Raw genomic sequence first — 72,089 nt, 5'->3', positions numbered from 1 at the left:
CTGGCACCCACCCATGCTGTAGGTGCACACAGAGTTTAACCTACATCTGTCCACTTGTAAAGAACCCCAGTCAGACTGGGGCATGCAGTGTGGGCCGAAGCCCACCTGCATTAAGCATGACATTACTACCTCAGCTGTGTTGGGCAATGCAATGGGATATATTTATGTACCGCCGGTGGCTTCCTGGCACCCACCCATGCTGTAGGTGCACACGGAATTCCCATTGCGGAGTTGTACCTGCCTGTGACTATCATCACGTACAAACACATCCGCCCATGCGGCCTACACACATCCGCCCATGCGGCCCCATCCATGCATCCACACAGACTTTGTACGTGATGATGCGTGCATAAATCTGTGTGGATGCATGGATGGGGCCGCATGGGCGGAGGTGCTTGTACGTGATGATGCGTGCATAAGTCTGTGTGGATGCATGGATGGGGCCGCATGGGCGTTGGGATGAGGCCGCATGGGCGGATGTGTTTGTACGTGATGATGCGTGCATAACACATCCGGCCATGCGGCCTACACACATCCGCCCATGCGGCCCCATCCATGCATCCACACAGACTTATGCACGCATCATCACGTACAAACACATCCGCCCATGCGGCCTCATCCCAACGCCCATGCAGCCCCATCCATGCATCCACACAGACTTATGCACGCATCATCACGTACAAACACATCCGCCCATGCGGCCCCATCCATGCATCCACACAGACTTATGCACGCATCATCACGTACAAACACATCCGCCCATGCGGCCCCATCCATGCATCCACACAGACTTATGCACGCATCATCACGTACAAACACATCCGCCCATGCGGCCTACACACATCCGCCCATGCGGTCCCATCCATGCATCCACACACACTTATACATGCATCATCACATAGACACACATCCGCCCTTGCGGCCTCATCCCAACGCCCATGCGGCCTGCACACATCCATGCATGCATTCATTCATTCATGCAGCCTCATCCATCCATGCATCCGCACGCACTTATGCACACATTTCCAGCCATGCATTCATTCATGCACCCCAGAAACCTCACCCCCCCCAGCGCCCACAGCACCCCAGACACCTACCCCCCCCCCCCAGCGCCCACAGCACCCCAGACACCTACCCCACCCCCCAGCGCCCACAGCACCCCAGACACCTCACCCCCCCCCCAGCGCCCACAGCACCCCAGACACCTCACCCCCCCCCCCCAGCGCCCACAGCACTCCAGACACCTCACCCCCCCCAGCGCCCACAGCACCCCAGACACCTCACCCCCCCCCAGCGCCCACAGCACCCCAGACACCTCACCCCCCCCCCCCCAGCGCCCACAGCACCCCCAGCACCCCAGACACCTCACCCCCCCCCAGCGCCCACAGCACCCCAGACACCTCACCCCCCCAGCACCCACAGCACCCCAGACACCTCACCCCCCCAGCGCCCACAGCACCCCAGACACCTCACCCCCCAGCGCCCACAGCACCCCCAGCACCCCAGACACCTCACCCCCCCCAGCGCCCACAGCACCCCAGACACCTCACCCCCCCAGCGCCCACAGCACCCACAGCACCCCAGACACCTACCCCCCCCCCCAGTGCCCACAGCACCCCAGACACCTCACCCCCCACCCAGCGCCCACAGCACCCACAGCACCGCAGACACCTACCCCCCCCCCCCCCAGCGCCCACAGCACCCCAGACACCTCACCCCCCCCCCCCAGCGCCCACAGCACCCACAGCACCGCAGACACCTACCCCCCCCAGCGCCCACAGCACCCCAGACACCTCACCCCCCCCCCCCCCCCCCCCAGCGCTCACAGCACCACAGACACCTCACTTACCCAGGCGGCTGCACGGCTTGGATTGTGTTCGTCCCGGCTGGCGGCTGCTGGTCCCGTGTGGCTCCCGGCTGCTGGTCCCGTGTGGCTCCCGGCTGCTGATCGATCGTCCCGGCTGGCTGCTGGTCGGTTGTCCCGGCTGGCTGCTCCTGGATGGTCCCGTCTGGCTGCTGCTGATTCGGGGTGAAAGGCTAGACTGCTCCTTCACCCGTGTTCAAAAGGGACACCAGGAGCTGAATAGCCGCCCCTGCGCGTTCCCGTGCAGTGATAGCTCGTCTGCGCATGCGCAGACTAGCTGTATCGCGCGGGCACGCTGGAGAGGCCCGTTCACAGAGGGAAGATAAGAGACTGCGCAAGCGCGTCTAAAACGGACTGGTGAGGCAGAAATTAGACGGCACCATGGCGACGGGGACACAGAGACAGCGCGAGGACGGAGGTAAGTAATTGAATAACTTCTGTATGGCTCATATTTAATGCACAATGTATATTACAAAGTGCATTAATATGGCCATACAGAAGTGTATAACCCCACTTGCTTTCGCGGGACAACCCCTTTAAGGCTCGTCTCAGACATAGAAATTACCTAAGTCAGGATATTGCTGTTGCATTAGACACTATTTCTGCAATAGCTGTGAGTCTTCTCTGTTAACATAGCTTAGCCTTATTTAATTTGTCTGTTGACCCCTTATCTTAGAATCCTAGTTACTGGCACTACAAAGCATAGGTTTTAGTCTTCTATTTAAGGGTCAATAATCCAATACAAGGTAAGAAACATACACTTATTGCATTCTGAAACTTAACACTTTATATTCCATGACATTTCCCCCTTGTGTTTCTTATCTTGTCCCAGAACAACAGTAAACATTTGAAGTACTTCAGTCCATCCTAGCGATGTCTGCCAGCCTTTATCAATAACATTTCACTATTGTTCTGACCAATACAAGAATAATCATAGCCGGCTGAACATAAGAGCTGGGCTTACATACCATTTTGTGCTATCATAGTGGGTATCACCTGTTTAGCAGATTTTGCTAATATGCGGCGTATACAAGATACTACACAACAACCTACTACTACAAAAGTAATAACTATAATAGTCAAAGTGGTAAGAAGAGACGTGATCCAAGCACTCCATTGTCCAAAAATGTCCTCCAACCATGATGTAAATGGATTGGAAACACCGGAATGTTCTACAAGTTCAATAGATAGACTTAGTAGTCCATGCAAAGCTTTAGTCATTATCTGTCCAAAGCCGTCTTGTTGGGGATGTGGGTGCAGCATGAATCCCCATTCATCTTCCAGACTTCTCCTTTTTCTGTTATTGGCATGTCCAAAGCAAGACGGTTCTGGAAGGCCATAGAGGATGTTGGTCCTAGTTGTTCCACTAATCCTTGTATGGAATCTCTGGTGTTGTTTACAAATTGATTATAATTTATATAATTAATCCAATCAATATTTTTATTAGTTGTGCACCAAGGACAAAAGACAGATTAGATTCCTCCTGTAATCTGGTTTCTGGTTTTAAACTCATTCTGCATTCCCCTCGGTACCCCTATTTCATCAGTATAAATACCTGCATCACAAGATCCACCAGGGAGATTACATGGCATTCCACGCAGAGATTGTCTATGTCCTGGTGGGGGTGTGATTGTGTGTCCTGTCTACCCAGCTGCAAACAGCTGAAAGGGGAGGAGTACCTTTGTAGGTGCGCACTTACCTTTCCAAACTTTGAGCAGGGTTGCACACATCCTACCATCACCACAAATCCACCAGACATCCTGTAGTGGAGTTGACTGAACCTGTAATTGCTGAGGAAAGTATAGGCCTAGACAAGGGGCCGAACTAAACAGAATCTCATAAGGACTGAGACCTGAAAATGAAAGATCAAACCAGCAGCACCAAAGTCGTCCCACACTGGGCCAGGCAGAGGTATGCAAAAGCCAGGGGAAAAATCCAAACCAGATAGATCCCAGTTGATAGAATATCCAATAAATAAAATGCCTGGCAGCATAGACGGATGCAGATGGAAAACCGCTTTATTACTTCATCACCGTGACAGCAACGTTTCGGCTATCTTGGCCTTCCTCAAGACCTGTCTGTTTGGTGGGCGTGTGTCTTATTGACAAGAGAGCCAAGAAAAGACACTCAGGCCAAGGTTTATTCAATTCGGTCATTGCTTTTTCAAAACTTTTTTTTTCTGGTCCCATTCAGCTTCTCTACTCTCCCACTGATTTGAGGATGGTAGGATGTGTGGAATGCCTGCCATTTCAGTAAAGTGAGTACTACGGTCACTCTTAATGGTTTCTGGGACACCAAACCTACAGACCACTTCAGAAAGAAGCATTTTGGTTGTATTTTTGGCATTAGCCATAGACATGGGATAAGACTCCAGCCCGAGAAGAGATCAGTACATACAAGGACATGTTGAAACAGTCCAGATTGAGGAAGTTGTATGTAGTCTATCTGCAACCTCTAGAAGGGGTACAAGGACTTAGAGGTGTATTTAGAAGCTGTTTTGACAGTCCTACCTGGGTTGGACAGTGTGCAAGTCATACATCCCTGAGTATAAGAGGCAGCAACTACCGAGAAACCGGGCACATACCAATACCTGGAAACAAGATCACACATTGCAGTTTAGAGACATGCGTGAGGCCATGTGTTATGGAGGCTAGCACTGGAAACAAGGCTCTTGGAAGACAAGGCTTCCCGTGAAGTGTCCACATGCCACTGGAATCTGAAGTGGCTCCCTTTGCTTACCAACCCGACACTTCATGGGAAGATGCTTGTTTCTGAAAAGACAAAAGAAGATGTTGTGAGACATTAAGCGATGGTGACATGTTGTCTTCTTCTTTGCAGGTGGCCAGAACTGCTGGGTTTGAGGGGTAGCAGGGCTGCTTCTTTGACTGCTTGATCTGCCAAGGCATTACCCTTAGCTTCTGCAGACTTGGCTGAGGTATATGCCTTGACTTTAAGGATGACCACCTGTTTGTGTAAGAGAAGGGCAGGCATTAGTGGTTGAATTTGTGTCTGGTGTCTTACTGGCTGGCCCATGGACGTAAGGAAGGATTTAGCTTTCCAGATTGCACTGTGGTGATATGCAACGCCAAAGGCATATCTAGAGTCCGGGTAAATGTTACTGTTTTGTCTTGTGCCAGCATACAGACATGTGTAAGGGCCTGCAGTTGAGCCTCTTGGGATTATACATGTGCAGGTAATGACTGTTGATGAAGGACCGTGGTCTGTGTGGTGACCACATATGCAGTGTAAAACTGTCTATCACAGCATACCTGGAGCCATCAACAAACAACGTTAAGTCAGGACTGGGTAATGGAGTGTCCTTGACGGAGTCAAACCCACAAGTTTCCATCTGCATGAGCTGGGTGCAGTCATGAGGTTCTTCTTGAGTCACTTGGTCAAGGTCATCCTGTTCCAGTAACAGGGTTGCAGGATTCAAAGTCTGACAGCTGGTGATGGTGACATTGGCAGGCATCAGGAGGGCACTTTGGAGTCTCAGATGATAGGCTGCAGACAAGTGCTTGGGCTGAACCTGTATTAGAATGGCAGAGATGTCAGGTGGTGCTAACACTTGTACCTCATGATCCAGAACTAGGTCCGCCGGCTTGTCCAATATCCTGGAGACAGCCACTACTGCTCGTAGACAGGAAGGTGATCGTCGGACAATGGGGGTCTAACCTGCTGGAGTAGTAGGCTATGGGTCGCTGGTGTCCTCCATGCTGCTGTGTAAGGACTGCTGCTGCGTGTCCATTGTTCTTGTTCTAGTAGAGCCTGAAAGATTTGTTGTAGTTAGCGAGGCCCAAGGCTGGGGCTGCCAAGATGGCTGCTTTAAGCTGGTGAAAAGAATCGATGGCTTCTTCTGTAAGTTGAAATGGTTCCTTCTTGAGACAATCATACAGCGGCTACATCAGCTGTGAAGCAATCACAGTCCATGGTCTACAATATGAAACAAGTCCCAGAAAGGTATGTAATTTAGAGACAGAAGTGGGTACCTTAATGTCCATAACAGCAGATTTACGATGCTGGGTGAGATGACGAGCTCCTCATGTAAGACAATGTCCAAGAAAAGTCACAGATGAACAACAAAACTGGAGTTTCTTCCTTGACGCCTTACATCTGTTCTTTACCAGGAATTGAAGAAAAGAAATTAAAGCTTCTACGCATGTAGCTTTGTCTGGAACACAGAGCAAAAATCATCAACATATTGTAACAAAACAATAGCCTGTGATTCAGGTTGCCAGCCTTCCAACACTTGACCCATGAGCTGTGAGAACAGGGCAGGTGATAATTGAGCTCCCTGCAGAGTCACAACTCAGGTATATTGCTTGCCTATGTGTGAAAGCAAACAAATACCTACTGTCTTTTATACAGAGGGATAGAGAAATACATGGCAATGGGACTTCTGGTTTCAACCTAATCTGAACTGGTGGTACTGCTAGTCTGCCTATATCCGCTGTTCCCTCACTCCAAAGGCGGGCTGGAAGTTGTTGTAAGCATTGTTCCAGCTCCTCCTCTGACAACAAAGGTGTGCATACGGCTATAGGGGTTTCTGAGGACTTACAAAATGCAGCTAGTATACAGATTTCTTTTTCTGCTAACTGACCCATGATTTTAACCAACCCATCCTCCCTGAACTCTAAGAGGCATGGATTTTCTGCAGCAAATCCGCTCCTAGTAGGTTGAGAGGAGGGGTTTCACTAACCAACAATCGAGTAGTCAGAGAATAATTGGTTGTGAACTTCACTTCCATTTGTGAGGATATATATATGTATTGCCATATGTTTTTTTTAATGCTTTATACCTATATGCAAGTTCTATTCAATTCCAAATGAGAAAAAAAAACTTATATGTCGCCTTACATCAGATATGCCAAGAGGCCTTGCAAGACAAAATGTATCTTGAACAAAATGTATCTTAAACACAGCAAAGAAGAATCGGACGAAGGACGCGTGTACTTGGCCGTTTTCCCAGAAGCAAGATATCAAGATGTTCCACTATGTACATAATTTTCACTGTCCCAGGCCAGAAATCCGGACTTCCCATATATGGAGAATGCATGCTTGGCCGTTTTCTTAGAATTGAGTGGGTGATTCTTTGCACTGGAGTTAATTGAATACGTGATTTTCTGTACATAAGCCAGAGGCGCCGTAGCAAGATAACGGCTGTTTTCACTGTCTCAGGCCGGAAATCCGGACTTCCCATATATGGTTATGAGCCCATCACCCCTTGCTGGTGATGGGACAAAGGGTATAAGATCTCATGTAATCTCAATGTAATGATATCGTGTAATAAAGCACGACGGCAGAGAGCCATGTCCCGTGTGAGGAATGATACCAGACCTCTGTGTGGTGTTTTTTTCTTTACCGCCGGCAACGGGGCAAGTGGGGTGGGCCTGATTGGTGCTGTATTTAGAATTTTATTACCCTGACACATTGGTTTAGACAAAGTAGTATCTTTTGGTGTTCCATCTACTCCTACACATAAAAGACTTTGTTTACTGACATCACTCTCTTTGACACGTCTGCTGTGTATTACTCTAGTGGCTGCTCCAGTGTCTACCAGAAAGGGGAGAGGAGCTTCTAAACCTACAGTCAGAGACAATAGGTACTGGGCCCCTTCTGGATTTGCTAACTTGCAAAAGGCAGATATCGTCAATGAGCACAGACACCGGATTGCCTGTTTCCTAATGGTCAGAGGAGGAAGGTCTGGGTTTGGACTGTCCATTCTGAACCTTAGGATGTGCCCTACATTTTCTACGCATATGCCTTGTAGGCCACAGTTGTAGCAAGTGATAGGTTCCCGAGATTCATGATTGTCCTGGTTTACAAGTACCGTGGTACAGAAGCCTAGCTCCAAGCTGTGGACAATTCGGAGAATAACCTGAGCCTCTAGAGTATGCCATTCAGGACGGGCGGTTTCTAGTTTGTCTTTCAGGGTCTTTATAAGACCTCCCACAAAAGCTTGCGTAAGAAGTTGGGCATGTGCAGGGACATTAGGATTGTATCCTAAGTCCCTCCACGCTACCAGAATCCTGGACAAAAACTTTTCTGCTGATTCTGTCTTCTCCTGCCTAACATCATGCAGGCTAATTCTTAACTCTGTCATACACTTCAAAGCCCAGTCTTTCAGATGATGTAGTAAAGTAGCCCCCGAACCCAAAACCTTAGGGTCAGGTGGTGGATTAAACTCCTGCATCATCAAAGGGAAGAAGAAGGGATCAGCATTATGTCTGGCCACTTCTTCTAGATCTTTATAACAACAGTCATAAACTCCTGCTAACTGCAGGCAAGCTCTATAGAACCCCGTGGGTTGTTTCTCAGGATCTGGCATTTTTAGTGATACTAATATATCTTGGGGTTTTGTTGACCACAGTGGTGACAAACCCAATAGGGGCTACTGTTGGGATTTTAGGGTCGGCGTACATTTTTAGATATTGTCTTTTTCATTTTGTACCTACTGACACCATCATTTTCAATTCTTTCTTCTATCTTCCCTTTAGCAACCAGGCAGGCACATCTGCCCCAACCTTCAGCTGCCTCCAGGAGTTTAGCATCTTTAAAACTGCCTTTATATTCTATCATTGCATTTGACCATAGACAAGGACTAAGGGACCCATGTCTGGTGTCCTGTTTCATGATAGACATCAAAGCCTTACATTCTTTAGCTATCTCTTTACTTTCCATATTCTTTACTATGTTTTTGGCCAATATCCATTTTGACAAATCCGTGGTGGCTTTCTTAGACCATCCGTTACCCATGTTTCACTGGTAATCTATATGGGCTTTTAATAACCTTTTTCCTCCTTATTTGAGGAGAGGGTAACCCCATCTGAGGATATTATGTCGACTATGGCAAGAGATTTTTGTCACAAGTCAGACACTCTTCCTACAGACAACATACAGTACAAGTGTCCCCGTTGCGTGACTCTAAAAACTCAGGCTTCACAGTGCAGGACCCACCTAAACTATCGGTCTCTCATCAGGGATCCGGAACTCGTTACCAGTAGATTAAGGAACTTAGATCATAAAATAGCCACACTAGGACAATTATCCAAGCAATTGATACTATTATGGCCTTCAAACACATTGAGTTACACATTCATTCCAACCTAGACAACGAGACAGCTTATTTGGCAGGGTTCCTTGTCATATAAAATGGACCGAGTTTAGACCTTAAATGAACCACTTAATATAAATGAACACACTTACCCAACTTTGAGCAGACAGAATCACAGAGACACAATGAGGGATAAGAATAAAAGTTTCTTACCAGCTGGCATTGTAATGATTATTAGTCTGTGCATTGTTTCCATTCGCGAATAAGTCGGGTCAGAGGTTCTGGTCACTCGGTCCCTGTTCCGGGTGTCAGCTGTAATCGGACCACACCGGTACCGATCTGATGACCTTGTTGCCAGGTGCTAAATTGGTAGATATGGAAGCCCGTGATGAGGAGATGTTGCTAGCGATTATCTATCAATAGCATGAAATCACTCCATGTAATGCCCAGACACTTCTCCATGAGAACTCAATGAATTCTGTTTAATTACGAACATTGCCAACTCTTATACACCAAGAAAGAAGGCGTTACCATGCAACGGTTAGTGTTACATTGGTTACTGTTACATAGGTTACAAAGCTGATTGATCATAAGCCTTATTGACATCTACCAAATAGTCTCAAAGCTCTTAAGGCTCGTCTTAGACATGGAAATCACTGTAGTCAGGGTATTGTTATCACATTATACACTATTTTCTGCTCGTTTTGTGTGTCTTCTAAGTTAACATAGCTCAACCTTATTTACCTTTTCTGTTGACTGGTTATCTTAAAATCCTAGTTACCGGCACTACAAAGCATAGGTTTTAGTCTTCTATTTAAGGGCCAATAATCCAATACAAGATAACAAACATACACTTATTGCGTTCTGAAACTTAACACTTTATATGCCATAACAACATCGACCTGCATGGGTTCGGGAGCAGCTTCAGTCTTTGGGGGCGGACTCAATGTTGATTGACTGAAGAAGTACAGGGTGCTGATGCCTGAACCCCGCAGTCTCTCTTTTTGTCGCTTTGAGAGTCTCTGGTCAATCTGGATGCATAACTGGATGATATCTTCCATGTTATCGAGAGTCTCCACTCTGGAAAGTTCATCTTTTACCCACTCAGATAATCCTATGTGAAATTGTCCCAGTTGTGCGGCAGGATTCTACATGGTATCATTCACCCAGCAACAAAACTCTGCCATATATTCTGCAACGGAACACCATGCTTGTTGTAGACTATGTAACCTCCCTTCAGCCATGGCACAGTGGTTTGGATCATCAAAGATGTGCCCCATAGTGCCCGTGAAGGCATCGAGGCTGTCAAGGAGATAACTTTTGGTCTCTACATATGGTGAGGCACAGGCAAACGCCTTATCAGTGAGAAGGTAATGATAAAGAATACCTTTTTCTGGTCACTGGTAAACAGTATGGGCTGCATTTGAAAATAAATCTGGCATTGATTGAGAAAGCCTCTATACTGATGGCAATCCCAACCAAACTTTGTGGGCAGTGCCCTGTGGACATCAGAGCCTGAGTGATGCAAGTCCAGAAGTTTTTTCTGTAAACTGATGATTTCCTTCTGTTGATCTAGCACCAGTGTCTGTAATCCAGCAAACTTCTCTTGGTAAGAGGCGCAAAATTCCTGGAGCTCTGTAGATTGCTTCCGTAGAGTGGTCACTACGGGCTCCATGTTTGGGCTTGATTATTTTGTTATGCCTTACCAACGCTGTATTGAAGTCACAGGTGTAGTAGCTGTGCCGGTCACTGGAGAATAGTCTGGAGTCGTTATCGGGAAGATATGGTATGCAGTACAATGGGATGAGATGGAAGCATAGTCAAATTGAAGCCAGAGATCAGTAGCAGGAAGTAGCAATATAATCGCAGAGTAGCAAGAGGAAGAGGTGCTAGATCAAGGTGGTGGAGCTCAATAATCATGCACGGGATCTAAGGCATGGTCAGGCTTTTATAGGCGTTCCTAAATAGTGGCAGGGCAGAGCTAGAACAGGGAGACTGGAAGTGGATTTAGCAGGAGCAAGTAAACAGAGAACAAAGCTGGGGTTCAGTAAGCAACTATCCAAAATCCTGGATAGCCCAAGAGATAGAGCTGCTGACTGGAGCACAGGTGGTTCTGGGTTTGAGTCCTGACTCCGCCCTACCATCTGTTCTATTTCTTTGAGATTAAATTTTATATGTAATTAATAAAAGTTAACTTTTAAGGGAATCCACTCAGGGTTGTTGCTTTTGGCAAATATATTGGTTTTGTTATTAATTACAGTGGGACTCTGCTGGACCCTGTGCCTTTCCTTGAATACACAAGACTTTATCAGACCTGGGGTGTAGATATGGGGGATGCAGAGGTAGCAGTAGTTCCTTGGCTCTGGATCCCGAGGGAGCCCAAATGCTACTCTAACACATAAGAAGCCACCGGTAGGTATAGATCAGTATATGAGTGCCTATTCCCAGTCTATTTATTTGTCCAAAAGGCACTTGGATACCCAACAAAAGGGAAGGGCAATTAAACACTTCAAGCTCTAAATGCTAGAATGTATTTGTTTGTTTCATTGTTAAAGGGGTTGTCCCGCGCCGAAACGGGTTTTTTTTTTTTTCAAACCCCCCCCCCCCGTTCGGCGCGAGACAACCCCGATGCAGGGGTTAAAAAAGAACACCGGACAGCGCTTACCTGAATCCCCGCGCTCCGGTGACTTCTTACTTACCTGCTGAAGATGGCCGCCGGCATCTTCTCCCTCGGTGGACCGCAGGGCTTCTGTGCGGTCCATTGCCGATTCCAGGCTCCTGATTGTCTGGAATCGGCACGTGACGGGGCGGAGCTACACAGAGCCCCATTGAGAAGAGGAGAAGACCCGGACTGCGCAAGCGCGTCTAATTTGGCCATTAGACGCTGAAAATTAGACGGCAACCATGGAGACGAGGACGCCAGCAACGGAACAGGTAAGTGAATAACTTTTGATAACTTCTGTATGGCTCATAATTAATGCACAATGTACATTACAAAGTGCATTAATATGGCCATACAGAAGTGTATAGACCCACTTGCTGCCGCGGGACAACCCCTTTAAGTTGTTGACTAAAAGTTAAAAGCAGCAACATGGCAACTCATAACTATGTCTCCTATAGCCAGCGACTAAAGGTTCCTGCTATCTGATGGACCCAGTTCACTCCTAAGATGCAATCAAAGCCGGTGTGACCTGATCCCAGCCATGCAGGCCTGCTGTCACCCCCTTCAAGATATATGGACCAGGAGACTCTGATCACTCTAAAGGACCTGGGCTAGCTCTGCCAGTATTTACCTAGGACAATGCCAATTCTCCATGACACCTCACTACATGACCCCAGCCACAGCTTTTCATGTCTGCGAAGCCTGTATGTTGGCAGATGGAGCCACTAAACTTCTTGATTACAGAGCTGCAGTATATTGGGTCTGGGTTATCTATGTGTATGGTTACGACAGCCAGCACCGCATCCGGAGAGATGGAAGAACCTGAAAGAAAACCACTGCCCTAAGTGGGAAGAAGATCCAGTTTGTTCACAACCTCTACACCACAGTTTATAATAAGGAGGTTATGTAGGAAACACATGTAGGAGTAAAGCACCATCAGAATTTTCTATCAAGTTACAAGTGGTTAATAGAAATCTGGTGAGACCTTCTAATCTCCTACTGCTGTTGCTGAAATCTTCCCATTGAGTCGAAAAAAAGACCCAAGTCCATCAAGGTCAACATTTCAAAATCGCAGTTAATCAAGAGGAAGCCACAAACCTTCCGGCACAGACTAATTTGCTTTATTGTAGAAAAACTCACTTCTGACCTATACCAGTGATGCTATAGCTATCAGGGCCTAAACAGATGGACATGCTTTAGTTCCATTATACAGCTATGAAAATCACAGCCGTATAACGAGATGAAACGAAATCTTTGATTTTAATGGTTTTACTTTTACCTTGTTCATGTCTAACTACGCTCCGTAGCAGCGAGCACAGTTGTGTGTAAAGAAGCCCTAAGGATGAACATTTTACATTAACCTTCCTTTCCCCAGCAGTTTTGAAGGAGCTCTGTTCTTTCTGCAGGAGTAGATCATTACAGTTTTGGACAAACTGAGCTTGTTCTATTTTAAACCTCTATCGCTCAAGTTCTATCAGGGCTACCAACCTGCTTTTTGTGTAATTTTAAAGGTAAGATTCTTGTTGTGGATCAGCAGCAGATTTTATCCCTTCAATTGCGGATCGGCACCAAAATGTGCGTCAAAGTCAACAAAAAATGATTCACATTTGGGTGCAGATTTGCTGCTGATTTCCTGGTTAAACTGGTGACATGTAATGGAGAGTTTACTTTATTACTTTACATTTCACCTGACATTTAATTTTCCTCTGTGAATGCACTGGAGAAAAAAAATATTTCATAGAATTGTTTTCTCCTCATCAACCTCTACAATTTTTCCTACATTACTTATTAAATGCTGCCAACTACCAACCCATCTCAAATCTCCCCTTCATCTCCAAACTGGTCTACTCCTGCCTTATAAGCTATCTCTCCGAAAACCTTTTTTTTTTGACCCCCTACAGTCTGGCTTGTGCCCTCTACACTCGACAGAAACCACACTGACTAAAGTGTCAAACGACCTCCTGACAGCCTATTTCAAGGAGTCACAACTCCCTACTGATGCTCCTCAACCTCTCTGCAACGATTGACCATGTTGAACACAAACTCCTCCTCTATGCTTCGCTTCATTAGACTAAAGGACAGTGCCCTCTCCTGGGTCTCCTCCTACCTATCTGACCGCTCATTCAGCATATCCATACCCCAGGGATCGGTCTTTGACCCCCCCTCTTTTCCATTTACACAGCCCCTATTGGACAAACCATCAGGAGATTTGGCTTTCAGTGCCATCTCTACACTGACTACATCGAGTCATACACCTCTTCCCGTGACATCACAGTAATATTCATTCAGAACGCCACCTACTGTATGTCCACTGTCTCTAATACTATGTCCTCTCTCTACCTAAAACTGAACCTCTCAAAAACTGACCTACTGGTGTTTCTGCCCTCTACCAACCGACCTCATCCTGACATCTCCATCTCAGTGTGTGGCACCATAATTACCCTCTTCAATCCATCCAGAATGCGGCAGCAAGGCTCATCTTCCTGTCTAGCCGCTACTCAGACGCCTCCGCTCTGGCTGCCCATCATATACAGAATTCGATTTAAACTTATTACCTTCATCCACAAAGTGCCCACAGCACCGCAATGCCCTGCTTTGCTTCCCTCATCTCAATCTACCACCCAGCCCTCACCCTCCGCTCCGCCAACTAAATAAGATTAAGTGCCCCTTTAACTTAAACCTCTCATTCCCGCCTCTGAGACTTCTCCAGAGCAACACCAGTCCTCAATATCCAGAACTATCTGGGCAATCCCTGACTCACACAACTTCAGGCATGCTCTAAAAACGCACCTCTTCATGGAGGCATACCATATCCCCTAAACCAAACCCCCCTGTACTTCCCCTGATAACATGCTCCCTGACCTACTGACTGCAATCCCTGCTAGCCGCAACCAACTGTGCCCTGAAGTCATACCGATTCAGCCATTATACGGCTCAATATGACTATTGTCTATATGTATAGCATCCTTCACTCTCCACCCCGCCATACCTGCACATCTCCAGCCCCTTTACCTTCTGTATCACCCCATTATTTGTAGTATGTACACTCATTGGAGCAAGACCCTCGCCCCTACTGTCTCCATCAGCTGATTACTACATGTAACCAGGGTTTTGTTTCTGTTCCCCCTGTCTTGTAAGCGAAGCGCTATATAAATAACGGTTATTATTTTTGAAGGGCCAACACTTTCAGTATTAATCTTTTTACTATTTATATAGTTGAAGAACAGTTCAGGGTTAGTTTTACTCTCCTTGGAAATAAGTCTCTCTGTCTCCATCTTTGCTGCCTTTATCTGATGTTTACATAATTTATTTTTTTTCCTTATAGGTTTTTAGGGCTTCTTTGCTGCTTTCTTGTTTTAGTACCGTGTTTCCCCAAAAATAAGACAGTGTCTTATATTAATTTTTGTTCAAAAAGGTTTAACTTTTTTACATGTATAGCTGCCTGGACACTATTTAAATTGACTTTTTAAATTAACTGTTAGCAGGGCTTAATTTTGCAGTATGGCTTATATTTCAAGCATCCTCAAAAAGCCAGAAAAATCATTTTGCATCCTCAAAAAATTCTGGAAAATCATCCTATGTCTTATTTTCAGGGTATGTCTTATTTTCAGGGAAACAGGGTAGTTTAAACACTTTTGTTTTGCTGTTTATTGCCCCTTTACATATTTATTAAGCCATATTGATTTTCTCCTATTACTAAGTCTTTTATTCCTGTAAGGTATGAACTGCTCACGAGAGGAATTAGAATGTTTTAAACCTTTTCCTCTTATTGTCTGTACTCTTATTTCTGAGGGCATTGTCCCAGTTAGTAAGGTTAGGGCCATCACTAAGGTGATCGAACTTTGCCTTCCTAAAGTTTAGTATTTTTGTAGCTTCCCTATAAAAGTCTCTCTTGAAAGTGGAAATTATATTATGGTCACTATTTCCCAGGTACCCCGCAACCTGCACCCCTTTGTCATTTTGTCAGGTGTGATATTTAATATTATGTCCAAAGTGGCTGTCCCTCTACTTGGGTCATGCACAAGTTAGGTTAGGTAATTATTGACATAAACGTGTTACCTTTATGAGAACTGCAGCTTTCAGCTTCCCAGTTTTTATCCGGATAGTTAAAGTCCCCCATGATAATACCTCATTGTGATTTTCCGCTTCATCAATTTGCCTCAGTATAATAGATTTTTAGCAGCTTCTGTTATATTTGGTGGCCTATAGAAAACCCCTATGAGGATTTATTGTTGTTTTTCCCTCCATGTATTTCTACCCATAGAGACTCCATATGTTGATCTCCCGCTAATATATCTTCCTGTAGTGTGAGCTTTAAACAGGATTTTGCATAAAAACAAACCCCTCCACCTTTGCGTTTTTATAGTCCCTTCTGAACAGACTGAAACGCTGTAAGTTCACTGCCCAGTCACAGCTTTCATCCAACCAGGTCTCCATTACTCCTACTATGTCATAGTTATCCTAAGACATTAATACTTCCAGTTTGTCTAGCATTAGTCACCATACAGTTTAGAAGGGTTTGGTTTTTTTTAAATTGTGTGTATCTGTTATGGATTTAGTGGATCCACTGTGTCTCCCTGCCAAATGGAACCACCCGGCAGGGGAGGCAGCTCACACCTAGGTGACGGCAGGACAAGAGTGAGAACTTGGCGCAGGTATAGAAATGGGTCTTATCCTGATCTATATGGATGAGGCGTCCCTGTCCTGGAGGTGCTCCAGATGGTAGAGAGGTCCAGGCCGCCTTTCCTGACCCTGGCTCCTAGGTGTCCCTCCCTACCCGGTGGTAAGGAGATCCAGGGTCACTGCACCAAGCCACGCGGATATGCAGGAGTAAACAGAAACAGGAACCGGAAGCAGAGCTGAGAAGCAATATCATATATAAAGTATAGACAGACAGACAGAACCCAGAAGTATGCACACAGGAATCTGGGAAACACTAAGAGACAGTAAACTGGTTAGGTGCACCACAAACTGCATTCAGACACAGACTGAAACAGGAGCTTGCAAGCAATCACAGAAAGTGACATCAACAGCAGGCATGGTGGATGCAGACTGCAGGGTTTACATAGGAGCTTGATTATTAATAGTTACCAGCTGGGTGGAGGAGCTGGACACAGTAACCCTGTGACTGCTGGAAGAAACAGGATCAGGAGACCGGACGACGCCTTGGTCTCCGGGTCCTAACAGTATCCTTACTAACTATTCTGACAGTTCTAACTGTACCAACCCCTCCCGCCGCTCCGTCCTCATTTCCATTACTTAGTCCCAGGTCACTGTATACACTGTCTTCCCCTTTATCTCTGTGGTTACCCTCCCCCAGTCCCTAGTTTAAATACTCCTCCAATGTTCTAGCCAACTTCTTCCCCCGCACAACTGCCTCCTCCCCATCGAGATGCAGCCCATCCCTATGGTAGAACCTGCAGCCAACAGTAGTCAGCCCAGTTCCACAGGAACCCAAATCCCTCCTTCCTACACCAGTTTACCTCCCTAATCTCCCCCTGCCTTTCTGGTGTGGCACGTGGTGCAGGTAATACTTCAGAAATTGCTACTTTGGAGGTCCTTGCCCTAAGCTTATAGCCTAGTTCCCTGAAATCGTCTTTAAAGACCTTTCACCTACCTCTAACTGTGTCATTGGTGCCAATCTGTACCATGATCTCTGGGTCCTCACCAGTCCCTCCCAGTAATCTGTCAACCCGATCCACGATGTGTCGAACTCGAGTGCCAGGAAGAAAACACACCATTCGACAATCCTGGTCTTTCTGACAGATTGCCTTATCTGTCACCCTAATAATTAGGTCTCCCACTACCAGGGCCTGTCTAGCCCTTATAGGAATAGTCATCTCCATGGCGGTCAGATGGCATGCCGTGCTGCAGCAGTCCTAATCCTGTAACGGTAGCTCCCTCATCTGCCAACATTGCAAACTTGTTGGGGTGTGCCAGTTCCGGATTAGCCTCCCTGGATCTCTTCCCTCTACCCTTCTTCCCTCCCTGAATCCAAAGTCACTGATCCCAAGTCACACTGCAGCATTCTGTAGGGTGACCGTGGACACAGGGCGTACGTTGAGGAGCGGGGAGGGTAAGATGCTGGCTTGTCACGGTGGCACTTACCATGCTTTATCCCGGAGGGACGCACATAGCCTCAGTCAGGGCAGCGCTGGGCCTTTTCCAGACACCCCTTGGAGAGGGATGCCCAATAAACTGGAGAACAGGGGTAGCAGATGTCACGGGTGACGCCACTTTTCCATTACGCAACAGAAAGACAGTCAGCGGTAAATAAATGAGCCGCAGACAGAAATAATGTACCTCAGGTCCCTGGGAACAGTCAAAGCCTAGAAAAACGTTACTAGAATAACTTGGGAATGCAAAGCACAATTTACATAAACTTGTAGTACAGGTATAAGGCAGACTTGAGAGTACCTTCACCCAGTGATCCCAGACGTCAGGACGTCCGGGCATGACAAATAAACTTGCGTACCTCTATGCGGTGATCCCTCACTAAGGAAATATAAATAGATAGTACCTCTGCACTAGGCCTTGAAAGTCACGCCTCCTTCCTGCTCATGCTCTCTCTTCACTTGGGGCTCACTCTTCTTTCCTTTTTTTCCTCTATGGAACATGCACTCTCAGGGAAACTCCTCCATTCTTCACCACATGGGAGTTGATGGTACACCCATGTGGCTGGCACTTTCAATCAGGAACCAGAAGAATAGACCTCTTCCCGCTCTCACACACTCACATTTATAATCTCACTCATACCACATGACCAGACATAAATTGATACATTTCATGCATCTCCCAGGCTCTGCAAACACTTAGGCTGTGGTCACACACTGCTGAATCCCGCCGAAAATCTCGCAGTTTGGCTGCAACGAAAGAACGTGAGATTTTCACCGGGAAAGCGCTACTTCAAAACTCGCGGCACTCAGCCGTGGGTTTTGGAGCGGCTTAGCTGCATGCTTTTCCGTTGCGGCTGGCACTCCCATAGAAGAGAGTGCGGCCGCAATGGAAAAAAACAGAATGGACATGCTGCGGCCAGGGAATCCGTGCCACAGCGCCGGCTTCTGCCAGATTTGCCACAACAGATTGGCCGTCCTGCGTGGACGAGATTTTTGATAAATCTCGTCCACATGGCTGGCTAAACCCAGGATTAGCGGCCGTAGCTGTGCTATACACATAACAGAATGACTAGACAATTTTGCACAGCGCACCTACAAAAGACATGGGGCCAGGAATGGATATACTGGGCCACTACAACACCCTCTTGACACAACACACTTAGAAGACGGTCCAATTAGAGGACAGCCATTCACTAAGCTTGCATCCTCACTACTAATGGGCCAGTGTTTTTTGCTTGCCCCCATGCTAAAAGTTGCCAACCAGACCCTTTATGAATTATGCTAAGTTGGTAGATCTACAAGTCACCTCTGTTGCCTGAGGTGATGTTCCAACATTGTTTTACATAGAATTTCTTACTATGATGGGCAAAGGGGAGCACCGAAAAAATGTTACACGTGGTGCAATCTCACCTAAAGCCCTGTCCCAGTGCATAGGGTATTAGTAACCCCCTTGGGGACTTTAAAAACTTTCTGTCCTGAGTTCCTCCTAGTGGTGACTGCAAAAAAATGCAATGATTCTATGTGAAGAAGCAGTTGAGAGCTCCTTCTCACCATAGCAGTGGCTTGGTCTGGGCACATACAGAATTGGTTGAGTCGAGTAAAGCTCTGGTGGCCAGCAGATAATGAGTGTCCACCATCATCAGCATCTATTAGGTGCCCCGTTAAGTGTAATCTCTTTGACTTGACCCACTTCTGTGTCAGGAACATCTCTAGTGTCTTTGCTGATTTATAGAGTTGAGGGAACCACCATATACTGTTTCACCACAACGTGCCAGCTGTGGGTGGCACTCAGGGAGAGGAGAGACCATTACCTAGGGCAGTCGGCAGCCAATTCAAAGCTGCCAGGCTTTCCTCCTACCACTGAGAGACTTTAGTTGTGACTTGCCAGAACTGCACTCTGTCAGCCCGTGATTGGTCATGCCGGTGGTCTCTGGTAGTAGGGGAGGGGAGCATGCTGGTGTAACCAAGGTATGTCCTGGACGTAATTATATATGTGTAGCTGGTATAAGTGATACATCTCTCTGTATATCGTGATAGAGACCATGTAGTTATAACATGGATATATTCTGTATATAATTATATATATACAGCTGGTAGAAGTTACACATCCTGAACATAGTGATTTGGACCATGCTAGTATGATGTGGATATCTTCCGTATATAATTATATATGTACAGCTGGTATAATTTATACATCTCCTGTAAACAGTGATATGGACCATACAACACACAGTCCATAGTTTAGGGTTCACAAACCCGCAGTCACTGTCCCCGCCCGGGGTGTCTAGAGGGCGTATTCCTCTTCAGACTAGCAACGGGCCAAGAACTGGTCCACACTGGACCTCAGGCTCCCAGTTCTAATGCGGCATCCCTCGCCACCTCACTGGCTAGCGGCTAACATTCCCAGCCCTACTGGGCTATAGCTCTCCTTCCTGAATGTGACAGGATCTGAAGCTTTTATTTAATTTCCTGCCACACCCAAAAGTGTTTAAGTCTTTCTGTAGTACTAGAATGCCTGTCTCTATAGCCGTCTGCAGGCCATTCTGTGTACTACACTCCTACAATATATAATTTGTTTTGCAGCTGTATGCAGCATGGATTATGTATGGTTATGGGTACAGGTGGGGGTCTGAGCTGAACTTTTGAACCCGGGCCTCTGGGCCATTAGTTATACCCCTAAAAGAGACCTGTCAGGTTTTTTCGGAAGCTGAAGTTAAAACCAAGCATTTCAAGTCAATTGTTGTATACTATTGGATAGCAAACTGGGTGATCGATACTTGAATGTTGACTCATCTATGTAGATGACAGAAATGAGCAGCTCTGTTGGTGTCATAAGACAAAGACCTTCAGTACTCAACCCAGAGCAAGGCCAAACATTAAGACTTAGGAAAGACAAGGAAGAACAAAATATTTCTCAAGGAACAATGATCTCTTGTCCCTTCCAGGATATTAATTAAGATACTTTGGCGATTGTTCCTTGTTAAGTACCTACTATATATATGTGAGGGATATGACGGGTTTAATAAACAGCCTCAACCATCTACCAGCAGCTTCCATCCCTACGTGGTGAGCATCATACACAAGACAACATGTTGGCCGTCCTTCTCATCTTGGTGACTCTGCAGAACTTGGTGGCGGCTCAAAAGAGCTCTCCAAGCACCATATCAGTTCCGAATGGAGATAGAAGGGGTACCTGGGGCCCCATGGAGGTTTGTGACAAAGGAACACTGGTGCGAGGCTTCCAGCTTAAAGTGAGTAATGTATGGAAGATTGTGAAGTGGGGCTCATTCACAAGGATGTATGTGTATTCAGTTGTACAAACACGCAGGGATAGTACTGAACTGGGCAGATTACCTTTGTATTGAGTAGGTTTTGTGGCTTATATTCACGTGTGCAAAAAAGAAGGTCCCATAGATTCTCCTTCCTTCTTGCGTAAATACGCAGTGAATGTGCATGTATCCTGTGTATTCACTGCAAATTTATGCAATACCATTGGCTTTAATAGGCAATTTTGGTCTATATTATGGACCACGGTAGGACGTACTGTAATTTTTTTCTGATACACGTAATTGTGAAGAACACAGGGATTTAAGCTCTACGTATTAGATGTATAAAAAATACGCATGTAATACGTGGCGCAAATACTCACGTGAAAATGAGCCCTTACCCTGATGTAGTGCTGAGTACGTCATACAGATAGGAGCCAGAACTGGTCAGTCTGAGGTTGTTATATGAGGAATGCGCAGAGAGGTCAAATCAGGGCAAGAATACACGGGCATAGGCGCAACAACGCTCACCGGAGCGTAAATGCGAATGAACTAGGGTTTTTTTGTTTTCCAGGGCATTAAAACTCTGCGTCATATGGCACTAGTTTAGAAAATGAAACATTGAGAAGATAGTCCTGCCTGACCTTTCCCACACGTAATGTTAGGGGCTGAGAATACTGGTAATTAAAAACGAAACTATTAAAATCAATGGTTGCATCTCCTCCCGTTATGATTATCAGGGCCGCATAAAAGGACTAAATCACGGTCATGTAAGGAAGTCCTAAAGTAGGGACCTAATTATAGACTGAGCCAAGGCTGAATGTAAAGACAGGGGCTAGGGTAGATGTACAAACAGGTAATAAAGGAAGGGGAATAAGGTGGATGGACAGACAGTTAGTAATAAGATGTATAGGCAGGAGTCTGGGTGGGTGCATATTAAGGTACTGATATGATGCAGACAGGGACAAGGACTAAAGCATGGGCAAAGACCAGGACAGATGTACAGACAGTGAGGAGGACTACTGTATAGACAGGGGCTAGGATGGATGTATAGACAGTGAGGAGGACTACTGTATAGACAGGGGCTAGTATGGATGTACAGACAGTGAGGAGGACTACTGTATAGACAGGGCCTAGGACAGATGTACAGACAGTGAGTAGGACTACTGTATAGATAGGGGCTAGGACAGATGTACAGACAGTGAGGAGGACTACTGTATAGACAGGGGCTAGGATGGATGTATAGACAGTGAGTAGGACTACTGTATAGATAGGGGCTAGGACAGATGTACAGACAGGGAGTAAGACTACTGTATAGACAGGGGCTAGGACAGATGTAAAGACAGTGAGGAGGACTACTGTATAGATAGGGGCTAGGACAGATGTACAGACAGTGAGGAGGACTACTGTATAGACAGGGGCTAGGATGGATGTATAGACAGTGAGTAGGACTACTGTATAGATAGGGGCTAGGACAGATGTACAGACAGTGAGTAGGACTACTGTATAGACAGGGGCTAGGACAGATGTACAGGCAGTGAGTAGGACTACTGTATAGGTAAGGGCTAGGATGGATGTACAGACAGTGAGGAGGACTACTGTATAGGTAGGGGCTAGGATGGAGGTACAGACAGTGAGTAGGACTACTGTATAGATAGGGGCTAGGATGGAGGTACAGACAGTGAGTAGGACTACTGTATAGATAGGGGCTAGGATGGAGGTACAGACAGTGAGTAGGACTACTGTATAGATAGGGGCTAGGATGGAGGTACAGACAGTGAGTAGGACTACTGTATAGATAGGGGCTAGGATGGATGTACAGACAGTGAGTAGGACTACTGTATAGATAGGGGCTAGGATGGAGGTACAGACAGTGAGGAGGACTACTGTATAGGTAGGGGCTAGGATGGAGGTACAGACAGTGAGTAGGACTACTGTATAGATAGGGGCTAGGATGGAGGTACAGACAGTGAGTAGGACTACTGTATAGATAGGGGCTAGGATGGAGGTACAGACAGTGAGTAGGACTACTGTATAGGTAAGGGCTAGGATGGATGTACAGACAGTGAGGAGGACTACTGTATAGGTAGGGGCTAGGATGGAGGTACAGACAGTGAGTAGGACTACTGTATAGATAGGGGCTAGGATGGAGGTACAGACAGTGAGTAGGACTACTGTATAGATAGGGGCTAGGATGGAGGTACAGACAGTGAGTAGGACTACTGTATAGATAGGGGCTAGGATGGAGGTACAGACAGTGAGTAGGACTACTGTATAGATAGGGGCTAGGATGGATGTACAGACAGTGAGTAGGACTACTGTATAGATAGGGGCTCGGATGGATGTACAGACAGTGAGTAGGACTACTGTATAGACAGGGGCTAGGATGGATGTATAGACAGTGAGTAGGACTACTGTATAGATAGGGGCTAGGATGGATGTACAGACAGTGAGTAGGACTACTGTATAGGTAGGGGCTAGGATGGATGTACAGACAGTGAGGGGGACTACTGTATAGGTAGGGGCTAGGACGGATGTATAGACAGTGAGTAGGACTACTGTATAGATAGGGGCTAGGATGGAGGTACAGACAGTGAGTAGGACTACTGTATAGATAGGGGCTAGGATGGATGTACAGACAGGGAGTAGGACTACTGTATAGATAGGGGCTAGGATGGAGGTACAGACAGTGAGTAGGACTACTGTATAGATAGGGGCTAGGATGGAGGTACAGACAGTGAGTAGGACTACTGTATAGATAGGGGCTAGGATGGATGTACAGACAGTGAGTAGGACTACTGTATAGATAGGGGCTAGGATGGAGGTACAGACAGTGAGTAGGACTACTGTATAGATAGGGGCTCGGATGGATGTACAGACAGTGAGTAGGACTACTGTATAGACAGGGGCTAGGATGGATGTATAGACAGTGAGTAGGACTACTGTATAGATAGGGACTCGGACGAATGTATAGACAGTGAGTAGGACTACTATATAAGTAGGGGCTCGGACGGATGTATAGACAGTGAGTTGAACTACTGTATAGATAGGGGCTGGGAAGGATGTATAGGCAGTGAGTAGGACTACTGTATAGGTAGGGGCTAGGACAGATGTACAGACAGTGAGGAGGACTACTGTATAGATAGGGGCTGGGATGGATGTATAGACAGTGAGTAGGACTACTGTATAGGTAGGGGCTAGGATGGATGTACAGACAGTGAGTAGGACTACTGTATAGACAGGGGCTAGGATAGATGTATAGACAGTGAGTAGGACTACTGTATAGGTAGGGGCTAGGACAGATGTACAGACAGTGAGTAGGACTACTGTATAGATAGGGGCTAGAATGGATGTACAGACAGTGAGTAGGACTACTGTATAGGTAGGGGCTAGGACAGATGTACAGGCAGTGAGGGAACTACTGTATAGATAGGGGCTAGGATGGATGTACAGGCAGTGAGTAGGACTACTGTATAGACAGGGGCTTGGATGGATGTACAGGCAGTGAGTAGGACTACTGTATAGATAGGGGCTCGGATGGATGTACAGACAGTGAGTTGGACTACTGTATAGATAGGGGCTCGGATGGATGTACAGACAGTGAGTTGGACTGCTGTATACACAGGGGCTAGGACGGATGTATAGACAGTGAGTAGGACTACTGTAGAGATAGGGGCTAGGATGGATGTACAGGCAGTGAGTAGGACTACTGTATAGGTAGGGGCTAGGATGGATGTATAGACAGTGAGTAGGACTACTGTATAGATAGGGGCTAGGACAGATGTACAGACAGTGAGGAGGACTACTGTATAGGTAGGGGCTAAGACAGATGTACAGACAGTGAGTAGGACTACTGTATAGACAGGGGCTCAGACGGATGTACAGGCATTGAGTAGGTCTACTGTATAGATAGGGGCTAGGACGAATGTACAGACAGTGAGTAGGACTACTGTATAGACAGGGGCTAGGACGGATGTATAGACAGTGAGTAGGACTACTGTATAGGTAGGGGCTAGGACGGATGTATAGACAGTGAGTAGGACTACTGTATAGACAGGGGCTCAGACGGATGTACAGGCATTGAGTAGGACTACTGTATAGGTAGGGGCTCGGATGGATGTACAGACAGTGAGTAGGACTACTGTATAGGTAGGGGCTCGGATGGATGTACAGACAGTGAGTAGGACTACTGTATATGTAGGGGCTAGGATGGATGTATAGACAGTGAGTAGGACTACTGTATAGATAGGGGCTAGGACGCATGTATAGACAGGGAGTAGGACTACTGTATAGACAGGGGCTCAGATGGATGTACAGGCATTGAGTAGGTCTACTGTATAGATAGGGGCTAGGACGGATGTACAGACAGTGAGTAGGACTACTGTATAGATAGGGGCTAGGATGGATGTATAGACAGTGAGTAGGACTACTGTATAGATAGGGGCTCGGACGGATGTACAGACAGTGAGTAGGACTACTGTATAGACAGGGGCTAGGATGGATGTACAGACAGTGAGGAGTACTACTGTATAGACAAGGGCTAGGATGGATGTACAGGCAGTGAGGAGGACTACTGTATAGGTAGGGGCTAGAATGGATGTATAGACAGTGAGTAGGACTGCTGTATAGATAGGGGCTAGGACGAATGTACAGACAGTGAGTAGGACTACTGTATACATAGGGGCTAGAACGGATGTACAGGCAGTGAGGAGGACTACTGTATAGGTAGGGGCTAGAATGGATGTACAGACAGTGAGTAGGACTACTGTATAGATAGGGGCTTGGACGGACATACAGACAGTGAGTAGGACTACTGTATAGACAGGGGTTAGGATGGATGTATAGACAGTGAGTAGGACTACTGTATACACAGGGGCTCGGATGGATGTACAGACAGTGAGTAGGACTACTGTATAGACAGGGGTTAGGATGGATGTACAGACAGTGAGGAGGACTACTGTATAGACAGGGGCTAGGACGGATGTATAGACAGTGAGTAGGACTACTGTATAGATAGGGGCTCGATTGGATGTACAGGCATTGAGTAGGACTACTGTATAGATAGGGGCTCGGATGGATGTACAGACAGTGAGGAGGACTACTGTATAGATAGGGGCTAGAATGGATGTATAGACAGTGAGTAGGACTACTGTATAGATAGGGGCTAGGATGGATGTACAGACAGTGAGTAGGACTACTGTATAGATAGGGGCTAGGACGAATGTACAGGCAGTGAGGAGGACTACTGTATAGACAGGGGCTAGAATGGATGTACAGACAGTGAGTAGGACTACTGTATAGATAGGGGCTTGGACGGACATACAGACAGTGAGTAGGACTACTGTATAGATAGGGGCTTGGATGGATGTATAGACAGGGAGTAGGACTACTGTATAGGTAGGAGCTCAGACGGATATATAGACAGTGAGTAGGACTACTGTATAGATAGGGGCTTGGACGGACATACAGACAGTGAGTAGGACTACTGTATAGGTAGGAGCTCAGACGGATATATAGACAGTGAGTAGGACTACTGTATAGATAGGGGCTTGGACGGACATACAGACAGTGAGTAGGACTACTGTATAGGTAGGAGCTCAGACGGATATATAGACAGTGAGTAGGACTACTGTATAGACAGGGGCTCGGACGGACATACAGACAGATGCTACTGATGCTTCCCGGTTGCCATCTGAATTTTGCTTTTTTCTGGACAACTTGTGCAAAAAATTACCGATAACCAACCTTTTTTATGGACGGTGTGGGTTGTAATTGAAGTGTTTTAATAGCCGAGTATACAGATAGGATTTCATTACCCGCATGCACTGCAATCTGGGAAATGACGATAATTACAGCCATAATAACTAAAAAAATTTAGGCTTCCACTTTTTTAACCCTTTCCAATCCACTGTTTGACGTCTGAAGACATTCTGATTGAAGGCTGTAAAGCTCCGATGTCAGAAGAAGTCCAGTAGGGTTTTCTTACTGTATGTTACTAGCCGCTCTGTTGTCGGGGGCCTCTCCGGCATGTCCGATACCAAGTTATTGGCTATAGCCAGCAGATGGCGCCATTGTATAATGTCAGAAAGAGAAAGTCCCCTAGGAAACCCTGAATCGAAAATTGGATTGCAAAGGGTTAAAAGCTCCCTATTTTTACGGATTTCCCAGGAATTTCTGTCCGGCTGAGGACCCTGCGATGCGCTGCCAGGGACCGATGTGATAATGGGTGGCAGTTATATTCCTATTATACCAGGTCTGACACTCTTCTTCTTAGGTGGAGCCTGAACAAGGACCTCTAGATGACACGGCTCTGTGTGGAATCAAATTGGTGTGCACATATCCAGGATCGAAGGACGTGGTGAAGTACATTACATCCTCTGTTGGGGAGTAAGTAGCAGAGCGATCATCATTCAGTCCCCAGCATGTCCTTTAACCCCTTAACGCCTTTTTTTTTATTTTCAATTTTTCCTCCCGGCTTTCAAAAACTCCCAGCTCTTTTTTCTTTATCCATCGACGTCGCTGTCTGCGGGTTGTTTTCTGCGGGACGACTTGTATTTGTTAATGGCGCTATGTAATATATCATGTAATGTACGGAAAAACTCTTTAAAAATTCAAATCCTTTTTTTTAATGACGCCCTGTATTTTTTATTGGTACTAATTTGGGGAACATATGGGTTTTTTGATCACTTTTTTTTGGATATATTGGCTCCGTTTTCTTTCTTTTTTTTTACAAAGTTGGCCATGCAGATGCAAAGTGTGTTCAGTTTCTTGCAGGGGTCGCTACAGATGTAGTGATACAAAATAGGTGGGTTTTAGGCCAGCTTCCCATGGGCGTATCTGCGAGCGCAGAAGGTGCACATGCTGTATGCAGAGAATAGAACCCATTGATACTCGTGGGTTTGTTCACATTTCCGTATGTTGCTTGTGCAGTATAAGAACATATTCTATCTAACTGCGCATTGACGCACCAAAGGTACCCATGAAAGCCAATTGGGGGGGCACAATATGCAAGGAGATGCTTGTAACCCTGCGTAATTCCATTGGCAAAAATACAAATACACCAACATGCACAAAAAAAAAGCCTTGTTTAGAGCACAAAAATTGTGCTTAGGTGTGCGCAATTGTGCATACCCTCGGGAAGCCGGCCTTATACATTTTTTTTTTTTTGAGAATTTTTTAAAAGTTTTTTTCTTACTGTTTTTATTTAATTTGAAAAATAGTTTTTATGTTCCTAGAGGCACATTGTATGAACCTGCGACGCTATGATCACCTTGGTAATACATTGCAGTACATTTGGCCGTTAAAGGGGTTGTGCAGTTCTAAACTCCTTAGGATAGGCCATCAATAATAGATTTGTAGTGGTCTGCTGCCCAAGACCCCTGCTGATCACCTTTTTGTCTTGCCAGTATGCTCATGCACTAAGCTGATTTTTGAAAGAAGCAGACAGCTCCGTTCCCACTGCAGTGGCCAGGCTTGGCATTACACTCTTTCATTTCAATGGGAACTTGGCCTGCAATACCTAGCCTGGCCACTGCAGTAAGAATGGAGCTGTCTACTGTCTGCAAAAATCAGCGCAATACATGAAACTTTTCACCAGGTCAAGAACAGCTGAACATCGGGGATCCTGATCTACTATAGATAGCCTATCCCAAGGATAGGCCATTAATAGTTTGCAACTGAACAACTCCTTTAACCTTTTCAAGACCATGGATCACTAACGCTCCTGTACGCAGGTCACATTTTGCAGTTCTGGTATTCCCTCTTGCAAAACGACTTTATTTTTCAGGTGACATGTGGACAGGAGGGCTTGGTGTATTTTTCAATAGCACCATTTAACCTACCATGTAATGTAGAGGAAGAACTTAAAGAAATTCTAAGTGGGGAGAAATGAAAAAATAACAATGGTGCCATCTTGTGGCAGTCTTGTTGTTACAGCATTTAAAGTGCAGTAAAATTGAGGTTCCCTTTATTCTGCGGTCAGTAAGATTACAGCGACACCAAAATAAAGGGGAAAAAAATAAAATCCCGTTAACCCCTTAGTGACGTAGCCAAATTTTGAAAATCTGACATGTGTCACTTAACGTAGCATAACTCCGTAAAGGCTTTACATATCCCAGTGATTCTGACATTGTTTTTTCGCCACATGTTGTACTTCATTTAGGTGGTGAAAATAGACGGATAGTATTTATGAATATTTATTAAAAGTGCCAATATTGGGAAAATTTTGAAAAAATTGTCATTTTTTCACATTTTCAACTGTAATTGCGCAAATATGTGCAAACATACTGTACAAATTTTTGCTAAGATTTATATTTCCACCCGTTTACTTTATTTTGGGTGCACATTTGAAAAACTTTCGTGTTTTTTTAACCATTTAGATGACGTACAAATTTAACATTACTTTTCAGCGTTTTGAAGAATACTTTGTTTTCCTGCACCAAGCCAAGATTGGAAAGGCTCATGAGTGTCAGAATAATAGATACCCCCACAAATGACCCCATTTTAAAAACTACACCCCTTAATGTATTCACTGAGGGGGGTCAGGAGGATTTTGATCCCACAGTTTTTTTTTTCAGGAATGAATTCAATTTAGAGGAGAAAAAGTAAAATTTCATATTTTTGCAAATCTGTCATTTTAAGACATATTTTTTTCCAATAGTTTAAATGAAAACGAGGATTTACACCCCAAAATGGATCCCCCTGTTTGTCCTGTTATCAGAAACATACCCATTGTGGCCCTATTGTTATATCTGAGTCCACAACAGGGCCCAAAATGAAAGGAGTAGTCGGTGGCTTTCAGAACATAGATTTTGCTTCAAGTCCTTTTAGGCCCCATAGCACACTTGTAGAGTTCTTGAGCGGCCAAAACCATAGAGAACCCCCACAAATGACCCCATTTTGAAAACTAGACCCCTTAACGAATTTATCTAGGGGTGTACTGACTATTTTGACCCCACAGTTTTTAAATGAATTTAAGCAAAGCAAAAGGAAAAAATTGTGATTTTCGTTTTTTTGGCAACTCTGTCATTTTAAAAACTGCTTTTTTTGTACAGCACACATGTGAATGAAGACTTGCACCCCAGAATGGATACCCCTGTTTGTGCTGTTTTCAGAAACATACCCATTGTGGCCCTAATCTTATGTCCGTATGCACAACGGGGCCCAAAATGAAAGGAGCAGCCGGTGGCTTTTAGAATATAAATTTTGCTTGAAGTCCTTTTAGTCCCCATTGCCCACTTGTAGAGCCATTGAGCGGCCAAAATGAGAGAGAACCCCCACAAATGATCCCATTTTGAAAACTAGACCCCTTAACGCATTCATCTAGGGGTGTACCGTGCATTTTAACCCTACAATTTTTGAATAGATCTAAGCAAAGCAGTAGGTAAATATTATGATTTTCATTTTTTGGCAGTTGTATCAATTTAAAAACAGGTTTTTCTGTACAACACACAAATAAATGAAGACTTTCACCCTAAAATGTTCTGTGTTCAGAAACATACCCATTTTGGCCCTAATCTACTTAAAGGACACATCGCAAGGCCTACAATGAAAGGAATAGCCGTTGGATTTCAGGGCACAACTGAATTAATTCCAGGCCCCATTGCCCACTTGTAGAGCCATTGAGCGGCCAAAACGATAAGTAACCCCCTCAAATGACCCCATTTTGAAAACTAGACCCCTTAACAAATTCGTCTAGGGGCAAACTGGGCATTTTGACCCCACAGTATTTAAATGAATCTAAGCAAAACAGAAGGAAAAAATTACGATTTTCAATTTTTTGGGCAATTTTTTTAAATTCAAAAAACGTTTTTTTGTACAGCGTACATAGGAATGAAGTCGTTCACCCCAAAATGGATACCCCCTTCGTTCCGTGTTCAGAAACATACCCATTGTGGCCCTAATTTACTTACAGGACCCATGGCAAGGCCTATAATGGAGGGAACACCCGTTGGATTTTAGGGCACAACTGAATAAATTCCAGGCCCCATTGCTTATTTGTACGGAATAAAAATTGACCCCCTAAAAATATCCCCCCCCCGCCCACACACTCAGCACCCTTTTCCGCGTTCCCTAAATCTTAGATAAAAGTAATAATGTGAACTGTGTGGTATTTCCGAAGACAGGGGTAATTACGGAGGCTGGTTGGAATGGGCCAATGGGGTCATAAAACCGGGTATCCCCCCTCCTCTTATCAGTGGTGGGTATGGGGTGTAAAAAGTGGCGTTCCGTGAGTCTCCGTAATCTTGCCGATGTGCGGCGGTCTCACACAGAAGGCGCTCAACAAGCTGCTCCTGGAACTGCAGGAAGGCGAACGTTCCCGGGGCTTCTTGTAAATTACGTATTACAGGTAGCGGTCTGAATAACGCCGGGCTCACGCAGCCGTAGGTGGAATTCGCTTGCGGAGGCCCGCAGCGGATCCCATCTGTGAGCCCGGCTGTGACCCTGCGTACGGCCGCGTAATGTACTGCGCATAACTGCCTACTCACACAGGCGGTCATGTGCAGTAGTTTTTTTTTTTTTTGTTTGTATTTCCCGCACCGTCACTTAGCGATGACGCGGGTACCCGCAGCCCGTATACAATGTAGTTGCGTATGGGCAGCGGGTATATCCGCGACCATGGAGCACAATGGGCTCTATGCTGCGGATATCCGCAGTAAAATAGAACCTCCTGCGTTCTCTTTTCTGCGAGTGGATTATGAAATTCCAACCCGCTAATGTGAGCGGAATTGTGTAATCCAATGCGATTGATCTGCGTAATACCGCGGATCAGACGCATGCGGAATCCGTAATTCCTATCCGGTCATGTGAGACTGACCTATTTTAGATCGCTACTTTTTTTTCGTGACCGGCGACCGCTCAACGAGGCCACCTGTCATTGCTCCAGCAAGGAGATTTTAGGTTTCCTGGGCTCCCCGACTCCTGCGCATGTGTCCGGCATTTCGCCGGCAATCGCATGTGCAGAAATCGGGAAGGTTCACGGAGGAGGATTGCGTCGGGGTTCAAATACGGAGGCCTCCGGTAAAAAGTTTCATCTCCTTTCACCGATCGCATTTTTTTTTACTTTTACGTGACCGCCGTTATCCATTGGATAACGGCGAACACGTGATCAGGAACTGCTCACCACGGCCCCCCATGAAATCTCCATGCTCTTGGCTAAGTTTTGTAGCCAGGAGCAGGGAGATTTTAAATTATCCTGGCAATCTACAGCTTTTGCGCATGCGTCCGCCATTTTGGCGACGGGCGTGTGCGCAGAAGCTGGGGTAACGTCCGCGGATAAATCCGGAGGCCTTATGTATGAACTTTCATCCTCCCTCACGGATATGATCCGTGGGGGAAGATGAAACGTAAGCTTTTTAAACTTTTTAAAACTCTTTTTTTTCACTTTTTTTCATTTTTTTTTACTTTACATGATCACTGTTATCCATTGGATAACAGTGATCATGTCCCCGGTATAATCTCCAGGCTCCTGGCTACACATGGCAGCCAGGAGCAGAGGGATTTTGAATTTCCCAGGGCCCGAGCCCCTCTGTGCACGCGCCCGATGATTGACGTCGGGGGCGCATGCGCAGAAGGGGACTTCGGGTCCCGGGACACCAGGACATCGGGGAGGACCGAGGTGAGTATTTTCACCTCCCCTCATGGATCCGATCCATGAGGGGAGGTGAAACGTAACTTTTTTAAAAAACTTTTGTGCACTTTTCACCACGGTCCCCGCTGACATCTCCTGCCTCCCGGCTACCTACAGGAGCCGGGAGCCAGGAGATTTTAAATTTCCAGCGGACAGCGGGGAGCAGTACGGCGGACGGGGGTGAAAAATCTCAGCTGCCCCCATGGATCCGATCCATGAGGGCAGCTGAATCTTTAACTTTTTAAAAACTTTCTTTAACTTTTATGCGATCGGCGCTATCGATTGGATAGCGCTGATCGCATTGCTGGAGGGGACTGCCCGCAGCCCGGGATGACAGCTCCATGCTGTCGGCTACCTGCGGGCACCGACAGCATGGAGCTGTCATGTCCAGAGCCTGAGGGGCATTAATCCTAAGAGGACGCATAATTCTACGTCCTCTAGGATTAAAGCCCACTCAGGCAGGACGTAGTTTCCCGATGGGGCCGTCACTAAGGGGTTAAACAAGTTGTTCTTCCGGTGTTGATCCTGCTTGTTCCAACTAACCTGCTGTGTAATCAAATATTTTTGAACCTAAACAAGTTGCGTTCTGTCGCCGCCTCTTTATCCCCATAATTGTTTTCTTTTCCATCGATGGGGTTGTGGGAGGACTTGTTTTTTGCAGGGCCCCCTCCTTCTCTCCTTCTCTTGTTGATCTCTCCCTTCTCTCTTTCTCTCTCTCCTTCTCTCTCTTCCTTTGTTATCTCTCCCTCTATCTTTCCTGCTATTGTCTCTCTCCCCCCTTTCTCTCCCTCGCCCTCTCCTTTCCGGTCTCCCTTTCTTCTCTCCTCCCCGCAGCCCCCTAGGAGCTTCTCACAAGGGTGTCATGGCGCCATTGTTGGGAATCGCTGCTGTGTTGTCCAGAGTGGACAAATCAGGATCTCAGTAGTAAAATCTAATTGTACGCCCGGCATCACCTCATAAAACGCTGCCCGTATGTGTGATGGCGACAAGACTTTTTTTATTCTTTGCTTTCTCCGTAGGTTTGGCGATTGGGGACCTATTATCTGGTGTAGTTCAGGATATTTCACACGCTTCTCCTTAAAGGTTGAGTCTGCGGGTACAGACGATGACACGGCCGTCAATGAGATCAAATTCGGGGACACTAACAACGATGAGATAAAGGGTGAGGGCGGGCCCTGGGGGAAATACGGACCCTACAGCAACGAGTGCAGCGCAGGAATTGTCGGAATGCGAGTCAAACTCCAGGAGTCTCGAGGCCTTTTCCATGATGACGTCGGTGTCACAGATGTGGAGTGTAAATGTCTTGTCTGAAGAGTCTGTCAACCAAACCTGAAATCACTCACAAAATGGAATCATTATCCTGGTGATCATCTTATTATATCGTTATATTCTTGCAAATCCGCTTCATGTGTAGAATCAGGGTGACGAGTTATGATGTTTGGTGATGAGGGGTGGTGAATGATGATGAGGTATGATGTTTGGTGATGGCGGGCAGTATATGATGATGAGGTGTAATGTTTGGTGATGGGGGTGGTGAATGATGATGAGGTATGATGTTTGGTAATGAATGATGATGAGGTATGATGTTTGGTGGTGGTGAATGATGATGAGGTATGATGTTTGGTAATGGCGGGCGGTGAATGACGATGAGGTATGATGTTTGGTGATGAGGGGTGGTGAATGATGATGAGGTATGATGTTTGGTGATGAGGGGTGATGAATGATGATGAGGTATGATGTTTGGTGATGGCGGGCAGTATATGATGATGAGGTGTAATGTTTGGTGATGAGGGGTGATGAATGATGATGAGGTATGATGTTTGGTGATGGCGGGCAGTATATGATGATGAGGTGTAATGTTTGGTGATGAGGGGTGATGAATGATGATGAGGTATGATGTTTGGTGATGGCGGGCAGTATATGATGATGAGGTGTAATGTTTGGTGATGAGGGGTGATGAATGATGATGAGGTATAATCTTTGGTGATGAGGGGTGGTGAATGATGATGAGGTATGAAGTTTGGTGATGGCAGGCAGTATATGATGATGAGGTGTAATGTTTGGTGATGAGGGGTGATGAATGATGATGAAATACGATGTTTGGTGATGGGGGGTGGTGCATGATGATGAGGTATGATGTTTGGTGATGGCGGGCAGTATATGATGATGAGGTATAATCTTTGGTGATGAGGGGTGGTGAATGATGATGAGGTATGAAGTTTGGTGATGGCAGGCAGTATATGATGGTGAGGTGTGATGTTTGGTGATGGCGGGCAGTATATGATGGTGAGGTATAATCTTTGGTGATGAGGGGTGGTGAATGATGATGAGGTATGAAGTTTGGTGATGGCAGGCAGTATATGATGGTGAGGTGTGATGTTTGGTGATGGCGGGCAGTATATGATGGTGAGGTGTGAGGTTTGGTGATGGTGGTGGGTGATGGTTGGTCTTTAAGGCATTTCTTGTTGATTTGCACACTTCTGCAGATCCTTCTTTCTCCCATGCTCATTGATTTATTCGCTCCATGTAATAAACATGATATTTGCCTTTGTATTAATTCTCAGCAAATTAAAGTCTAAAACCACTTCCTAATAGTGGACAATAAATGTCACATATTAGCCGAAGTTCAGAGCCTCGTTCTTTGGTTTCGCCAGTCTTCTGCCATCACATTTTCATGGTATATTTGGTGTTTCGTCTGTCTTTTTGCCCTTCCCAATGAGGGTACTACTGCCCCCCCCCCCCCCCCCCCCACCACCACCACCACCCGCGGCTCACAGCTCTCCAGAGTGATTGAGAAACTGACTGTTTACACTGATTATTGCTTCTTCTCATGTGGCCGACGTCCAATGGGCACAGCTGTAAGGGGTATACAAGTAGCAGTTGTACCTGGGCTCTGGTGATTTAGGGGGTCTGAAGGCCCCTCTGTCACATAAGACATCACCAGTATTATAAATGACACGATAGTTGGGAGATCTGTTACAGATTTTGTATTGAGGCCCTTCAAATTACCCTCAGATGATGCCTATTGTGAAAGTAATCTACCTTTTTGGTATTCTGGCTGAGGCCATGTGTGTATCAACACCACTCTGTACAAGCAGATTTAGTTTTTGTCCTGTATCTACTAATGTCATGATAGAAGGATCAGTCTTGTGCATAATCTGGTGGCCAATCTTAGTCCAATGTGTACAGCCGGCTTTATACTTTGGGAAAATCTTGGTTTTGAAAGGTTTCATGCAGGGAGCTGGTTTCTGCAAAAACAGACAGCGCCATTCCCAGTTCAGTGGCCAGGCTTGGTATTACACACAAGGATCCCACTTACTGCAAAAGCACCTTTACGTGCAATACCAAGCCTGGCCACTGCAATGGGAACGGAGCTGTCTGCTTCCTGCAGAAATCAGTTTAGTCCACAAATACACCAGCCAGGTGAACAGCTGATTGGCAGGGATCCTGAGTGGCAGACCACCTCTAATCTACAGAAGCAGTTTTTAACCACTTCTACTCACTTTTTTTATAGGCTACATAGCACTCAACGAGCGCCTGTAGCAGTGCCGTTTCCTCTATAGGACCCAGTGATCATGTGATTTCCGGTGACTCCCAACATGTTAAGCCTGCAGGGTAGCCTGGAGCAGGGAGATTTTAAATTTACCGGACAATTCTTGACTTTTGCACATGCGTCCGCCATTTTGCTGATAGGTGCATGCAACAAAGCTGAGGAATGTCCGCGGATAAAGATCCGATCAGGGGACAAATCTGGGAACCTTAGGGAAGATGAAACTTTAACTTTTTTAACTTTTTTTTTTACACGTTTTAACTTTACATGATCGCTGTAATCCAACGGATAACAGTGATCATGTGACCAGGAACCACATACAGCGGTCACCCATGACATCTCCCTGCACTCGGCTATCTCTAAAAGCCGGGTGCAGGGAGAATTTAAATTTGCCGGGCTCTCCGGCTGTCTGCGCACATTAGCGCATGCGCAGAGGCCCGCGGCAGGTCCAGACCGCATCACAAAGGATGGGGGTGAGTATTTTTAGCTGCTCTCATGGATCCGATTCATGAGGGCAGCTAAAACTTTTACTTTTTTTTAACTTTTCCATGATTGCCGGTGTCAATTGGATACTGGCGATCACGGGCCCGGGGATCACTCACCGCGGTCCCTGTTGACATCTCCTACCTTCAGGAGCCAGGAGATTTTAAATGTCCTGCACCGTTCTGGGCTTCTGTGCATGCATTGTAGCTTTTCCTTTGGCGCGCATGCATAGGCGGAGGGTCTGTTCTGGACCAGATCAACGCAGAACATCATGGAGGATGGTGGTGAGTAGTTTCAGCCCCTCTCATGGATGCGATTCGCGAGGCAAGCTGAAAATCAAACTTTTTTTAGCTTTTTATTAGAGATGAGGCAGCACCAAAATGCTCGGGTGCTCGTTACTCGAGTCGAACTTTCAGTGATGCTCGAGAGTTCGTTTTGGGTAACAAACCCCATTGAAGTCAATGGGCGACCCGAGCATTTTTGTATATCGGCGATGCTCGCTAAGGTTTTCATTGGTGAAAATCTGCAAAACCCAAGAAAGTGCTGGAAATGACACGGATAGGGCAGGCGAGGGGCAACATGCTGGGCTGCATTTCAGGTTCCCAGGTCCCACTATTAAGCCACAATAGAGGCAAGAGTGAGACCCCCCCCCCCTGCACTGTCAGCATAAAGATCGTTCTCCTCTGCCACAGCTGTAACAGCTGTGGCAGAGAAGAACGATGTTTGCCTATTGAATTCAATGGAGCGGCAATACAGCAGGTTCCACTGAAAGCAATGGAGCCGGCGAGCGCGGGATGAATTTTCGGGAAGGGCTTAAAAATATAAGCCCTTCCCTGAAATTCATCCGGAAGTGTGTAAAAACAAAAAAATATATATACTCACCCGAATTCATGAATGGGTGTGAGTGAGAGGTGCTTCCGATTGGTCAGGCTGTGACCAATCAGAGGCAGCTCATTCAGCAGGCGGGGATTTTAAATCCCCAGCTGCTGAATACTACTCAGAGCAGTTCAGGAGAACTGCTGCCGTCCGCGGCTGAACTCCGTCTGCCGGGACCGGGTGAGTATATTTTTTTTTGTTGTTTTTACACATTTCTGGATGAATTTCAGGGAAGGGCTTATATTTTTAAGCCCTTCCCGAAAATTCATCCCGCGCACGCCGGAAGCCCAGTGCTTTCAATGGAGCCGGCTGTATTGCCGGCTCCATTGAATTCAATGGTCAGTGCTCGTTTAATCGAGACGAGTACTGCGTGGTGCTCGTCTCGAGTAACGAGCATCTCGAGCACCCTAATACTCGAACGAGCATCAAGCTCGGACGAGTATGCTCGCTCATCTCTACTTTTTATCTACTTTTATGTGATTGGGGTTATCCATTGGATAGCGCCAATCTCATTACTGAGAGGTTAAAATGTCTCACATTGACTTATAGGACTGCTACCTTCCAATTGGTGATGCTGTGGAGGCATTGTTCCATCATCCCTTTTGCATATTCCCCAGAGGAGCATGCATGGCCTTATAAATCTCCTCACACTTTCTTGGTGTATACAAGCACTTCTGTATGGCCCTTACAAAGTACTTTGGTATATACTTTGTGCTTTGTAAATGAGCCATACAGAAGTTCATGCTTACCTACAGGAGTGACCCTTCCCCCCGTGTTGACGATCCCATCGTCGCTGTCTTCAGTCTTTTCCTCTTGTCCAGCATGCGCAGTAGCGCTCATCGGGCCGTGAACGTGCATTTTTTTCTTCGCGCATGCGTAGTAGCGGTCGTTGGGCCATGAACGCGTGTCTGTTTCTTCACGCATGCGCAGTGCATTCACTTTCAGGTTTTAGCTTCCAGAGTGCCTGCGAACTGTAAGGAACAGAAACAGCCCCTAGAGCCGGCGACTGTGCAGAACTGAAGGTTAAGTGGGGTGGGGGGTACATTTACTAGTGCTGCCACAACGGATGGATGGACAGACAGATGGACGAGGGGGGTCACTACTACTACTTGGGCAATTATTGAGGGTCACTATTACTGCTGGAGCTACTATTGGGAAGCACTATTGCTGCTGGGGCTACTATTGGAGGGGACTGATGCTACTGGGGCAAATATTGGGGGTCACTATTACTGCTGGGGCTACTACTAGGGGCCCTGTTGCTGCTGGGGATGCTATTGGGGGGCACTGTTGCTGTTGGGCTTGCTAGTGGGGGGGGGGCGCTGTTGCAGATGGGCTTTCTAGTGGGGGGGAACTGTTGCTGCTGGGGATGCTATTGGGGGGCACTGTTGCTGCTATGGATGCTATTGGGAGGGCACTGTCGCTGCTGGAGATGCTATTGTGGGGCACTGTTGCTGCTGGAGATGCTATTTAGGGGGCGCAATTGCTGCTGGGGCTACTAGTGGGAGGGCACTGACGCTGCTGGGGCTACTATCGGGGGGCACTATTGCTGCTGGAGCTACTATTGGGGAGACACTGATGCTGCTGGAGATGCTTTTAGAGGGGCACTGTTGCTGCTGTGGTGCTATTGGGGGGCACTGTTGCTGCTGGAGATGCTATTGGGGAGCAGTGTTGCTGCTGGGGATGCTATTAGGCGTGCACTGTTGCTGCTGGGGGTGCTATTGGGGGCCCACTGTTGCTGCTGGGGATGCTATTGGGGGCCCACTGTTGCTGCTGGGGATGCTATTGGGGGGAGACTGTTGAGGCTGGGGATGCTATTGAGGGTGCACTGTTGCTGCTGGGGATGCTATTTGATGGGCGCTATTGCTGCTGGGGCTACTATTAAGGGGGGCACTGTTGCTGCTGGGGCTACTATTGGGGGGTACTATTGCTGCTGGGGCTAATATTGGGAGGGCACTGATGCTGCTGGGGATGCTATTAGGGGGGCACTGTTGCTGCTGTGGATGCTATTAAGGGGCACTGTTTCTGCTAGGGATGCTATTAGGGGGGCACTGTTGCTGCTGAGGATGCTACTGTGAGGGGTCACCGTTGCTGCTGGGGATGCTATTGGGGGGGCACTGTTACTGCTTGGGGGTTTCTATTGGGGGGGCACTGTTGCTGCTGGGGATGCTATTGGGGGACACCGTTGCTGGTGATGCTTTTGGGGGGAGCTGTTGCTGCTGGGGATGCCATTGGGGGGCACTGTTGCTGCTGGGGATGTTATTGGGGATGCAGTTGCTGCTGGGGATGCTATTGCGGGGCACTGTTGCTGCTGGGGATGCTATTGGGGAGCACTGTTGGTTTGGGTGCGGTTTTTCGGTGTGGTTTTGGGATGCAGTTTCGGGTGCGGTCGGAAATGTGGTGCTAAAGTTGAATGGGCAAAATTGCTATGAATGGGTAACGCTGTCCATTCATAGCAATTTTGACCATTCAGTTCAATGGAGGTGGACGGGGCCAGGAGACACTGCTTTTCAGTTCAGTGTGTCCTGTAGTCATCGGGAGCACGCACAGAGAGAGGAGAAGCGCAGGGCATTGTGGGATATCAGCACAACGGCGCCATCTTTGAAAGCTGCTTTCAACATCAGATTACAAAGTAAGAGACAGACATTCCAGTTGATCTGCCTGCCGGCTTGATCCCCTGTACCTGCCGGCTTGATCCCCTGTACCTGCCGGCTTGATCCCCTGTACCTACCAACTTGATCCCCTGTACCTGCCGGCTTGATCCCCTGTACCTACCGGCTTGATCCCCTGTACCTGCCGGCTTGATCCCCTGTACCTACCAACTTGATCCCCTGTACCTGCCGGCTTGATCCCCTGTACCTGCCGGCTTGATCCCCTGTACCTACCGGCTTGATCCCCATGTACCTGCCGGCTTGATCCCCTGTATGCTGTGTTTGGATGCTTAGTGAAAGGGAAGCATTATTATAAAAAAATGTCACCCTGCGCGGCCGGACAACCCCTTAAGGAGAAACCATAGCCTTCCTTTTCTGCAGAAAGAGCCCCCAGACACCTGACATATGCGGGAAGCTGGGAGGGTAAAGTGATGGCTTGTCACAGCGGCACTTACCAAACTCCTTTCCCAGAGGGACAGATGCAGCCAAGGCCAGAAAAATGGGGGTTGTAGTTGTCACACATGACGCCACCGTTCCTACACCCCGGAATGACCTTTGGCAGAGAATAAGGCCTCCTTCCCACGAACGGATTTCCGCCGCGTAATTCGCGGCGAAAATCCGCTGCGTTGCCCGCAGCTATTAGGTTCTATTGAACCTAATAGCACAATGCTCACGATGCGTAATTCCAGCGCGGAATTACGCACCGCGATTTCTCCCGTCCTCACCCGCAGCATGCTCTATTTTCTGCGGGTGAGGACGGGCTGTACGCGCTGACGGCTTCCATTGCAGTCAATGGAAGCCGTCCGTTCACGCTATCTCCCGCTGTAACCAGCGGGAGATAGCGTGAAAAAACGCTTTCCCGCCCACCGCCGCGCGTCATATGACGCCAAATGACGCGGCCGGCCACGTCACGTGACACGGCCGGTGACGCGGCGGTGGTGGGCGGTGACGGGCGGTGACGCGGCAGTGGTGGGCGGGGAAGCGATTTCACGCTATCTCCCGCAGGTAAGTATAGGGGCTCTGGGGGGCGCCGTGACGGGCTTCACTGCGTAATATTACGCGGCGGACCCCGTCACGCTCGTGGGAAGGAGGCCTAAATGTAGGCAGAGAGTCTTTGAGTACCACGGGTCCATAGGAACTGTTAGAGCCCGGCATAAACTTTTACTTGAAAACTTGAACAGATTACACAAGGCCGTTCACTTTAAGACTTTACAGTGCAGGCAAATTACTTTCAAACGTAGTAAAGATTATTTCTCTTGCAGTACCTCCACCCCGACTCAGAGATGCGTGGGTCTGACAGTTAAGGGTGTACCTCTATGCGGTGATCCTGGCTCTGGATGACCACATAGGAAAATTAGACAGAGAGGTAGTACCTGTGCACTGGCCTTGCTGAAGAATTACTTACAATTGCTCTCACTCTGTTGGGGGCTCACTCCTCTCACATCCAGAACACAAGCAACACGGGAAATCTCCCCTCCGCTTTCATCTTCACCACAAGGAAGTAAAGCTGCCTTCATGTGGCAAGATGGAAGACCTCTTCCTGCTCTCAATCACTCCCATTTATCCCTTCTCTCATACCACATGACATGACAGACTGATACATTTACATGCAGACTATAATTTTATTAAAGTTAACCTCTCAAGCGCTGCCGCTGTACAACACACACACTAGATATGACAGAACAAGCTTTGCACAGTCATCTACATAGGACAAACATGTATGACATTTATGGAGGGGACCAGGATGGTGTTCTGGGCCACTACATTTGTCCTACAGTGTAGGGGGTGAAGGCATTTGTTAGCAGATTCCTTAGAAATGGATAAGATCCACCAGCAATCTAATTGACATGGGGAAAGCTTGACTGGACCCTAAGCTGTCTAGCTGGGGATAATCAGGTTCCCATTTTAACCCATCCTATCCTTTGTTTCCACATGGTGTCCAGCAAGAGACTTCTGAACTTCTGGACTTCTGAAGGAGACTGTCTGCAGGATTATGCACTTCTCCTTGTTTTCTGGGTTGAAAACAGAGAATGCAATGTAAGACAACTTCCGATATGTAGAGAACGCAGGTCACCTGAAATGCAATTCTCTTCCTTGGAGTACAAAGATGAATATGAAACAACTGTGGAACTCTTTGTTAGAGACTTTTTATACAAAGAATCTTATAAAAATCATCACACTCATTATTCCATTGTACAGTAAGCAGACAGAAGCATTGGGACGCACGTAGATGGTGATGAGGTTTGAATTTATTCACATTTCTCAATTAGCAGTTGGGCCTCCTTTGGCCTCAATAACTGCAGTAACCCTCGTAAGCTGCTTTTCATCAAATTCCCATGGATGTGTGGATGGATTTGCCTCCATTTTTTGAGGAGACCTTCAGATAATAGGAGTGTTGGTCCTGGATGGAACAGCATTCTAGATCATCCCAAAGATACTCCATGGGATTGAGATGCGGACTTTGGGCCGGCTAATGAAGTCTGTAAACATCCTGCTCCTCAAACCGAGCCTCCACACTGCGTGTTGTATGACATGGTGATCGGTCATGTTGGTGGAGACATGGAGTCGTACCAAAGTATTGCCACAGGATAAATATATTTGTATTGTGGATAAATATAGTGGAGCTCTTCATAACTACTGTTTTAGGTCGCTTGAAGCTGACATTTCTCTTATTATTAAGCCATATTGGGCCATGTTTTGCCCGTGAGCACACCACATAACTTTGACCAAAACCATGGAGTGTGTAAACATCTGAGGAGGAGACATTTTTATACACCAGTTTATTGGTGAAGTATCAGTTCAGTTGAAACTAATTCGGCCCAAACCAAAGTTTTATGCCAAAGATTGGGAAATCAGTTGAACCCAACTTTAGAAAAGTTCACTCAACATTACTCTTGACTCTCTCAAAGAAATATAGACAATGCAGGTCCCAGAATAGTCTGAGAAGGTGATGCCCAAAATTCGAGGTGAATTGGTAGCTGTTTTTACCTGCAGCTCAAGGGAGGGGGAAGGTCATATAGATCAAATATACTGATTCCCCTTCATACCTCACAGGGCAATGTGGACAGGTAGAAAAGTAGAGTAAAGCCCAGGAGGGAGGTACAAAACGCACCACTGAAAAGCAGAAAATGCAGCAAAGGGTTACAAACTGTTCAAGAAGAACCCTTATAATGTAGGAGCCTGATGAACGCCATTAACATCTTAATTATATTGTAGATCCTGCTTTTTTCCATCACCTTTCAGGAAATCAAACATGAATCATTTCTCCCGGGAGAATAGACAAAGGCCCTCAGTGATACAAGGGTTTGGCGCGCTGTATGCCTCACGTTGGACTTAAATGACACCTTTCTACTCAAGGTGTCGAAATATGTACAAGGCAATCTTATAGGGATGTTTTCACATCTGTCTGAGACTATATGAAGTGGACAGATGGGAGGAACAGGCAAGTGAGATTACAGCTCATTAAGGGCTCACACCCACTGGCGATCTGTCTTCCCTGTGATGCTAGAGTGAGTGAAAACGCATAATAATAAAACCAATGATTTTCACTGGTTTGATTCGCATTTGCAATGTTTTCAATATAATCTCGCATCACAAAGTAGAATGAGCGATATCGCCCATCATTCTCAATGGGGCCAGCGGCAGCAGCGCTAGCCCCATTGAAAACAATAGGGAGAACATCCTGCTCCCCTGTCAGAGCTGTCACAGCTGTGGGAGAAGTCAGTGATGCTTTCCCATTTTTTTCAATGGGGACAGCACTGCTGCGACCCCCATTGAAAGCAGTGAGTTTGCAGCGATGATTTTTCGGGGAAGGGCTTAAAATATAAGCCCTTCCCTGAAATTCATAGCAAGCTGTAAAAAAAAGTGAAAAAAATATTGCCTATTCTTTTTTGCGATGCGAGATTACATTAAAAACATCGCAAATGAGAAGGAAACCATTGAAAATCATTGGTTTCATTATCATGCGTTTTCACTCACTCTCACATCGCAGGGAAGTCGGATGGATATCCATATCTTGAAACTTTCAGCAATTATCTACAGAAATCCATTTATATTCATTTGGATTTAGCAAATCACAATGAGAATGACCATCTTGACACCGAGGTGAGAATAGCCTTGGGGGCTGTCTGAGCAGTGTGAGAGTGATTGGAATGAACCCAGGGGAGCCACAAACCTTTATGCTGCCAGAGAGAAAGTGTGAAATGGTGGGGCGCCCCCACAAAAAACCCTAATTTTACAGAAATTGTATCATCTATAATAGGCTGTGCTGCAGTCCTGTGACTGCAGTATAGGGTGGTTTCACATGGGTGAGTACGATATCGCCCTCGCCAACGTGTGATTTCCCCATGGATCTGAGATATTTTTATATCAAAATCACCTCACTTCACTTTAGGGAAGTAGTGATCCTCTGCCGTGGCTTTCAGCTGGAGTGGAGGATTGTGGATTGTCTCCCATTGTTTTCAATTGGGGGACCTCGCAGCACACTCGCGTGCACCTAGCACATGGTGCGATGCTGCCTCTGGCCCCATTGAGAGCAATGAGTGATGCAATGCGAGGGCACACCCAAAGTTAGGATGTATATAGAGCAGCTGTGCTTCAGGTCCGGTCACAATCCAGGAGGGCTGGAGAGTCGTCCAGGAGAATATGCCCACTAGTATTAAGGGGGCACATATGCATAGATTCCAAAGATCTATAGGAACTCCACTGCACACGTCCATCCCGTAGATGACGTCATGGCTTCAGGCACCGGCGTCTGAAGTGGCACGGGGAAACTGCTGATGAGTAAGTCTGTTAACCCTTGTGTATATGTGTATATATATTACAGAAAGGTCCCCTGACCATAAGCTGATCACAAAGTGTTTCCCTTCCATGACCCCCAGTGATCAGATCAGATATAATCCTTCAGGACACCTGGCAGTAAATGTTTAATTTTCCTACAGCACCACCACAGGAGAGATGAAGTACTACATTCATAGCAATGAGTTTGCATAGTACAGGACAGGGCGGGTCCTCCAGAGCAAGGCACTCTTTTTGTAGCAGCTCTTCGTTCTGGCCTGAAGAAGGGACCTCAGAATTCCTTAATAGGATATATAAAAATGGTTTTTCGAAACTAAACAACCCCTTTAAGTAATCTTGGGTCATTTTTTTGGATCTACCATTATTTTCCTCAACGGCACATAAAGTAATGTGAGGAGACCAGAGGGATCAGATATGACACTAGAGGATTTCAGAGGTCTCTAGCGGATAAAGTATAGGGTAGAACCCAACAAGCATCGGTGTGTATACACAGTGGGGGATGTGGTTTAGATTTCTTGAAGAAAAAAAAAATCGTACCAAATGTTGCCACCAGGGGAGTATGTGGCGCTGTACACGAATAGTACGGCACATATAATGCAGCTGGTAAAACAATTCTGTCCCTGTGTTATTCAGATTGGTACGGTACAACTGCAGCGCTAGCTCTATCACACCATCCCAAACCGCAACAGGTGTTCTTAGCCATTAATTGTGATATACTCCTATATCTTCCCCCTTCAACAGCGCCACATCCTCCCCTGGTGTTCACATTTATTTTTGTCTTTTTTTCTTCAAGAAATCTAAACTCCACTGATATACACACCAACATTTATTGGGTTCTGCGATTTTTCGGTTAGAGACCTCTGAGCAGCTAAGTGAAGTATACAGTATTTTGTACAAGTAATCGCAAGTTCAAATCTTGTACTGCGAAGAAAAAAGAAACGTAAAGCTCAATAAAATTCTTAAAAATTAAAAAATGTAAAAATATTAAATTGCTTCAAAAAACCCTTTAAGATTCAAAATAAACATAAAATCACCCCACAAAAAAACATCTCCTCACACCGACACTCCATTGATGCACGGATAGACGTTACGGGCTTCAGAATGTGACAACAAGCATTTACTGATAGATTTATAAATAGAGATGAGCGAACGTACTCGTAATGAGTACTTACGCACCCGAGTACCGCCATTTTCGAGTACTTCAGTACTCGGGCGTAAAGATTCGGGGGGCGCCGGGGGGCGGGGAGAGGCGCGGCGGTGCGGGGGGTAGCAGCGGGGAACAGGGGGGAGCCCTCTCTCTCTCCCTCTCCCCCCCACTCCCCACTGCTACCCCCCGTGCCGCCACGGCGCCCCCCGAATCTTTACGCGCGAGTACCGCTGTACTCGAAAATGGCGGTGCTCGGGTGCGTAAGTACTCGTAACGAGTACGTTCGCTCATCTCTATTTATAAACCAAAAAGAGTTTTTCAAACAGTTAAACCGGAGAAAAACTCATCTACCATATTTTTCGTTTTATAAGATGGACTTTTCTTCCCCCCAAAGTGGTGGGGGAAAGTCAGTGTGTCTTATAAAGCGAACGTGCCGAAATTTGTCGCCATCGGCATTTGTTCGCCCGATCACGAATTTTAATGCACGATCGCGCTAACTATAACAACGTCACGCAAACAAACTCGCGATCGTGCAAACAAATGTGCGATAATTTAGCAGTTCTCTTTCTTCCCCACTGCTGCCTATACGTAGGGCTGACGGGTGGAGGCGGGGAAGCAGCAGCAGTTTCCACCGGCGCTCACCACCAATCAGCTTCTTCCTTTCCTCCTGCCGCACACAAGCACTGCTGTGACAAGGAACTCCGGTGTTCCAGAACTCTGCTGCTCCTTCTGCTCCGTCGCCCCATACTATCCCCTGCACTGTTCCTGGGTGAGTTCAAAATATTTTCCCCCTATTTTCTTCCCCTAAAATGGGGGTGCGTCTTATAAAGCGAAAAATACGGTGTATATATAATATATATTAATAAGCTTTTTATAAAATTCCTCCCGCCCACAGAAGAAGTTATCCTTCTGCTGCAGAACCCTGCATGCAGTTCCATCTCAGGCATATATGTAAATGATTAGAGTTGTGGTGTGATTAGAGTGTGATTGTTCTCAGTGAGAGAAACCAGGTAATCCTGTAGATATGAGACCTTGTAATGGCTACCAAAAATACATGATGTTACAGCGAGCTTTTGGGTCTTCTATTGATCCTTCATCAGGCTAAAATGAAACTGGTTTGGATGGGGAACATATATAATATACAAATGCCGAGAGGACCCCACTATTGATTGAAATACAAATGTTCACACACAGAAATTTGAGACTGTTTTACATTTAAAATGTAAAACAAAAGGCAAACTGAGCTGAGACATAAATACTTAAACAGTTCACTGGGCTCAGGAATGTGCCAGTTTTATGATGTGTCTTATCTTTGCTTCAACCTGCACATGGAAGGCGATGCAGCCCCACCTATTGGATGGCAACATTATTACAAGTCAAGTTCTGAATTTTTATGAAGTTTAAAAAAAAAATGATTGGGAAGAGGACATTTCTCTTGATCTCCTTCAGACCTTACATATTTTCCACTTATGCAGGAATCCTGGGCTGAGGTTCATTCCATTCTTGAGCGTATCAAACATGACCATTAATTTGTACTCCCAAATTCTTCTGTGATGCTGTAACTTGAAATTGCCCTTCAGCATGATAACTCCTATCTGTCCATGCTGTGTCCCTGACCACAAAAATGTTTTGCCACAGGTAATTCAGTCTTTCCCTCTCTAATTGACTGGCGATGAGATCTCATCCTGGCTGTCAGTTTTTGTCCTGTTCCCCCGACATAAAGCCCCCCAACAGGACATTTACTGCACATGATCAGGTACACAACATCAGACGTGGAACATGTAAATGTCCCCGGGATCTTATAGTCCTGCTGTGTGTTGGGGATCCGTATCCTGTCCACAGTCCGTATATGTGAGCAGGTCTTACAGCTCCTTACATTACAGGGGTAAGTTCCTTTTTGTGTGTCAGAGGACAATGCACCCCTGATTATAAAGTTCCTCAGACTTAGAGGTTGCCTGCAACACAGAAGGGGAGGGTCCAGGAATATGGTGTTCAGGTGGTCATCCTTATGTAGGGTATGATGGAGTTTCTTTGCAGTCTTCCTTAGTACCTCCCTGTATTGGAGTAGTTGATTCCTGGGTATCCTGGTGACTCTGGTGATTTGGTCATCAATTGAGGTGGGATGGTAGCCCTGATTTAAAAATGTCTTTTTGAGATTGACTCAAAAGCTCGCTATAATATCATATATTATTGTTAGCCATTAACCCCTTCCTGCTCCATGACGTACCGGTACGTCATAGGAGCCTGGTACTTCGCGCAAAATGACGTACCGGTACGTTATTGGGATAGCGTGAGATCATGACTGACCTCGCGCTATCCCGCAGCGGGAGACGGCTGTCAGTCACAGCCGGCGTCCCGCTGTTAACCCCTTCCCTGCCGCTCCCTCTGTGTCTCCGGACGGCTCTCGCGATGTTATCACGAGAGCCCGGCCTGTCACCATGGCAACAGGACGCCAGACACTGGCGTCCTGTATTGCCTATGCCTATGATCGCTGTATAAGCGATAAGGCATGGCAGAGCAGTAGCTCTGCCATGCCTTATGACAGCGATCATAGGCACAGTGCTGCAAGTCCCTCAGAGGGACTCAAATAGTGTAAAAAAAAAGAAAATAAAAATGTAAAAAAAAAGAAAAATGTAAAAACAAAATGTAAAAAAAACCCTTTTTCATGATTTTTCTAATATTAGCATAAAAAAAGGTTAAAAAAATTAAAACCCCACATATTGGGTATTGACGTGTACAAAAAGTTGAACACGCTTTTTATTTTGTACAACAAAAAGCGTAAAAAAACCCGCTAAAAAACAGAGGCAAAATGCTAATTTTTAGCATTTTGCCTCACAAAAAATGCAATAAAAGTGATCAAAAAAGCCGTACATTCCCCAAAATGGTACCAATAAAAACTACAGCTCATCTCGCAAAAAATAAGCCCCCACAGAGCTCTGTACATAAAAAAATTAAAAAGTTACAGGACTTTGAATGCAGCTATAGAGAAAAAAAAAGATTTCCAAAAAAAGGCTTTTTATTGCAAAAAAGTGTAAAAACCTAAAAAAAAATAAGAATTTTGGTATCGTTGTAACCGTACCGACCCGCAGAAAAAATTTAGTGTGTCATGTATGCTGCATGATTAACACTGTAAAAAAAAATAAAAAATCTGTCAGAATTGATGCGTTTTCTCTCCCTGTTATCATAAAAAAAATAATAAAAGTTTTACAATATAGTCAATGCACCCAAAAGTGGCACTGATAAAAACTACAGCTCGCCACACAAAAAACAAGCCCTTATACGGCCCCGTCGACGGAAAAATAAAAAAAGTTATGGCTTTTGAAAAATGGAGATGGAAAAATACCAAAAATCGCTTGATCCTCTACGCCAAAATAGGCCATGTCATTAAGGGGTTAAAAGGTCTCATATCTACAAGATTACTTGGTTTCTCTCACTGAGAACAATAACCCTTTGCTCAACTGGCTAACACGGTACCAAACCTTTTTTTCATTTTACCTAATGGTGTGATTAGATAAATGGTCTTGTCACCGGAGGCCCTAAGAGTGGTTCCCCCCTTGGCCTATAAAAGGCTCTCAGAGGCTCCTTGTGGGCAGTGACCTCTTCTTACGCTTGTGTAGAGCTTGTTGACCCCTAGACGCCTCTACGACGCAGAGAAGAGATTTCGCCCCGTTAACAGAGGGTGAGAGGGGCGCATTATTGGGATGTGAAAAGCTGGTTGGTTGTATCAATGAATTGTCCACCAATGGGACATTCTGACCAGACTTTTAGGAGGTGTTGGGACCAGTGGATGTGTGAGGGCACACAAGGTGACCAGGCTTGGGACCTCCCCCGACAGACCACCAGTAGAGAGGAGCGTCTGACCAGACTGTTAGGAGGTGTTGGGACCAATGGATGTGTTAGGGCACACAAAGTGACTGGGCTTGGGAATCCCCCCGACAGACCACCAGTAGAGAGGAGCGTCTGACCAGACTGTTAGGAGGTATTGGGACCAGTGGATGTGTGAGGGCATACAAGGCGACTGGGCTCAGGACGTCCTCGACAGACCACCAATAGAGAGGAGCGTCTGACCAGATTGTTAGGAAATGTTGGGACCAGTGGATGGGGCACACAAGGTGACCGGGCTCAGGACCCCTCGACAGACCACCATTAGAGAGGAGCGTCTGACCAGACTTTTAAGAGGTGTTGGGACCAGTGGATGAGGCACACCAGGTGACCGGGCTCAGGACCCCTCGACAGACCACCATTAGAGAGGAGCGTCTGACCAGACTTTTAAGAGGTGTTGGGACCAGTGGATGGGGCACACCAGGTGACCGGGCTCAGGACCCCTCAACAGACCACCAGTAGAGAGGAGCATCCGACAAGCACCAGCAGCTCCAACTGTTCCGTTGTTCGCCATCCAGAGACAGGGGTGCCATTGTTACTTCCCTGTGTCTGTCAAAACCATTTCCAAACGCTTGGCTGAAGAACATATAGTCTCACGGCCCTTATTACGTGTACAGTCTTTGACGAGAGGTTTATAACTGGTTGTGGCGCAGTGTAATGAGTCCTTGTACCAACCTGACTAGGTTAACTGAAAAACAGGAAATGTTATTACTCTTGAACAGAGACAATGAAAATAAAAACTAAAACCTAGAAAATGTTGGGTAGCTACCACCTGTCACAGCCTGACATCAGTGCTGAGGGTTTGTTACAACTGTATCCAGCCTAGATAATCCTCTAAACTAAACAAACTGTAAGCACAGATCTGTTCCTCTGACGGCTACATTGTGCCTCTGCTGATACTTTGTAGTCCGGACTCCAATCTGTTGGGCTCAAAGGATTATGTAGACTAGAAGTAATTGTAAACCCTACATGGAGGGAAGTATTCGGCCCCTCTGACATCTGCTCCCTTCAGCTAATGAGCACTACAGCTCCATTTCAGGGAAGCTGCTCCATCCCGAGTACTGCCTGCAGGGCCCGAGACACGATGTGGGCTGTAGTCTCACAACTGCCAAGCCACCACAATTTCCTACAGAGAGTCAGATGGGGGGTTTTATGTCACCAGGAGAACAGAGGAATAAGTAAGACCCCCTCCTGTCCAGATGACATCACTGAAATCTGATCTCCTTAATATTGGAATTACAGCACCAAGAAGGAAAAGTCTTGGAATAATAGAAACCGCAGGGTGGATAGATATATTAATAATATGCAAAAAATATTTAAAACTTCTTGAATTCTTCCGCATGGAGTATGAGCGCCAACTGCAAAATTTCACGCACTTACACGCCTTGGCACGCTATAAGTGAGGTTATTAATGGTTATCTGAGGAATGTTCTGCCACACTGAATGCACTTGGGCGCGCAAATCATCAAGATGCGCAAATACTGGCTCCCTTTGCAATTGCTAACCAATGGCATCCTAGATGTGCTTGATCAGAGAACAGTCCGGGGGCGCTGTGGGCCGTGGTAGCCTGTTTAGGCTACACAGGCTGCTCAAAGATCATGAGCAAGAGGAGGCCTGGTGTTGTGTTTAAAAATGGCTCTTGGGATGCTACGGAGAAATAGCGGTACTGCTGGTTCCACAACCAAATCCACATAACAATGAGTTGTTAGTGTGCCCGGAATGAGGACTAGAAGGGTCCGACCACCGTACGTTATGCTACCACACATCATAATCCCGGGAGTAGGACCGCTGGGACCTTTCTTTGTGAGGGCTTCTCCATGGCGTTGCCCATGTGGTCTCCAGACCAATCTCTGGCTATCACTGCATCCGACACAAAAGCAGGATCATCATTGAAGAGGACAGACCTCCATTCCAGCCTTCATTGCCATCTTTCTCTTCACCATGATAACCTTTGAGATTGGTGGAGTGAGGTCAATGAAGCACCCGTCGCTGGACGTCCGGCTTGTAGCCCAATGTCATGCAAGCTCCTTCTGTTAGGTGGTGTAGACACTGTTGGATGCCCGAGGCTTGGGGTGTGTCGTCGAATTTCATTCACAGTACAGAATGGATCACTACGCGCCATTCTTCTAATCTGACGATCCTTCCGTGCTGGGGTCGCCTCTCTGCACCTCTTGCTGTCATTCCAGTTTGTTGTTCTCCCAATTACTGGGATACACAATGTTGAACAGCGCTGACATCTCGGCCTAGGCATGTAGCCATGTGCCGGAGGGATAAACCAAGGTCTCTCAGTCCAAGGATTCTGTCCTCTCTGCTGCAAGTGGCGATAACCGGCACGCTGACGAACAGGAGGCGTCACGAAATCAGACCACAAGACTTTATCCCATTTTTGAGGCTTCATTTGGCTGACAAAACTTGCTTCCAATCTGGCTTTTATGCCATTGTAGCTCCTCCCACATGCCAGCTAGTTGCTTGAAATGTGATAATTTGCATATCTTAGTGACACCTTCTACTTCCTCGATTTACATAACCTTATGGCTTGTCCTTCTTCGTGTAGCAGTTTCAATATTGAGGAGTGTAGATATCTTAATTGGTAAGGTAGCCAGACATCCCAATATATGTGGGGCAGTCCCATTTTGGGGCCCTGTGTCCCGCTTTTCCACAGGACCCCAGCATGACAGCCACTAAAATGGGACGCGGGGGTTACCATTAAAGTGATTACCAGATGGGGTGCCATGGCTCCCTGGCTGGTAATCACTCTGCTGCACCGCTGCCGGATGCACACACTGTGTGCATCTGGGATCTTCCTCCTCTGTCCTCTTCTCCTTAGTTCTGCAGGAAGAGAGTAGAAGGGAGGAGGCGCTGCTGCAGACACATACACTTCCATCCACAGCAGCGCTGAGAAGAGGAGCAGCGGCGCTCTGAAGACTAGAAGAGGTAAGTATATGGGGGGGGCTCTATTACTACTGAGGCCACTGTGGGGGTAAGCATTACTACTGGGGCCGCTGTGAAAGTCACTATTACCACTGAGGCCACTGTGAGGGTCACTATTAGTACTGGGGCCGATATAGGAGACACTTTTACTACTGGGGCCACTGTGGGGGTCACTATTACTACTGGAGATGATATAAGAGACAATATTACTATTGGGGCCACTATTACTACTGCGGCTATTGTGGGGGTCACTATTACTACTGAGGCGAATATAGGAGACATTATTACTACTGAGGCCAATATAGAAGACACTTTTACTACTGAGGCCATTGGGGAGGTCACTATTACTACTGAGGCCACTGTAAAGGTCACTATAAGTAATGGGGACAATATAAAGGACAATATTAGTACTGGGTCCACTGTGAGGGTCACAATTACTAATAAGGCCAATACAGGAGACACTATTACTACTGGTCCCACTGTGGGGGTCACTATTACTACTGGGGACAATATAAGGGACAATATTACTACTGTGGCCACTATTACTGCTAGGGAAGATATAAGGGATACTATTACTACTGAGGCCACTGTGGTGGACATTATTACTACTGGGGCCACTGTGAGGGTCACTATTAGTACGGGGGCCAATATAGGAGACACTATTACTACTAAGGTAAATACAGGAGACACTATTACTACTGAGGCCAATATGGGAGACACTATTACTACTACTGGAGCTACTGTGAGGGTCACTATTAGTAATGGCGACAATATAAGGGACAATATTACTACTGGAGTAATAAGTTTGGAGAGGCAGTCTAATTCTTTCTGTAAAGATGCTATCAAAGGAGGGAAGTTCTCTTTTTCTAAATCAGCAAGGGGAGTGGTTAAGGTCACTCTCAAGTATGGTAGGCCCTTCTTCTGGCAGTTGAAAGGGAATTCCAATAGGATGTTGGTTTTCAGATTTCTGGGTACGTTTAGGCCTAACATTTGAGTTTTTCCCACACTGAGTTCATAATAAAATACTTTTGGTCAAGTTTCTGTTGGGTAGTCCTCAGTGATTCCAAAGCCCTTGACAGTGTCAGAATTATGCCATCAGGGAATAAGCCTATCTTGTGCTGCCGTGAGCCTAAAGGGATACCTTTAATTTCCATGTCGGATCTATTATTTCCCCTAGCGGTTCTATGGTTCGTACAAACAGCAGCAGGGAGAGCGGGCACCCTTGTAGTGTTTCATTGGTTATGATGAAGTGTTTTGACATGGTACCGTCAACCAGCACCCTCACAGAAGGGCTTGAATACTTTGCCCAGATGGCACGTATCGCTCCCTGTCCAAACCCAAAGCACTTGAGAGTTTCAAAGGCAAAGCCCCAGTGGATCCTATCGAAGGCCCTTTCAGCGTCAAGGGCTAGCATTGCTGAAGGCAATTTGGAGGATTCCACTGAGTGCATGAGGTTTAGGATTCTTCTCGTGCCATCCGAGGCCTGCCTGCTCGTTACGAAGCCTATCTGGTCGGAGTGAACGATATCAGGAATTATTTTTAAGAGTCTGGCCAACACCTTGTCATAAATTTTTATGTCTGTGTTTAGTAATTAAATTGGCCTAAAGTTAGCGGGTTCGTTAGGTTCTTTTCCCGGTTAGGTAACGCTACTATCGTAGCCTGAAGCATTTCCTTAGGGAAGTTCCCCTGATTTAATGCCATGTTAAAAGATTTAATCATATATTGGGATAGTGTTTTCACGAAATTCTTATTTGGCTGAGAAGCCATCCGGGAAAGGGACTTTTTGATTTTTGAGGGAGCAAATAGTCTCCACTACTTCAGAGTATGTTATTTGCTTGTCCATAGTTTCAGCTTGAAGGGCTGAGATCTTTGGAAGATTTCATATTTGAAGAAAGTCGGTTATGTTTGTGCTGTTAGGTTGAACCGTTTGGGCGTCATCTGGAGTCTGCTATTAGGTTCAGGTGGGACAGTTTAATTTTTTTATCTTTTGATGTCCATATATAAGAAACCCCAACCTTAGTGGTTTTTTTCTCAATTACATTAGCCATCCATCGAGAGGGTTTGTTCAGTGAATACATCGATGCACGTTGTGTTTTCACTGCTCTATCACAATCTCCCAATGTGACCTCACAAACTCTTGTCTCAATCTAAAGATATTATTATGTGATGTTTCAGAGGGGGATCTTTGTGCTTCCCTCTCTAGAGATTGAGTCCGGGAGAGGAGGGCATCTACTCTAGTTGATTTCTCTCTTTAATATTTGGTGCCCAGTTTTATGAGTATGCCTCTCATGAATGCTTTATATGCCCACCATAGAATGAGTGGGTCAGTTTCTTGAATGTTGTTCACCTTGAAGTATTCATTTAATGCCAAATGTATCTCTTCTCTGTATTTTGGTATCTCCATCAGACATGTATTGTTTTTCCATTGTCTGTATGACTTTCGACTATTCTCCAAGGATAGAGCGTCTCTCAGGGGGCATGGTCCGACCATATCGCAGTTGTAATTGACGACTCCACCTCACAAGATAGCGTCTCTCTATCAACGAGACATAGATCTATTCAGGAGAGTGTCTTGTGCCTCGGAGAATAGTAAGAGGATAGTAAGAGAGCTCCCTCGCTGATGCGTTGAGACATCGAAATGTGTTGTACAATGCCTCCCCTTGTAACCAGGCTCCCAAAGTAGTGCTCCCCCTTAATTTTGGACCCGTAGTGTCTATTGATCTGTCAGGGACTATGTTGAAGTTTCCGCATACTACTAATGCTTCTCAGGTGTCTCACTTTAGTTATAGTTTTGTTAAGGAAATGAACTTGTCTAGAATTTGGGGCGGAAATATTAACTAGCGTCATTTTTGTATTTTTGAGGGAACCAATTAAAATTATAAATCTACCTTTAGGGTCTAGTATTTGGGATTGTATATTAAATGCAGCTCTTTCTTTAAAGGCAATCATCACTTCTGCTTGTTTTTTAGGTGTGCAGGCTATTTGTGGGAATTTTTGATGTGACATTCTCTTACAATCCGATTCAATTAGGTGAGTCTCTTGTATAGATACAATGTCAGCATTAGCAGTGATGGCCCCAGCTTCTTTTGTATGGGGAGTTCAGACCATTGGCATTCAGGGACATAAGTTTCAAAGCCATGGCTTCATTTGCCGGATATCGCTGAAGCGGTGGAACTGATGTTGTTCATCATGGATGCCTAGGAAAACACAATAATAAAGCCAAATACAACATTCGCCCGAAGGCGTATAACCATAGGATATGATATTTCCTGAATGTTAGAGAGAGTAGGTCCTGCTCAATCGTTGCAAACTTTGATGCACAGAGTATTTGACCCGTAAGGAAAAAAAGGACGAAAGAAGGTAAAGAACAGAAAGATGCAAACACAATAGTCTACAAGGAGTATAGGCAAGCAGTCTTCGCTTGCGTAACTCTTGGGGGGAACAGAGTTCGTCTGGTTAGGCGGCCACTCTTAATTTAAAGCCAGAAAGTTCCACTAACGATGAATTTTCAACATTCTGTTCCTTAGTTTCACTTTAGCCTGGGGTCTTGGAGCTTTGGGGTTTAGGAGGCCCAGGGCGCTTCGGTCTTGCATCTGTAAATGCTTGTCTTGGGTCTAGGATGGGGATACCCCATGCTTTCAGTTTTTCCTCTGGTTCTGATGGTTTGTGAAAAATATAGGTTGTATTGTCCTTTGATGCTATTATTTTTGATGGAAAGCCCCATTTGTAGGGAATTCCTGCCTTTCTCATAGCTGCGGTAGTGCTGGGGAATCCTCTTCTTGCCTCTAACATGGCCTGGGACAAATCGGTGCAAAGATGCACTTTAGAATAGGGGCCAGGAAGCACTTACAAATGCTTTGCGGCATTCATTAGGGCTTCCTTTGTATGGTAATACTGAATTTGTGCTATAGGGTCTCTTGGGCTTGATTCTTGTAAAAATTTGGGCCTAGGTAGCCTGTGAGCCCTGTCTGTTTTCAAATCATGGTCGGGTATATCAGTAGCAGTTTGCACATTAGTGGCATTATGTATGCTGTAATTTCTGTTGTTGGGACGCTCTATGGCACCCCACGGAACTTGACATTATTTCACCTGTTCCTGTCCTCTTGATCAGTGAGCTTGTTTTTCATCTTATCAACTGTTTATTTTTGCTCATAATGAGCGTCTATCAGTTTGTTATGGGATTTGACAATTTCCTCCATCTTAAGGCCCATTTAGATACAACGATTATCGCTCAAAATTCACTCAAAAGCCGTCTTTTAAGCGATAATTGCTGTGTGTAACTGCACTGACATCGTGCCGTTTTCGTTATCCCGTCGCCCATTGTTGTCTTTCAGCGTGCTGACCATGAGCCTTATCAGAGATTCACAGCAGGATACAGCTGATACTATTGTTTTAGCTCTATCCCACTCCCTGATGACAGCTGGGTATGAAGAACAGAGCAATCCAGCTGTGTTCCCCATACCCTGCTGGGAGCGCTGTGCTGTATAATAGCTGGGCACTCTGAGCAGAGAACAGCTGGATGCCACCCGCTTGTCTTCTGCATCCTTTCGCGGGCGCTTGGAGTGGGGAACAGCTGGATGCAGAAGACAAGCGGGGACATCCCACTTTTCTTCTTCATCCCCTGCTCGGAGCGAAAGGTGATCGCTCAACATTTGAGCAATCATCTTGTGCTGTAAATGACACAACGGTTATCGCTCAATAGACATCTTTTGAGACATAACCGTTGTGACTGAATGGGCCTTTACTTTGCCTTGTGCTTAATTCTATTGTTAAACTCTTGAATGGATGTGTTAACATTGGAGGATAGACCTCTAAAGTCAGCTTGAAGAGATTCTCTGAGAGTAATGATGGCCTCTTTAATAAAAGCTTCGGTAGCGGGTCTGTCAGATGCAAGGCTTGTAATGCCATCTGTCATGACTTTGTCAAGAGGATTGGGGTTCTGTGTCACCTCTCTTGCCTCCATGCATGGCCGCTGTTTTTCTGGGCTTACAAATGGAGAGCTAGTGTCCTGAGTAGAGATGAGCGAACGTACTCGTCCGAGCTTGATATTCGTGCGAATATTAGGGTGTTCGGGATGCTCGTTACTCGTAACGAGTACCACGCGGTGTTCGGGTTACTTTCACTTTCCTCTCTGAGACGTTAGCGCGCTTTTCTGGCCAATTGAAAGACAGGGAAGGCATTACAACTTCCCCCTGTGACGTTCAAGCCCTATACCACCCCCCTGCTGTGAGTGGCTGGCGAGATCAGGTGTCACCCGAGTATAAAAATAGGCCCCTCCCACGGCTCGCCTCAGATGCCGTGTGAGTTAGTGAGGGAAAGTGCTGTTCTATTGGAGTTGCTGTAGGGAGAGTGTTTGTAGTGAGTGTAGGCTTCAAGAACCCCAACGGTCCTTCTTAGGGCCACATCTACGTGTGTGCAGGCTGCTATCAGTGGAAATTTTTTTTTCTCAAAATCGCCTCTGCAGACCGTTGCACCTGGTATTAGGGACAGAAGTGGTGCTTAGGCAGGGAGAGTGTTAGGAGTGAGTGTAGCCTTCAAGAACCTCAACGGTCCTTTCTAGGGCCATATTTAAGCGTGTGCAGTACTGTGCTGGCTGCTGTTAGCTGTGCTGCATATTTTTTTTCTTCTAAAAATCGTCTGTGCAGAGCATTGCACCCTCCATTGATACTACAGGGACAGAATTGTGTAGGCAGGGCCACAACACAGTTATTAGTCATTGAATAGACGCAGTGGGGCCTTCCCTTTGCAAAAAAGCGAAAAAATTATATTTGGCCTGCCTGTGTCAGTCCTAAGGTCTCCGTGTACATGTGTGCTGCATGGAGAACGTACAAAAATCAGACGCAACCAGCTACGCTTTACTGCAGGCTTGCGCCATTGTCTTTCCTGACTGGCAAATACCTGCTTTGTCAGAGTTAATAACTCTGCTACACTAAAGTTGTGTGACACTTTTTCAGGGCCACACCACAGTTATTAAACGTATTGTTCATTGAATATACGCAGTGGGGTCTTCCCTTTGCAAAAAAGCGAAAAAATTATATTTGGCCTGCCTGTGTCAGTCCTAAGGTCTCCGTGTACGTGTGTGCTGCGTGGAGAACGTACAAAAATCAGACGCAACCAGCTACGGTTTACTGCAGGCTTGCGCCATTGTCTTTCCTGACTGGCAAATACCTGCTCTGCCAGAGTTAATAACTCTGCTACACTAAAGTTGTGTGACACTTTTTCAGGGCCACACCACAGTTATTAAACGTATTGTTCATTGAATACACGCAGTGGGGTCTTCCCTTTGCAAAAAAGCGAAAAAATTATATTTGACCTGCAGGCTTGCGCCAATTTATTTCCTGCCTGGGAAATCAAATCACTGGTAATATAGCATGCTGAGGGGTAGGGGTAGGCCTAGAGGACGTGGACGTGGCCGAGGACGCGGAGGGCCAAGTGAGGGTGTGGGCACAGGCCGAGCTCCTGATCCAGGTGTGTCGCAGCCGACTGCTGCGCGATTAGGAGAGAGGCACGTTTCTGGCGTCCCCACATTCATCGCCCAATTAATGGGTCCACGCGGGAGACCTTTATTAGAAAATGAGCAGTGTGAGCAGGTCCTGTCCTGGATGGCAGAAAGTGCTTCGAGCAACCTATCGTCCAGCCACAGTTCTGCGCCGTCCAGTGCTGCAAATCCGAATCCTCTGTCTGCTGCTCCTCCTTCCTCCCAGCCTCCTCACTCCACTACAATGACACATGCTCAGGAGCGGGAACACTCCCAGGAACTGTTCTCGGGCCCCTGCTCAGATTAGGCAGCAGTAGTTCCTCTACCACCAGAGGAGTTTATCGTCACTGATGCCCAACCATTGGAAAGTTCCCGGGGTCCGGGGGATGAGGCTGGGGACTTCCGGCAACTGTCTCAAGACCTTTCAGTGGGTGAGGAGGACGATGACGATGAGACACAGTTGTCTTGCAGTGAGGTAGTAGTAAGGGCAGTAAGTCCGAGGGAGCAGCGCACAGAGGATTCGGAGGAAGAGCAGCAGGACGATGAGGTGACTGACCCCACCTGGTGTGCAACGCCTACTGAGGACAGGTCTTCAGAGGGGGAGGCACGAGCAGCAGCAGGGCAGGTTGCAAGAGGCAGTGCGGTGGCCAGGGGTAGAGGCAGGGCCAGACCGAATAATCCACCAACTGTTTCCCAAAGCGCACCCTCGCGCCATGCCACCCTGCAGAGGCCAAGGTGCTCTAAGGTCTGGCAGTTTTTCACAGAGACGCCTGACGACCGACGAACAGTGGTGTGCAACCTTTGTCGCGCCAAGATCAGCCGGGGAGCCACCACCAACAGCCTCACCACCACCAGCATGCGCAGACATATGATGGCCAAGCACCCCACAAGGTGGGACGAAGGCCGTTCACCGCCTCCGGTTTGCACCGCTGCCTCCCCCCCTGTGCCCCAACCTGCCACTGAGATACAACCCCCCTCTCAGGACACAGGCATGACCGTCTCATGGCCTGCACCCACACCCTCACCTCCGCTGTCCTCGGCCCAATCCAGCAATATCTTGCACCGCACTGTCCAGCCGTCGCTAGCGCAAGTCTTTGAGCGGAAGCGCAAGTACGCCGCCACGCACCCGCACGCTCAATCGTTAACCGTCCACATAGCCAAATTTATCAGCCTTGAGATGCTGCCGTATAGGGTTGTGGAAACAGAGTCCTTCAAAGCTATGATGGCGGCGGCGGCCCCGCGCTACTCAATTCCCAGTCGCCACTACTTTTCCCGATGTGCCGTCCCAGCCCTGCACGACCACGTCTCCCGCAACATTGTACGCGCCCTCACCAATGCGGTTAGTGGCAAGGTCCACTTAACTACGGACACGTGGACAAGCACAGGCGGGCAGGGCCACTACATCTCCCTGACGGCACATTGGGTGAATTTAGTGGAGGCTGGGACAGAGTCAGAGCCTGGGACCGCTCACGTCCTACCCACCCCCAGAATTGCGGGCCCCAGCTCGGTGGTGGTATGTTCGGCGGTGTATGCTTCTTCCACTAAAGCACCCTCCTCCTCCTCCTCCTCCTCCTCAACCTCTGTCTCGCAATCTAGATGTGTCAGCAGCAGCAGGACGTCGCCAGCAGTCGGTGTCGCGCGACGTGGCAGCACAGCGGTGGGCAAGCGTCAGCAGGCCGTGCTGAAACTACTCAGCTTAGGAGATAGGAGGCACACGGCCCACGAACTGCTGCAGGGTCTGACAGAGCAGACCGACCACTGGCTTGCGCCGCTGAGCCTCCAACCGGGCATGGTCGTGTGTGACAACGGCCGTAACCTGGTGGCGGCTCTGCAGCTCGGCAGCCTCACGCACGTGCCATGCCTGGCCCACGTCTTTAATTTGGTGGTTCAGCGCTTTCTGAAAAGCTACCCACGCTTGTCAGACCTGCTCGTAAAGGTGCGCCGGCTCTGCGCACATTTCCGCAAGTCCCACACGGACGCTGCCACCCTGCGCACCCTGCAACATCGGTTTAATCTGCCAGTGCACCGACTGCTGTGCGACGTGCCCACACGGTGGAACTCTACGCTCCACATGTTGGCTAGGCTCTATGAGCAGCGTAGAGCTATAGTGGAATACCAACTCCAACATGGGCGGCGCAGTGGGAGTCAGCCTCCTCAATTCTTTTCAGAAGAGTGGGCCTGGTTGGCAGACATCTGCCAGGTCCTTCGAAACTTTGAGCAGTCTACCCAGGTGGTGAGCGGCGATGCTGCAATCATTAGCGTCACCATTCCTCTGCTATGCATCTTGAGAACTTCCCTGGAAACCATAAAGGCAGCCGCTTTGCGCTCGGAAACAGAGCCGGGGGAAGACAGTATGTCGCTGGATAGTCAGAGCACCCTCCTGTCTATATCTCAGCGCGTTCAGGAGGAGGAGGAGGAGCATGAGGAGGATGAGGAGGAGGGGGAAGAGACAGCTTGGCCCACTGCTGACGGTACCCATGCTGCTTGCCTGTTATCATTTCAGCGTGTATGGCCTGAGGAGGAGGAGGAAGAGGAGGAGGATCCTGAAAGTGATCTTCCTAGTGCGGACAGCCATGTGTTGCGTACAGGTACCCTGGCACACATGGCTGACTTCATGTTAGGATGCCTTTCTCGTGACCCTCGCATTCAACGCATTCTGGCCACTACGGATTACTGGGTGTACACACTGCTCGACCCACGCTATAAGGAGAACCTTCCCACTCTCATTCCCGAAGAGGAAAGGGGTTCGAGAGTGTTGCTATACCACAGGACCCTGGCGGACAAGCTGATGGTAAAATTCCCATCCGACAGCGGTAGTGGCAGAAGGCGCAGTTCCGAGGGCAAGGTAGCAGGGGAGGTGCGTAGGTCGAGCAGCATGTACAGCCCAGGCAGTGCAACAGTCTTTAAGGGCCTGGCCAGCTTTCTGGCTCCCCAGCAAGACTGTGTCACCGCTCCCCAGTCAAGGCTGAGTCGGCGGGAGCACTGTAAAAGGATGGTGAGGGAGTACGTAGCCGATCGCACGACCGTCCTCCGTGACGCCTCTGCCCCCTACAACTACTGGGTGTCGAAGCTGGACATGTGGCCTGAACTCGCGCTGTATGCCCTGGAGGTGCTTCCTTGTCCTGCGGCTAGCGTCTTGTCGGAAAGGGTGTTTAGTGCGGCTGGGGGAATCATCACAGATAAGCGTACCCGCCTGTCAACCGACAGTGCCGACAGGCTAACACTCATCAAGATGAACAAAGCCTGGATTTCCCCAGACTTCTCTTCTCCACCAGCGGACAGCAGCGATACGTAAGCAATACGTAGGCTGCACCCGCGGATGGAAGCTACGTTCTCTCTCACCATCCAAAACGGGGACATTTCTGCTTCATCAATCTGTGTCTAATATTCCTCCTCCTCCTCCTGCTCCTCCTCCTGAAACCTCACATAATCACGCTGAACGGGCAATTTTTCTTAGGGCCACAAGGCTCACTCATAATTTTTCTAAACAATTTTTATATGTTTCAATGCTCTTAAAAGCGTTGAAACTTTAACTTGAACCAATTTTTAGTTAAACTGGGCTGCCTCCAGGCCTAGTTACCACTTAAGCCACATTAACCAAAGCGATTAATGGGTTTCACCTGCCCTCTTGGTTGGCCATGGCCAATTTTTTTGATGTACATTAGTACTGTTGATTCAGCAATTTTTGTGGGCCCTCGCCTACAGTGTAATCAAATGAATTTTTAGCCCACCTGCATTAAGCACGACATTACTACCTCAGCTGTGTTGGGCAATGCAATGGGGTATTTTTGTGTACCGCCGGTGGCTTCCTGGCACCCACCCATGCTGTGGGTCCACAGAGAATTATAAATGCATCTGTTTCCACTTGTAAAGAACCCCAGTCTGACTGGGGCATGCAGTGTGGGCCGAAGCCCACCTGCATTAAGCACGACATTACTACCTCAGCTGTGTTGGGCAATGCAATGGGATATTTTTGTGTATCGCCGGTGGGTTCCAGGGAGCCACCCATGCTGTGGGTCCACAGGGACTTCACAATAGGGAGTTGTACCTGCCTGTGTCTATGAATTAAAAAGCCCGGTCTGACTGGGGCATGCAGAGACACCTTGACAGAATGAATAGTGTGTGGCACATAGGTTCCCCATTGCTATGCCCACATGTGCAGCTCCTGATGGCGGTGGCACAGGATTCTATTTCTCATTGCTTCTGTACAGCATTGTGGGCTATCGCCCCGCCCCTTTTAAAGAGGGTCGCTGCCTAGCCGTGCCAACCCTCTGCAGTGTGTGCCTGCGGTTCCTCTAAATAGACATGAGGGTGGTGTGGCATGAGGGCAGCTGAAGGCTGCGCAGGGACACTTTGGTGTGCGCTGTGGGGGGGAGGGGGGGTTGGGCAGCATGTAACCCAGGAGAAGTGGCAGCGGAGTGTCATGCAGGCAGTGATTGTGCTTTGTTGGAGGTAGTGTGGTGCTTAGCAAAGGTATGCCATGCTAATGAGGGCTTTTCAGAAGTAAAAGTTTTTGGGAGGGGGGGGGGACCCACTCTTGCCGGTATTGTGGCTTAATAGTGGGACCTGTGAACTTGAGATGCAGCCCAACATGTAGCCCCTCGCCTGCCCTATCCGTTGCTGTGTCGTTCCCATCACTTTCTTGAATTGCCCAGATTTTCACACAAGGAAACCTTAGCGAGCATCGGCGAAATACAAAAATGCTTGGGTCGCCCATTGACTTCAATGGGGTTCGTTACTCGAAACGAACCCTCAAGCATCGCGAAAAGTTCGTCCCGAGTAACGAGCACCCGAGCATTTTGGTGCTCGCTCATCTCTAGTCCTGAGGTTGCATAGACAGCGCCATCTTGGAGGCGTTGCGCTCATTCCTCTGCTCTATCTGCCTGTGATTTTCCTCCCCTAGTGTCTCCTTCTCATGCTGCTGATTAGGGCTCTCTCTTACTGTTTGTAGCTGGTCCCCTCTGCCACGGTCCGGTACTAGAGCAGACTCTGATCTTAGGGCCAACCTCTCTGCGGAGAAGCTGGAAGCAGGAGTCATGTGTGCAGCCATGGCCAGCGGGGACTCCCGCGCTGTAAGGAACTCGTCCATCCGCCGGGGATTCCTTATCATCTCTGCACTCCTGGGATATTGCTGAGGTGAGGACCCTGATGCAGTCACCTGTGGATGCTGTGACAGTCACTTTGAGTGACAGTGCCGAAAGGAGCTCAAGCCAGCGCGGCCGTCCTGGATCTCATTCAAGCCACACCGCCCTAAAGTGGACTTTCTTGAAGTTACAGTAAATGGACACTTTTGACCGTTCCCGGTTTGTCCAGAATGTTTCCCGGCGTGTGGACTACTTTATTCTACTGTCAAGGTTCACCACAGTGGACAGAACGGTGGCGTCACGAGTGACAAAGAAGATTACAGGTAACCTCCAGTAACTTTTCCTTGTGACCTCCCCCAGTAGTTACTTGGCCGGGTCCCGAGCTACTCCCAGGGGAGGAAATGGTAGAGCCCATCGGCAAGGCCTTTATCTACCCCTCTATCTCCTTGGCTGTGGGCCCGCCCCTTGCACGCTGCCCAGCATAATATGAAATCAGCTGTGGATACACGGCTACTTCCCAGTAAAACTCTGCATCAATGATATGTGTTTTCTGAATGCAGAAATGCTGCAGAATTTGCTTCCGGCTGTTTTATAATGATAGAGGTAAAATCATGTTATGATAAGCCCCACCCTGACCACGCCCCTATGTCCTGCCTGACCACACCCTTCTGTTATGCCCTGACCACACCCATCTGCCCAGCCCATGACCACACCCCTCTGCCCCACCCCGGACCACACTCCACTTTCCTGCTTTGACCCTGGGAAAATCTGGTCACTATAGGGGCGATCACCTTCTGTGTATAAGGCTACGCAGTTACAGCAAGTTTAGATTTCTTGCGATTGCGGTTGCACTCAGCTTCATTAGCTAGTGATGTAGTATAGTAATGCTGCAAAATTTGGCCACACGATGTGTTTGACAACCAAAGTCGCCATGAAGCCCTACTGGTGTAGACATGTCGAGAGGAGCGAGGAGCACCAGGCACAGCACTCGGCTACGGCTCATCACTCCACGGTAGACGCTGATCAGCACTTAACCCTCTCCAATCCACTGTCTGACGTCTAAAGACATTATGATTTAAGGCTGTACAGCTTTCAATGTTGGAAGACGTCCGTTGGGGTTCTCTTACTGAATATCGGCAGCCTCTCTGCTGTCAGAGCCTATCCAACGTGTCACCTCATGCGGTACTGGCTTTAGCCAGCATATAGCGCTGTTGTATAACAGCAGAAAAAGAATAAGCCCCCTAGGAAAACCAGAAAACAAATTGGTTTGGAAAGGGTTAAAGCTTAAACCCGAACCACCGTCTGATCATCAAACCTGCACCCTGGACACTGAAGCCCCACAACACGCCAACCCTGCTCAACGAGAGCAACCAGCAGAGACTGGAATCCACCCCTGATCATCCGCACAATGGGAAACTCCACAGCCATCACTACAGTGTGTTAACCCAAACACAAGTGTCCTGTCCCCCAAGTATCAACGTGTCATTATCCCGTCCCCCAAGTATCAGTGTGTCATTATCCCGTCCCCCAAGTATCAGCCTGTCATTATCCCGTCCCCCAAGTATCAGCGTGTCATTATCCTGTCCCCCAAGTATCAGTGTCATTATCCTATCCCCCAAGTATCAGTGTGTCATTATCCTGTCCCCCAAGTGTCAGCGTGTCATTATCCTGTCCCCCAAGTATCAGTGTGTCATTCTCCTGTCCCCCAAGTGTCAGTGTGTTATTATCCCGTCCCCCAAGTGTCAGCGTGTCATTATCCCATCCCCCAAGTATCAGTGAGTCATTATCCCGTCCCCCAAGTATCAGCGTGTCATTATCCAGTCCCCCAAGTGTCAGCGTGTAATTATCCCGTCCCCCAAGTATCAGCGTGTCATTATTCTGTCCCCCAAATATCAACGTGTCATTATCCAGTCCCTCAAGTGTCAGCGTGTCATTATCCTGTACCCCAAGTGTCAGCGTGTCATTTTCCTGTCCCCCAAGTCTCAGCGTGTCATTATTCTGTCCCCCAAATATCAACGTGTCATTAACCTGTCCCCCAAGTGTCAGTGTGTCATTATCCCGCCCCCCAAGTATCAGTGTGTCATTATCCTGTCCCGCAAGTGTCAGCCTGTCATTATGCCGTACCCCCAAGTATCAGCATGTCATGATCCTATCCCCCAAGTATCAACGTGTCATTATCCCATCCCCTAAGTATTATCGTGTCATTATCCTGTCCCCCAATTGTCAGCGTGTCATTATCGTGTACCCCAAGTGTCAGCGTGTCGTTATCGTGTATCCCAAGTGTCAGCGTGTCATTGTCCTGTCCACCAAGTGTCAGCCTGTTATTATCCTGTCCTCCATGTGTCAGCGTGTCATTATCCCATCCCCCAAATGTCAGCATGTCATTATCCCGTCCCCCAAGTGTCAGCGGGTCATTATCCTGTCCCCCAAGTGTCAGCGGGTCATTATCCTGTCCCCCAAGTGTCAGCATGTCATTATCCTGTCCCCCAAGTGTCAGCGGGTCATTATCCTGTCCCCCAAGTGTCAGCGTGTGATTATCCCGTCCCACAAGTGTCAGTGTGTCATTATCCTGTCCCCCAAGTATCAGTGTGTCATTACCCTGTCCCCCAAGTGTCAACATGTCATTATCCTGTCCCTCAAGTGTCAGCGTGTCATTATCCTGTCCCCTAAGTCTCAGCGTGTCATTATCTGGTCCCCCAAGTGTCAGCGTGTCATTATCTGGTCCCCCAAGTGTCAGTGTGTCATTATCTTGTAAGCCAAGTATCAGCGTTTCATTATTCCGTCCCCCAAGTGTCAGCGTATCATTATCCCGTCCCCCAACTATCAGCGTATCATTATCCCATCCCCCAAGTGTCAGCGTGTCATTATCCCGTCCCCCAAGTGTCAGCATGTCATTATCCCGTCCCCCAAGTGTCAGCATGTCATTATCCTCTCCCCCAAGTGTCCGCGTGTCATTATCCCGTCCCCCAAGTGTCAGCGTGTCATTATCCCATCCCCCAAGTGTCAGCGTGTCATTATCCTGTCGCCCAACTGTCCGCGTGTCATTATCCCGTCCCCCAAGTGTCAGCATGTCTTTATCCTGTTGCCCAAGTGTCCGCGTGTCATTATCCCTTCCCCCAAGTATCAGCCTATCATTATCCCGTCCCCCAAGTGTCAGCGGGTCATTATCCTGTCCCCCAAGTGTCAGCGTGTTATTATGCCGTCCCACAAGTGTCAGTGTGTCATTATCCTGTCCCCCAAGTCTCAGCGTGTCATTATCCCGTCCCCCAAGTGTCAGCATGTCATTATCCCGTCCCCAGAGTGTCAGTGTGTCATTATCCCGTCCCCCAAGTGTCAGCGTGTCATTATCCTGTCCCCCAAGTATCAGCGTGTCATTATCCCATCCCCCAAGTGTTAGCGTGTAATTATCTGGTCCCCCAAGTGTCAGTGTGTCATTATCCTGTCCCCCAAGTGTCAGCGTGTCATTATCCTGTCCCCCAAGTATCAGCGTGTCATTATCCTGTCCTCCATGTGTCAGCGTGTCATTATACCGTACCCCAAGTATTAGCGTGTCATTATCCTGTCCCCCAAGTATCAGCGTGTCATTATGCCGTCCCCCAAGTGTCTGCCTGTCATTATCCTGTCCCCCAAGTGTCAGCGTCTCATTATCCCATCCCCCAAGTATCAGCGTGTCATTATCCCGGCCCCCAAGTGTCAGCATGTCATTATCTTGTCCCCCAAGTGTCAGCGTGTCAATATCCCGTCCCCCATGTATCAGCGTTTCATTATCTTGTCCCCCAAGTGTCAGCGTGTCATTATTCCGTCCCCCAAGTATCAGCGTTTCATTATCTTGTCCCCCAAGTGTCAGCGTGTCATTATTCCGTCCCCCAAGTGCCAGCGTGTCATTATCCTGTCCCCCAAGTATCAGTCTATCATTATCCCGTCCCCCAAGTGTCAGCGTGTCATTATCCCATCCGCCAAGTGTCAGCGTGTCATTTTCCTGTCCCCCAAGTGTCAGCGTTTCATTTTCCTGTCCCCAAGTGTCAGCGTGTCATTATCCCGTCCCCCAAGTGTCAGTGTGTCATTATCCTGTCCCCCAAATATCAGCATGTCATTATCCCGTCCCCCAAGTATCACCCTGCAATTATCCCGTCCCCCAAGTGTAATCGTGTCATTATCCCGTCCCCCAAGTCTCAGCGTGTCATTATCCCGTCCCCCAAGTGTCAGCATGTCATTATCCCGTCCCCCAAGTGTCAGCGTGTCATTATCCTGTCCCCCAAGTATCAGCGTGTCATTATCCTGTCCCCCAAGTATCAGCATGTCATTATCCCGTCCTCCATGTGTCAGCGTGTCATTATACCGTACCCCAAGTATTAGCGTGTCATTATCCTGTCCCCCAAGTATCAGCGTGTCATTATGCCGTCCCCCAAGTGTCTGCCTGTCATTATCCTGTCCCCCAAGTGTTAGCGTCTCATTATCCCATCCCCCAAGTATCAGCGTGTCATTATCCCGTCCCCCAAGTGTCAGCATGTCATTATCTTGTCCCCCAAGTGTCAGCGTGTCAATATCCCGTCCCCCATGTATCAGCGTTTCATTATCTTGTCCCCCAAGTGTCAGCGTGTCATTATTCCGTCCCCCAAGTATCAGCGTGTCATTATCCCATCCCCCAGGTGTCAGCGTGTCATTATCCCGTCCCCCAAGTGCCAGCGTGTCATTATCCTGTCCCCCAAGTATCAGTCTATCATTATCCCGTCCCCCAAGTGTCAGCATGTCATTATCCCATCCCCCAAGTGTCAGCGTGTCATTTTCCTGTCCCCCAAGTGTCAGCGTGTCATTTTCCCGTCCCCCAAGTGTCAGTGTGTCATTATCCTGTCCCCCAAATATCAGCATGTCATTATCCTGTCCCCCAAGTATCAGCGTGTCATTATCCCGTCCCCCAAGTGTCAGCGTGTCATTATCCCGTCCCCCAAGTGCCAGCGTGTCATTATCCTGTACCCCAAGTGTCAGTGTGTCATTATCCTGTCCCCCAAGTGTCAGCGTGTCATTATCCTGTCCCCCAAGTATCAACGTGTCATTATCCCGTCCTCCATGTGTCAGCGTGTCATTATCCTGTCCCCCAAGTATCAGCGTGTCATTATGCCATCCCCCAAGTGTCTGCCTGTCCTTATCCTGTCCCCCAAGTGTCAGCGTCTCATTATCCCATCCCCCAAGTATCAGCGTGTCATTATCCCGTCCCCCAAGTGTCAGCATGTCATTATCTTGTCCCCCAAGTGTCAGCGTGTCAATATCCCGTCCCCCATGTATCAGCGTTTCATTATCTTGTCTCCCAAGTGTCAGCGTGTCATTATTCCGTCCCCCAAGTATCAGCGTGTCATTATCCCGTCCCCCAAGTGTCAGCGTGTCATTATCCCGTCCCCCAAGTGCCAGCGTGTCATTATCCTGTCCCCCAAGTACCAGTCTATCATTATCCCGTCCCCCAAGTGTCAGCGTGTCATTATCCCATCCCCCAAGTGTCAGCGTGTCATTATCCCGTCCCCCAAGTATCAGCGTGTCATTATCCCGTCCCCCAAGTGTCAGTGTGTCATTATCCTGTCCCCCAAATATCAGCATGTCATCATCCTCTCCCCCAAGTATCACCCTGCAATTATCCCGTCCCCCAAGTGTCAGCGTGTCATTATCCCGTCCCCCAAGTGTCAGCGTGTCATTATCACGTCCCCCAAGTGTCAGCCTGTCATTATCCTGTCCCCCAAGTGTCAGCGTGTCATTATCCCGCCCCCCAAGTGTCAGCGTGTCATTATCCCGTCCCTCAAGTGTCAGCGTATCATTATCCCGTCCCCCAAGTGTCAGCGTGTCATTATACCTTCCCCCAAGTGTCAGCTTGTCATTATCCCGCCCCCCAAGTATCAGGGTGTCATTATCCCGCCCCCCAAGTATCAGCGTGTCATTATCCCGTCCCCCAAGTATCAGCGTGTCATTATCCTGTCCCCCAAGTATCAGCGTGTCATTATCCCGTCCCCCAAGTGTCAGCGTGTCATTATACCTTCCCCCAAGTGTCAGCGTGTCATTATCCTGTCCCCCAAGTGTCAGCGTGTCATTATCCCGTCCACCAAGTGTCAGCTTGTCATTATACCGTACCCCCCTTATTAGACCCTCCATGTTTCTGGAAAAATGCCAGCAGTAGAAACGTCTGGTGACAAAGGTCTCTCCGTCATCCTGTGCAGTTTCCTTTATGGCTGACCTGTCACTACTGCTGAGTTCCTGTGTGAACTGATAGGGGGGTGAAGGTTCATCTGTTATCAGTGACATTGTGTAACTGTGATCAGACTGCAGCTGAATGCGCAGAGACTCCAACCATTTCAGCATGGACGGTCCACCACTCTGGAGGTAACATGTCGTGTGCAGCCCTCGCGGACATGAGCTGCCCCAAAGTCCTTCGCTTCTTCATCCCACTGAGCCTCATCTTCCTCTTTCTGTACCTGAGCTCCGTAAAGCTTCGTAAGTAGTCAACCCGCTATCAGATGCATATATAGGTGGATGTAGAGAGAAGACCCATCATGGAATGAGGCCATAGTTCCACGGCCAATGATCTCACATGAGTTCTGTCTGTATCCGACACACACAGAAAATGAACCAATGTATTTGAATGTGTTTTTCGAAGTGAACACTTTTTCACTCGGACCCACCGGCCCGGACAGTAATTAAGTTTCAGGGTCGGTGCTGTATTTATGTATTTCAGTGCCCAGGGAAAAAATAATTGCTCCCTGTGAGTCCGGCCCGCAGCAACCATGGCCACAAGTAGTTCCCTCACCGATGTAGCTCCAGCCGCCGTGGCTTCTGTAGGCGGAGACCCGCTCCCCTTCCTCCTCGGCGTCTGCGCTGCGTGCTGTAAGTGCAGGAACACAGATGCCGGGGGAAGACGCAGGGTCTCTGCCTACAGAAGCCGCGGCAGTCGGAGCTGCTTCTGTGAGAAAACTCCTTGCAGCCATGACTGTTGCTCAAGGACTGTTGCTTAGGGGGGCGCACTATTACCACTGGGGGAACTATAACTATCGGGGCTATTAAGGGGGCGCACTATTACCACTGGGGGAACTGTAATTATCGGGGCCATTAAGGGGCCGCACTATTACCACTGGGGTACCTATTCCTATTGGGGCCAGACAGGGGGTACACTATTACCACTGGAGGAACTATTACTATTGGGGCAATTAGGCTAACGCCCTATTACCACTAGTGGAACTATTACTATTGAGGCCAGGGGATGTACTATTAACGCACTATTACCACTAGGGGAACTATTAGTATTGGGGCCAGAAAGTGGACGCACTATTACCACTGGAGGAACTATTACTATCAGGGCCATTACGCTAACACACTATTACCACTTAAGGAACTATTACAATTGGGGCCAGAAAGGGGCTGCACTATTACCACTGGGAGAACTATTACTATTGGGGCAATTAAGCTAACGCACTATTACCACTAGTGGAACTATTACTGTTGAGGCCAGGGGATGTACTATTAACGCACTATTACCACTAGGGGAACTATTACTATTGGGGCCAGAAAGTGGATGCACTATTACCACTGGAGGAACTATTACTATCGGGGCCATTAAGCTAACACACTATTACCACTTAAGGAACT

General features: G+C 47.4%; 2 protein-coding genes across 5 annotated transcripts; one reads left to right on the top strand and one right to left on the bottom strand.

Moving 5' to 3' along the window:
* The first annotated feature begins 20,706 nt into the window (after positions 1 to 20,706).
* On the top strand, positions 20,707 to 35,214 carry LOC136613043 (vitelline membrane outer layer protein 1 homolog). Of its 4 annotated transcripts, none has more exons than XR_010790437.1 (4): positions 20,707 to 20,946; positions 27,236 to 27,348; positions 33,610 to 34,059; positions 34,169 to 35,214. XR_010790437.1 is itself a non-coding variant. In XM_066593850.1 (3 exons), the coding sequence occupies exons 1-3, from the start codon at positions 20,785 to 20,787 to the stop codon at positions 33,899 to 33,901; spliced, it is 567 nt and encodes a 188-aa protein (XP_066449947.1). In that variant the 5' UTR covers positions 20,707 to 20,784; the 3' UTR covers positions 33,902 to 35,214. The 4 variants fall into 4 exon arrangements, 1 of the variants encoding a protein (XP_066449947.1); XR_010790436.1 differs by having other exon boundaries at positions 33,610 to 34,521; positions 34,562 to 35,214; XR_010790435.1 differs by having other exon boundaries at positions 33,610 to 34,968; positions 35,009 to 35,214.
* LOC136613042 (uncharacterized) lies at positions 34,007 to 35,103 on the bottom strand. Its single transcript, XM_066593849.1, has 2 exons — positions 35,009 to 35,103; positions 34,007 to 34,968 (listed from the first exon to the last, which is right to left on the bottom strand). Exons 1-2 carry the CDS (start codon positions 35,097 to 35,099, stop codon positions 34,007 to 34,009), a joined length of 1,053 nt encoding a protein of 350 aa, XP_066449946.1. The 5' UTR covers positions 35,100 to 35,103.
* Positions 35,215 to 72,089: the final 36,875 nt, after the last annotated feature.

Source organism: Eleutherodactylus coqui, chromosome 2 (genome assembly GCF_035609145.1).
Source record: "Eleutherodactylus coqui strain aEleCoq1 chromosome 2, aEleCoq1.hap1, whole genome shotgun sequence".
NCBI classification, from domain to species: Eukaryota; Metazoa; Chordata; class Amphibia; order Anura; family Eleutherodactylidae; genus Eleutherodactylus; species Eleutherodactylus coqui.
The sequence above is the reverse complement of the archived record's forward strand: the minus strand, read 5'-3'. Positions and strand labels throughout refer to the sequence as shown.

Coding starts and splice junctions, on each gene's coding strand:
- LOC136613043 (XM_066593850.1), top strand. CDS start 20,785: ATGTTGGCCGTCCTTCTCATCTTGGTGACTCTGCAGAACTTGGTGGCG. Junction 20,947..27,235: donor TGCGAGGCTTCCAGCTTAAA/GTGAGTAATGTA, acceptor TCTTCTTCTTAG/GTGGAGCCTGAACAAGGACC. Junction 27,349..33,609: donor ATTACATCCTCTGTTGGGGA/GTAAGTAGCAGA, acceptor CTTTCTCCGTAG/GTTTGGCGATTGGGGACCTA.
- LOC136613042 (XM_066593849.1), bottom strand. CDS start 35,099: ATGAGCATGGGAGAAAGAAGGATCTGCAGAAGTGTGCAAATCAACAAG. Junction 34,969..35,008: donor ACCCACCACCATCACCAAAC/CTCACACCTCAC, acceptor CCATCACCAAAC/ATCACACCTCACCATCATAT.